The sequence below is a fragment of the Gossypium arboreum genome, chromosome 12, assembly GCF_025698485.1.
Source record: "Gossypium arboreum isolate Shixiya-1 chromosome 12, ASM2569848v2, whole genome shotgun sequence".
In the NCBI taxonomy this organism is placed as follows: Eukaryota; Viridiplantae; Streptophyta; class Magnoliopsida; order Malvales; family Malvaceae; genus Gossypium; species Gossypium arboreum.
The window spans coordinates 107,732,840-107,804,928 of record NC_069081.1 but is presented as its reverse complement, the minus strand read 5'-3'; the positions used below and the strand labels follow the sequence as shown (position 1 = coordinate 107,804,928).

General features: G+C 31.1%; 4 protein-coding genes and 1 long non-coding RNA gene across 5 annotated transcripts in view; 2 read left to right on the top strand and 3 right to left on the bottom strand.

Moving 5' to 3' along the window:
• The window catches only part of LOC108477768 (ABC transporter A family member 7-like), a 4,125-nt gene extending 1,071 nt beyond the window's left edge, over positions 1-3,054 (bottom strand). Inside the window, exons 1-4 of the mRNA XM_053022974.1 lie at positions 2,995-3,054; positions 939-1,016; positions 755-829; positions 288-465 (exon numbers count right to left, since the gene is read on the bottom strand). Of these exons, the coding sequence (XP_052878934.1) occupies positions 288-465; positions 755-829; positions 939-1,016; positions 2,995-3,054 (391 nt within the window). The remainder of the gene's footprint in view (positions 1-287; positions 466-754; positions 830-938; positions 1,017-2,994) is intronic.
• A 1,867-nt stretch (positions 3,055-4,921) lies between these two features.
• Positions 4,922-6,277, bottom strand: LOC108478939 (F-box/kelch-repeat protein At1g74510-like; the record flags this gene model as incomplete). The annotated part of the gene is made up of 1 exon (XM_017781392.2): positions 4,922-6,277. A coding segment is annotated over one exon (1,083 nt), but the record flags the coding sequence as incomplete, so codon positions are not given.
• A 41,270-nt stretch (positions 6,278-47,547) lies between these two features.
• On the top strand, positions 47,548-48,575 carry LOC128285346 (uncharacterized). The gene is made up of 2 exons (XR_008275850.1): positions 47,548-47,687; positions 48,342-48,575. It is a non-coding gene; the product is annotated as an uncharacterized LOC128285346 (long non-coding RNA).
• A 3,667-nt stretch (positions 48,576-52,242) lies between these two features.
• On the top strand, positions 52,243-52,644 carry LOC128285342 (ATP synthase epsilon chain, chloroplastic-like). The gene has a single exon (XM_053022781.1). The coding sequence runs from the start codon at positions 52,243-52,245 to the stop codon at positions 52,642-52,644; it is 402 nt and encodes a 133-aa protein (XP_052878741.1).
• Positions 52,645-57,692: 5,048 nt separating this feature from the next.
• Positions 57,693-66,333, bottom strand: LOC108479637 (ABC transporter A family member 7-like). Its single transcript, XM_017782352.2, has 18 exons — positions 65,927-66,333; positions 65,232-65,616; positions 65,032-65,111; positions 64,746-64,890; positions 64,000-64,119; positions 63,775-63,899; positions 62,671-62,829; positions 61,870-62,032; positions 61,666-61,791; positions 61,477-61,560; positions 60,629-60,990; positions 59,850-60,050; positions 59,472-59,581; positions 59,304-59,388; positions 58,928-59,056; positions 58,725-58,830; positions 58,476-58,564; positions 57,693-58,217 (listed from the first exon to the last, which is right to left on the bottom strand). Exons 1-18 carry the CDS (start codon positions 66,008-66,010, stop codon positions 57,918-57,920), a joined length of 2,853 nt encoding a protein of 950 aa, XP_017637841.1. The 5' UTR covers positions 66,011-66,333; the 3' UTR covers positions 57,693-57,917.
• Positions 66,334-72,089: the final 5,756 nt, after the last annotated feature.

Here is a 72,089-nt window from a genome sequence, read left to right as displayed (position 1 = left end):
TCCACAGAATAACACATCAATCTTGCATAGTTTTTAGCAGCTAAACCTGATTCTATCTTTATAAGATACAGGCATGAGTAAGACAAAAGTAATCCCAACATAGGGAACAAAATGGCTAAAATTACTACTAGGGAAACAAACTAGATCCTAACATGGAAGGTTTCACTTTCAGCCCCTCACGTCACAGAAAATGCATACGAGTCTGCTAAGTGCATAAAAGAACCATACTTTCAATTTAGAGAGAGAAAAAAAATCTTACACTACCATATTAATTAAAGAAGTCTTGCCAGCACCATTGGGTCCAAGCATGCCAAAACACTCCCCTCTGGGCAAAGCAAGAGACAATCCTCTCAAAGCAATTTTCGCAGGATTTCCATCCCTTGCAGGATATATCTTTTTGGGGTTGTCACAAATGATGGGATAACTTGTAGTTGATTCAAGTAGCAACTGTTCAACTTTCTCTCGCTGGAAACAAAAATATAAAAGAAAATATTATTACACAAATGAGTTATTCATACCACATTGAGCTACAGATGGTAGGACATCCACTTGGAGGTATTACCTGAGAAAAAGCAATAATGGGCCATCAATATCTTCTTACCAGAAGAGAATAAATCATATTGATGATTAGTAGGCTATGTCTGTTTGAAACTTCTGCTACTTTTAGCTTTCTATACATATTTTACAAGTAAAAAGAAAAGAAAGAAACCAAATAGCAAAAGCAGAGTGAAAGCCCTAATATGAATCATTTTACCTCAATTTCAACCATAGAATAACCAAAAACACCTTTCTTTGCATATTGAAACACAACAACTGAAATACCAGAACACTATAAAGAATAATTCTTCTTAACTATCTAAACAAAAATTTAGTGCTTTTGCTTAAATTTAATGAGAATTTTAGAATTCCTATAATCTATGACATTTTAGAACTCTCACCTGCACATGCTCGGACCGCTTCCACTCAGGCCACCTCCTTGGCCAACGACGGCAACTCCTCTCCCAATCCTTCTCCGTCTAAAACACAGAAGTTTCCGCATAAAAAAAAGAAGATAAAACCAGTGCTCTTCATGCACAAACTCAAAAATAAAAGAAGAAGAAGAAGAAGAGAAAATCAATATCAAAATCGAAACTTTGCATTGATGCGAACCTGAAACGGAGGACCGAAGGCAAACGGAGGACCTTAGATCGGTCAATTTCGAATTTACAATGCCGAAAAGGTGGCCGATGCGATTAGAGAAGGAAGCGTAAGATGCGAGGTTTGACTCGAGGGTGCGGTTGAGGTGGACTAGATTTCGTTCCAGATCATCGCACTGAGTCAGAAACTAGGCGACGATGCTTGGTGCTTGGGTTAGATCATGGTTGGTGCCGAGTTTAGCGTTGAGGGCAGAGGAAACTGAGGTGGACAGAGTCAATAGTGGAGGGAGACTTTGCAGAGAGTCCATTTGAGTCGGATTTCCGGGTCAAGCCATGGAAAATTTGGGCGATGAGGGAAATTTGATAGGGCGAGGAGGGTAAATAGGGAATTTCGATGTTCAGGATTGGATGGAGATGAGAAACAAAGTGGAGCAGATCGACTGATTCGATGCTTCCATGGAGGAGATACCGAGTGGATTGTTAGCAAAAGAATGAAACGAGTGGAATTTTGATTGGTATCGGGTCAACCCAACTCCGGACTGACTTTAAATTGGGCCAAATACTGCTTTTCAAAGGGCTTTTAAAAAATAATTTTTTTAATGGAGCCATTATAAACGACGCTATCACCTTTTTACATGTCAGACACTTAAATGGAGCCACTAATGTGTGCAGTACTTTTTTTATTTTTTTAATTTAAATATAAAAAGTAATATTTTACTTGATAGAATCATTGTCTTTGGCATGATTAAATTGTTATATATAATCTTCAATGACAAATCAATTTGAGTTGAAGGAAATAATTTTTTTACTTATATTTTGTTAATGGATGAATGGGAGAGAGATGAGGAGTATTTTTATGTATTTGTTTATTTATTTATTTAGCAATTTTTTTTTACTTTGAAGGTATGTTTTGTTTAATAATAATTTGATGAGGCTTCGACATCGATAAATTTAAAAGTTATTTTTGGATACCAATTATTTATTTGGTAACGAGATCAAATTAGTGATGTAAATGTTTTCATTGGCTGTAGTAGGATAATAAAGGGTTCAAATTAGTTATATAGCCAACGGGTGGATTGTTTGAGATTTCATGTGTCAACAGGATGTTTGAAGGTTTTAAGAAATTTCAAATCAAACCACACCGGTGAGATCATCAATATCGACAGCATCTAAGTTACAATTAAATAGCACTGAGAAACTTGCTTGGTCGACTTGCGGTTAAACATTATATTTTTCAATTTGTAAAACACAATGTTGTCGGTCTTGAACAAAATCGTTTGATTATGTTTTATTTGTAAGACATAATGTTGTAAGACACAATGCTATCGGTCTTGAACAAAATATCATTTTTTTATTTTTAATTAAAAAACACATTAAAAAATATCTATAGTACTAGTGACGTCATTCTTAATGACTCTACCAAATTAAATACCATTTTTGTTCTTAAACTAAAATAACATTTTTTAATTTAAAAAATAAAAAATAAAAATAACTATAATAAAAAGGTTAAAACTAACGCACTCAATAAAATAATATATTAAAAAAAGCGTTTGACTCGTGAAAAGTGGTGGCACCAAATAATGCATGCAAAGAAAAAAGAGAAATTTAGAAAAATTCAAGAAAAATACTACTATTTAAAAAAAAATGGAGGTTTAAAACCCAATAAAATTCATCAAAAATATATAAGGAAAAACTTGAGCTTTAGGTAAAAAGAAATTCTAAATCTTTCAGATTCATATTTTAAAAGAAAATGCATGCAAAGAAAAAGAAGAAATCTGATCTCACAAAAAAGAAAATAGAAAGGAGTGAAGCAGGTATACCTATGTCAAAATTGCAAGCAAAATTAAAAAATTCATACTTTTGCAAGCTTCAAGAAGAACAAACTGGAAACACACACATATACACGTAAGAGAGGCATGGCTTTTCGTCTTTGATTAGGTAGAAATCAATAAAAGATTTGCTTATTTTGTTAAATTCTGAGTTTGTACGGTGGTTATGCTTGAAGTAAAAGGAGTGCGGTGATTATTGGAGAAATGAGGGACGAGAGCTTGATAGAAAATGGAGGAAGGTGAGGGAGAGTGAGCGGCTCTTCACTAAAATAACATAGTTTACCCTTGCATTTTCTAAATTTCAATGATATACTCAAATTTTTTTTTTCAAATTGAAAATAAAAAATAAAATGACTAAAATAAAAATGTTAATAGTCAAATTGAGTCTTAACTTGATTGCCATAGATATTGCTCCCAATGCAGGAGGATGTGGGTTCGAGTGTATTGAAATGCATTATCCTCTTATTTATGAGTTGAATAGGGGCTATAGATAATTCTAGATATTTTGTTAAAAAAATTATTTCAAAGAACCATTAATTACTTAATATATAAAAAGAAAATGTATTCATGCAATTGATATTATTTTTTTGGTCGAAACTAGATCAATTTTATTTCCATAATTAAGGTTGATTTTATAGTCAATTAGAAAATGATACGTATCATTAAAAAATTGGGTAAACTATTAAAATAGTCAATTTTGTTTGTCTTGGTTTACATTTTAGTCACTTACTTTATCATTTTGTTACGAAATAGTCACTCTACAATTAAGATCTGTTACATCCCAAAAGGCAGTCCGACGTGACAGTTAAAATGAGTATTAAATGCTAACGTGGATGTCCAGCTAGGATGAGAAAAGTTTAAATTTTTTTTTATCAAAATAGAATACAAAATTTTACCCTAAAACCCAATTTTCTCCAGTTTAAAAAGAAGCAATAGTTGAGTTTTCTTTGTTACCGTCAGAAAAGATAAGAGAAGAGTAGAATTATGGAGAAGAAGAAGAAGAAGAATGGACGCACCAACCTCTATACTTGCTTGCTATTGTGGTTGCCTACAATACATGAATAAAGAAAAATAAAGCATGTTTTTTTTGCCTATCACACCTACAGAAAAACATGAAAAGATGAACCACATTTTTGTAAAAAAAAAAAAACCATAATATCTGAACCCAAAATTCAGGTAAATAACAAAAAAACTCATTACTTACTATAATCCATATCTGGACCCTCTAACGAACCAATCATTTGTTCTTTTATTTTGAGTAAAAAATTCAATCGATTGATGGAGCACTCAATTTGATATCTATTGTTTCGGTTTAACAAAGATGACTATGAAAATAGATGATTTTTTCAATCAAAATGGAAACGAAAACTAAGAATAAAGGAGACTAAGAGGTTTTTTTTTTTTCCAGTTCAAAGATTAATTTGATGCATTGGTTTTGATTATTTCGAGAAACCTAATTAACATTTTCCTTTAATTAATTTAGAAAATTTAATTAATCAAACTTATTTAATTAAAAAATCATTTAATTTACTTAACTGAACATCCACGTTGGCATTTAAAAACCATTTTAACTGTCACGTCGAACTATTGTTTAAAGGGTGACAAAACGATAACGTAAGTGACAAAATATAACATTTCAAACATAAATGACTAAAATGTAACATAAACTTTATATTAATATGGAATGAAAAAATTTACTAAAAATTTAAAAAAATTAATTAAAAAAATTATATTAATATTAAATGAACAAAAAATCCTTCCTCCCTCTCTATCTCTCTTTGTCTCCATCTTCTCCCTCCCCCAACTACTCCCTTTCACTAGAGGAAAGTATTAAGCTTTTTATGATCATACATCCTTTCTATCTTTTTCTTTCCCTAGAGGAAAAGAGTATGGAATGGGTAAACTGTTATAAATATGTGTGTATGCTCAATAATTGATCGAAACTGATATTTGGTCGAAAGAAACTTCCTTAACATTGAAAACAGTCTAAAATTTAATTGGACTTTGTTTTGGAATTATGATTTGTTCTACATAACACAAACTTTAACAAACCCTGATGGTAACCACCCAACAAAAGGAACAAGAAAGAAAATAGAAGGAAAGTTACAAAATATAACAAAACTAAGAAGGGTTGAAATCTTCAAGCCTCCTCTTATGACTGTGTCTGTGGGTTGTAGCAGAAAAAGACTTTATGCAACAACATGGTACCACCGAAACTAGATGCACATGTCAGTATCCCATGACGGTACAGTTATACACAAAACTGCTAAAGGGCTTTCTGGCAACCAAGTTCCATTCAAGTGGACCCTCCTTTAGGACCCAAGAGTTGATCTCAACAAACCCTGCATCTAAAACCTTAGGTCCTCTAATAATCATTAGTTGATCCCCGCATGCCCTAAATGCTATCCCCCACCCATTCATTGAGGCTGTACGCTTAGGGAATAGCCCTACCATTAACCACAAGTGCTTCTCTTTATCATATTTCTTCACTTGCTTCAGCACATGATCAGCTATATACAACACATCATTCACAACTGCCACTAAAGGAGGTGCCTCAGCTGTAAGAGGTTCTTCTATTGGTCCAGCCCCCTCGTTTGGTGCAGGGTACATGTTAGGTATCTCACACCAAGTATTGGTCTTCAAATCATACACCTCTCCGGATGTTATTGTCTTCAAACTCTCAATTCCAATGCCACCAATAACATAAAACTTCCCTTCCATGAACACCGCAGAACACATTCTTCTGGCCTTATTCATGCTTGGAATGGTCTCCCACCTGCCAATTTCAGAATTATAAAGCTCTACTGAACTCAAAATATTTCCAAGTAGATCACAACCACTAGCTATAATTCCAATTTCACCCAGACTAGCAGATGCAAACAAGTACCTGGGTGTGTGCATCCTCATCCCGGTTGTCCATTTGTGCATTAAAATGCTATATTTATAGACAGTAGGGTATATTATTTCTTTTCCAAAAACCAGAAGTTGGGTCCCAACAGCTAATGACTCATTATCAGAACACATGAAACATTCATAGGCCTGCATTTTAGGTATATGCATCCATCGACTATGGATTGGATCAAAAGCTTCCCACTCCAGAAGGTTGCAGGAGAAGTAAACCCAATGTTCAACAATTCCCATTTGTCGCCTCAACTTGTACAGCTCACCACTCCGTATAAGAGAATGGAAACACGTATTCAAAGTTGAAATGACACCATAATCAGACCTTGAGCAACAGAGGAGACAGTCAATCGAGATGTCTCGCCCAAGCTGGTGGATCAGTAAACTTGATTCTGAATTGTACCAAGCATAGCGGTGGTTTTCTCGTTGGCCAATTTGGGCAAGCCACATATCCTCCCTTTTTTCCTTTTTCTCGTCACCTTTAAGTACTTTGACACCCCTTTTTGCCATAAGACCTTCTCTATCTTCTTACTAGTTCTAGCTTTGTGAGAGAACCAGAAAGCTTCCCTATTGTTCTTCATGATAACAATATGTAAAATTGATCAGTCACTACATGAAATATATATAGAGAGTGAGAGTGAGAGACTGATTTATATAGGAAATGCACCAATTCACATATCATTAAATTTCATAAAATTCAAAAAAAAATTATTATAAAATCCTTGCAGAAATCAATTGCAGGAGAGCTGATATACACTATTCATGCTAATCTCAAGGAAAAAAAGAACTCAATTTAGAAGAAAAGGAATAGCACACTTCTATCAACCCAAACAAAGCAAAAAGCCAAATTATGACAAAAAAAAAAGACAAAATAATGCTTATCATCAAAAGCAACACTCATAACAAGAATAGTCTAGTAATCAAAACCAAGAATTAAGAATCAAACAATCTGATAAAACTTACAACTTGATGCTCTTTACGAAGCAGAAATAACCTGAAAATTAAAATCTACAACATTAATGAGAAATGATAATTATCCAAAAGATGTTATCTTTTTATTTCACTTCTATGAACACATATAAAGTTAAGAAACGGTGAGAAAATGTCATCAAGAGTCAATCACATGCCACATTTTTTGACAATCAACAGCGAAAATCAAATCTAAATTTAGCTCCAAAATGTAACCAAGATAAATGATCTACCCTTCACTAAAATCAATACATTTCAAATAATAATAAAAAAGGGGTTTACTCTCATTTCATAGTAGATGCTGCCCTTAAAGAGAAATTTAATAAAAAAACAAAAAGAAAAAAAGAAAAAGAAACCATAAGCTTTAACAATGGAAATGAGAAAGTTGAAAATGAATCCACAAACAGGCTTACAAATTGGATAACAATAGGGTTGAAGCTTTTAGCTATTCAGGGATCAAATTAACAAAACAAAAGCTCAATTTGCTTCACATTCTCTCTTTTGCTACCTATAGTTTATATTCACTTAGAGAGTGTTAGAGAGAGAGAGCGCTTATAAAAAAATGGGTGAAAGAAAAGTGAATTTATAACTGAAAGAAAAAAAATATTTAGAATTGTAATTTTTTTAATTATTTTTAACAAGAAAAAAAAAAGAAGGAAAAGGTAGGGCCTACAACTTCTATGGAAAGGAATTGATGTTAAAAAATTGTGACCCCAACCAAAGGAAAACCAAACTATGAACCATGTTTTCCTCGGGTATTTGAAATTCCAGACCTTCCTTAGTCTTCAATAAAAAAATATAATTATTTTTATATTTTGTTCTGTATTTATATTTTTTATAAATTTTTCGTATTGTTTTATAATTATATTATATTTAAAATTATCAGAATTGCTTTTGCATGCACTTTTTTCTTTCCTTTTTTTCTCACCAACCTTCCTTTTATGATATTTGTAATGATTAGTATTTTTTTTTTTAAATTTTCAAAGACAATTAATAGAGTTGCATATATACTTTAAGCATATATTTAAATAATTATCCTACCATGGGGATCGAATGTGGGTTCCACCTTATTTGGGATTCATTAAATTGAAAATCGATAGTGCTTGTAGTCCGGTTTCAAGTTTAGTCGCCTCGACAGTAGTGGCGAGAGATGAGTACAATAATTAGGTGTGTGGGATAGGTAGAAATATCGATAGATATAGTGTTGAGTAAGCGGAGATATGGGTAATTTATGACAGTCTTATTATGGCTAGGATGCTAAATGGAAAGATACTAAAACAAATTGCGCATTTTCTATTAAAAGTATCAATAGTGGTTTGAGAGGGTATTTACATAGAGATTTGGTTCTAAGAATTTAGGAGTTATGCAGCCGTGAATGGAGAGTTGGTTTTGAGCAGATTCTAAGGGAGGTGAATTATATCGCTCACTTGTTGGCTGGAATGATGAAGGATTTCCCGATTGGTGCCAAGATTTTCCAGATATCTCTCTATTTTTTCCTTCACCAATTAAGGATGGATAGCATGTTTTTGCTTTCGATTCCTACTACAAACTGTTAGTTGACTAATCCGTTTTCTCGTTACCAAAAAAATGTACCGTAATATGATGATTGATGACTATAGTTAATAAACAAAAGGGTTTTTGATCCCATTTGGCCATAAAACCCTAGTATGTGCATTCCTTCCTCATTTTATTTTAACATATTTATATCAATTTTACGTTGGGTTTTGATTGAGGCAAACCAAATACATACTATACTATGAAGACAAATAAAAAAATAAAATCAATAAAAAAGAATTTCATCTAAATTACGGTTTCGATCGAATCACATTAAATGAACTTGTACTTCAAATTTTAACATTATTGTATACATTTTTTGTTGTTTTTCAGAATGATCGAACATTGATTAATGTTCTTATGTTCTATTAACTATTTTGAATAAATCAACTAGTACTTTTTTGATCGATGTGAATAAAAATACTTTTATTTTAACACATATATGTCAATAAGTTTAATTGAATTTTAATCTTTTAATGTTTATCCTAATTAGGGCTTTGATCGAGTCAAATCAATACTATGGAAAAAAAGAGGAAGAAATATAATCGTTATTAAGATTTCGGCTAAATCACATTAAATGAATTTATACTTCAAAAATTAATATAAATGTATCTATTTTTTGTTGTTTGTGAAAACGATCAGATCCTCCATGACCATGAGGTCAGGGGTCTGATGCCTGCCCATGGGAATGGAGTACATTTCCTGACCAGTCGTTTATCTCTTTGGAGAGCATCTATGGTGAGAGTATTAGTTACCACTATTGGCGGTGGATACACTAGTTTTGACAAAAAAATGATCGATCTTGGTTGATATTCTTATGTTCTATTAATTATTTTGATTAAATAAATTAGTATTTTTCTAATCCAATGTGGAAAAAAAAAACCTTACTTTATATGTGGCAATTGAGACTCTTTCGAGATGGTGTTTCGGTTTTGTGGATGGACTAAAAGATGTTCAACAATTTTCATGGAAAGATTACCAAAAAAAAAAAACTCTTTTAGAAAGGGTTATGGAAATTTTTTGGTTGTCACGGTCATGTTATAAATGCTTTTATTCCAAGGAAACATAGTATGAGAGGACAATGTTTTGGAAGTCAGGTCTTCACAAGAATGGCCAAATTTAATTGAAGATCTTCCTTCTGGAGAAAATTAAAATCCCAATAAATGGAGTTTGACCAAGGTCAAAGGGTGAATAAAAAAAAACCACTACTTCTTAAGGAAAATATTTTTTACAATGGTGGGATCTTGATTAATGTCCTTATGTTCTATCAATTATCAAATAAACCCACTACTTTTTTATCAAACGTGAATAAAAAAACCTTTATCTTAACGTATATGCATGAAAAAGTTAACATAAACCCTCTTGACTTGGTTGACTTTATAATTTTGATCTTAATTAGGGTTTTGATCGTGTTAAATTAGATACTATGAAAACAAATAAATAATAATAATCGAAAAAAGGGATTTCGACTAAATTAAGGTTTTGATGGAAGTATATTTAATGAATTTATTAAAAATTTGATATAATTATCTTTATTATTTGTCGTCTTCCACAACGGTTGAATCTAGATTAATGTTCTTATGTTCTATTAATTATTTTGAATAAAGCAACTAGTACTTTATCGATTAAATATGAAAAAATCATTTTATTTTAACGTATACGTCAATAAGTTACAATAAATTCCCCTGACTTTATTAATTATAATGGTTTAACTTATATTGCTGGAAGAATCAGCTTCCAGATTATATTCACAGATATCAATGCTCTCATCTTTGGCGTTCCCTTTTTAAGGTGTGGCCACTTTTTGTGAGAATCTTATGTGGTCTGTAGGTGATGGCTCTACAATTCGTGGTTGGAAAGATTCTTAGGTACAGGAAGTTGGTCCTCTTTTTTCTTATGTCCCAGCACATGCAAGCTTAGATTTGGAGAGCACTTTGAAGGATTGAGTTCTTCTTTATGATTCTTGGAACGTTGATTTGCTTCATATTTGGCTACCTGATCATGTGATAAAGTGTATAGTAAGTATCCCCCTCCTCATTTTGTTGGTGGTGAGGATAGGATCATTTGGGCTCGATCTGGTTCAGGGTCTTTTTCTGTTTGTAGTGCTTACTTGGATTTAAAAAAAAGATTCTTGGGGTCTTAAAGATGATATTTGAAAGCCTATTTGGAAGTATCAAGGCCCACAGAGAGTCTGTCTTTTTCTATAGCTTGTGGTCAAACAGAGGCTTCTTACTAATTCAGAACGCGCTAGGAGAGGAATTTGGTAAAACAGTGTGTGCTCATTATGTGGTCATGATACTGAGGACATTATGCATGTTCTCCAAGACTGTTCGACGGCTAAGGAAGCATGGATGCTTGTAGTCCCTCCTGAAAAGCAATCTAGGTTTTTTTTCTGATTCCTTTCAAAATTGGTTTTCCACTAGCCTTTATTGTCATTTTAAGATGCAGGATAAAGGAATTACTTGGTAATGCTTATTTGGACTAATTACTTGGAGAATTTGGAAGAACATGAATCTTTTCATTTTCCAAAACATTAATTGGACGGCTTATGAAATTGTAAAAGTCTCTCTTCGTTAGGCCCAACTATTTGAACCTTTTCTAAATGAGGCCAAGCCTAACTCACCCAATTCGAAAATTCACTCCCATTATGAAGACAATTAGGTCTATTTATTTTCTGATGGAACAGTGGCTAGACCTTCTGGAAATGCATCGGCAGGTGGGGTGGTTCATGATTAGGTTGGCAATTGGATTTTGGGCTTTAATCATTATTTGGGCAAATGTTCGCCTTTGGAGGTAGAAATTTGGGGTGTTCTTGATGGAATTCTCATTTTTTTTAAATAACGACTACAGGAAAGTTAGGATTTAGACAAATAACGTTGAGGTGGTTAGGGCCTTCTCCATGGAAGAGTCAGTGAACTCCGGTATTACGTTGCTCAGAAGAGTTAAACATTTTTGCACTCTGATGGTCTGTGGGAAATCAAGTATGTTCTTAGGGAGCGTAATTTAATTTTTGATCAATTGGCAAAAATTAGTCTCTCTTGGCAGACTTCCCTTTAGATCTTTGAAGCACCTACTGATTTGGTGGTTACGGTTATCCAAAGAGACAAAGCTTTTAGAGTCTTTCAGTAGTTGTTATGTTGTATTTTTGTTTATAATTTTTCACCCAAAAACAAATGAAAGTTTTAATCGAGTCAATTCAAATTAAACCTTAGCTGCTCAACTTTTTCAAATTAAACCTTTGTTTCATCGGCAACATTGGCTTTTGGGTTGGTTGTTGACCGCGATTTCTTCAATATCTTTTGTAGTTCTATTTTGTTTTTAATTTCAGTCCACATTATCGCAGTTTTGTCCACAGCTTTGTAGTTTTATTTTGTCCACATTTTTCGTGGTTTTTGTTTTGTCCACTCTGTTTTCTTTGAAAACAGATGTGGTTGTAGTTTTACTTTCTATTTTAAGTCATGTTCTAGCGTATGTAAAGTTTGTCAATATAAGGGTGTTGCCAGATCTTTTAAGATTTGTTCTCGAAAGGCTTTATCATGATAGATGATGAGGATGAGGATAGATCCGAGATGATGAGGATGAGGATAGGTCATCTGAGACTTGGCCTTTTGTGCATTTCGGATATGGTGTGCCTTTTGGAAGTTTTTCTTGGTTGATTAGTGTTCATCGTCAAGTTGATTTGATGATGATAATGTTAAGGTGTAAACTTCAATAAATTGATCAAGTTGATGCAATTATTCTACTGTTGTAGTTACTGGCAAATTGTCCTTCTCCTTTTTTGAAATTATTCAGTAAAAAAGACATTTGTGTTAGTTTTGCGTTGATTTATTTATAATTTATACTATGTATCATATCTTTGTGTTATTATTATTCATGATTGCTATTAATAATAATATTTTTCTTTAAAAAATGCATACTATTTAAAAAGAAAAATATATAGTCAAAAGAAAAAAATATACATTCAAATTCGGGTTTTGATTAAATCAAATTAAATCAACTCATACTTCAAAAATAAATTTCAAATTATTTAGCATATACTTGAATGACTAAGTTCAAATGAATCCATGTTGCTTTAAATTAGCTTTCCTTAAAATTCAACTTCATGAATTCGTAAAAATTTATACATACCCAAAGTTGAAGTTAATATTTTCAGTAAAAAATTAGAAATGTGTCTTTTTTATTGAGCTAACATAACAATTATTTAGTCAACAAGGACTTGCCTTTTACATTTTATAACCTTAATTTTGACGAATGATGATGTTTTGCATAGGCATAATAATTTTTTTCACCTTCAAACTTTATAAAAATTACAGTTTAAACCTCTATTTAATTTTTCGTCTCTTTTAACCATTGAACTCGTGTTTTCTTGTTAAATCACCTAAAATTGGATGAAAAACTTAGTGTTTGTTAATTTTATTTCATAACATCATGTAGATTACCACGTATATAACACATTAATATTTAATTAATTTTTAAAATATTTTAAAATTAAACTAAATAAACGAGATAATGATAAATTTTTAAATTAAAAATAATAATTTTTATTGTTTTCTAAAATTGAAAATCTTTTACGTAATACCGTTGGAGGAAAAAAAACTGTCAAAATGGTGGGACCTATTCTCTTGAAATGGCATAGGCAATACAGATGTGTTCAAATTTGGATTTTTTCTCTGGCTTTTTGTCTTTTTGTGTTTAATAAAAAGCATGAATCCTCTTAAGATTACTTACCAATTTAAGAGATTTTTATATATTTGTTTCTAAATGAATTTTAAAATATAAAAAAGGTTAATTACCATATATACATCGTCTAACCATTGGTTAACATATTTACAAGAAGTTTCCCTTTCTCTCTCTTTTTATGTGGATAGACATTCATTTCTTTACTATCTTTTTCCTTTTCTCGTTTATGTGAGATTCCCTTAGAAAGTTTCAAAAATCTTGCTCTAACCAATCTCCAAATATGGAGAATTTATTATTCCTACCATTTCAGCTCTCTGTTCACACATAGGCTGAATTACAAGTATCAAAATTTTTATTTTAATTTAATTTTTATATCATTATTTTATGTATATTTATTACATACATAAATAATTATAATCATAACGGTAATTAAGTAGGTAATGGCTTTAACCTAAAATGATAAATTTACTTTACAAAATTTATGATATTATAGATTAATATATCAAAATTTTATAATTTATTTTAGAATAAGAAAATTAAATAAATTAAACTTGAATTAGGTAAATTTTAGAATAAGATAATTTCAATTACAAACACAGTAGCTCCATACTATCATTTAAGAAATATAATCTTAAGAAAATATTATTTTTCATATTTTTAAAGTTTTAATTTATTTTAATTTTGTTTTGTTAAATTTTTCAAAATTTTTATATATGTTTAAAACTTTCAATTTGATTTTCATATTTTCTCTTTCTTTTATAATCTTTTACCTATTATTTACTTAATAATAACTTAGTTGTTGAGGTGACAGGTCTCCTTCTCATTGGGATTATTATGCCAGTATCCAAAAACAAATTTAGGTAGCAATACACTAGAAGAGCTAATTTTATATAAAAGGTTTTTTTAATGGGAATTATAAGTCAATTAACATATTTGGACCATTGAGGCAGCCCTATCCCTTAGTGTCACTGACTAAACCAAAATGCAATGTGCATAGATAGACTTTATAGTATAGCCAAAAAACTCAAATATGATGGGTAAGGTTTCTATTTGTACCTAAAATGAACACCATAAGCCAATTAAAATGATTCAAGATTTTAAGTAAAAAAACTATTGTCATATTTTGCTGCAAAAACAGAACAACTAGTCTCCGGAAAAATGGACTGGAAAAGACTAAAATAGAGGCAATGAACTATTGGTTTCTCAACCATATTCCCATTAACAACTGTTTGGGGAGCACATAGACAAAACCAAATATTTAGAAATAGCTAAATTGAGTAAGTAAATTCTCTACATAGAGATTTGTTTTACTAATGAAATTAAAATTTTGATTAATTACGAATATGATCTTTTTTTATTATACACGTAAATAATTTGAAATTTATAGTAAACTTTGGTGGAGTCAAAGAGTTTGGGGTCGCTAACATGCCACGTTAGCAAACCCAATAAAAAATTTATTTTTTTAGTGGAGCAATGTAGAATGGCGTCACCTATATAAATATCAGAGAATATTGTTATTTCTAAAAAATTGGGGACTTTAAAAAAATAATCCTTTTTTTTATGGAGCCATTAATAATGATGCCACCACTTTTTTGCATGTCAGATGTTTTTTTTAATTAAAAAATATATTATTTTATTGGGTGGCTCCTTTTAAAATAGCACCACCAGTGCACGGTACCTTTTTTTTTTTTAATTTAAATGAAAAATATAATATTTGATTTGGTGAAACTATTCTCACGTGACCAAATTGCTATATATAACCCCCAATGGTAGATCAATCTGAGATGAAGGAAACAATTTTTTTCTATCTTTTACTTATATTTTGTTAGAGGATGAATGAGAGAGAGAGATGAGAAGCATTTTTTTTATGTATTCGTGTTTTTGTTTATTTAGTTTTTTTTTAATTTAAATGTATGTTTTGTTTAACGATAATCTAAAAAAAATCGTCTTACACGTGAAAAAGTGGTGGTGCCAAACAATGCATGCAAAAAACAAAGAGAAATCTAAAAAAAAAAAAAAAATACAAGAGAAATATTGCTATTTTTAAAAAAATTAGAGATTTAAAACTCAATAAAATTCATCAGAAAGAAAAACTTGAGCTTTAGGTAAAAAGAAATTATAAATCTTCCTAGATTCATGTTTTAGAAAAAAAAATGCAAAGAAAAAAAAGACTCTAATCTCTAAAAGAAGAAATTAGAAAGAAGTGAAGCAGGTATACCTAAGTCAAAACTGCAAGCAAAACTCAAAAACTCATACTTTTGCAAGGTATCATAGTTTTCCTGAAAAATCTTGACTGCATGTGTGTTAGAATGGCATAAACTAGGAACAAAAGCATAATACCCTCACCATCAAGAAGAACAAATTGGAAAGACACACACATACACGTAAGAGAGGCATGGATTTTCGTCTCAGTTTAGGTCGAAATCAGGAGAAGATTTGCTTATTGTAATACCCCGAAAATTTTTATAGCAAGATATTATCCTTGATATAGTAACATAAGGAAGTAAAGTGAAAAAAAGGGAATTTTTGAGTTATGTCGACATTGGAAAGTATATTATGATATATTAATTCAAGAGAGGACTAAATCGTAAAAGTGAGAAAAGTTTTGTTGCACAAGAGTAAATAATCAAAATTTAATGGGTTCAAGCGTAAATATAAAAAAGTTGAAGGACCAATAGTGTAAATATTTTAAGGTGAAATGATCTAGAAACTAAAGATAATGGATGAATTAGGACCAAATTGAATAGGTGAAGAATTGTGAGGGACTAAATTGTAATTATACCAAATTAAATGATGACTCAAAGATGGAATTTTAAAAGATCATGAAGAGCAAAATGGTCAATTCGAAGGAGAGAGAAATGTAGAAGGCAATAATGATGTGGAGATATTTTAGATTAATTAAATAAATAAATATTAGTTTATTAATATTTTAATTTTATTTTTTAAAAATTATATTTTATTATTATTTTATTATTATTTCATGTAATATATAAGGAAAGAAAGGTGAAGAATTCTCTTCATCTTTCCCATGCATAAATGTGAGAAGGATAGAGAAAGAAAGAAAATTTTGCTTTCTTTACAATTTGATCATTTAACCAAAAATCCACCATTTTTACCTAGAAATCAAAAGAATTTCCATAGCCATCAAGAGAGAAAGATAACAAGGAGATTATGGGGAGCTAGAATATCAAGTTAGATTCAATAAATAGAAGCTGGAGGAGAGAGAAAATCAAGTTAAAGATTGAAATTAATAGGACAAGGTAAGAACACCAAGACTTCAACATATTTTTTTAAGTTGATATTATTGAAAAAGTATGAAAATGGTGTTAAAGTAGAGTTTTTTTATATAAGGTTCTATGTTCTTGATATGTTAGTGAAGGGAAATAAGAGAAAGTGATGAGAAATATTGTAGAGAAATGGATTGAGGGTGTTATAAACTTTGTAATTAATATTTTGCACTAAAACATTTTTAGACGGCAGCAGTGGTCTAACTTTGAAAAATCATCAAAAATTGTGGAAATCAAATTGGAGGTTGAATAAAATATGAAATTAAATTTTATTGAGTCTAGTTTCTCATAGAAGAAATGGTGTAAGCAATGGAATAATAAATTATGATATATAATAAATTTTGTGAGATAAGGTCATAATGATTTCGGATTCCCCTATTTTGAATTTGGAAAATCATTAAAAATTTTATAAAAATATTTTGGGGTTTAAATTTATATGTTTAAATTCTTAATGAGTCTATTTTAATAGAAACAAATGGGAACATCATCCAAATCCGGTACTAAGAGATAATTAATTTTAGTAAAGAAAGGTCAAAAACTATCAAATAGCGAGAACAAGGATAAATTTAAAGATTTTATTGTACTTATTGGATAAATTATAAATTCTGAAATTTTTATGGTAGGAATATATTTGAGTCTAATTTCAAAAACATCAAGTGGATCTTAATTTAGAATTCTGTAGCTCAAGATATAAATAATTTAGTGACTATGACTCAAGTAGATAGCTTGACATGAACATATAAGTAAATAGTGGAATTATGTATATATTAAGGATGTGGAATGGAGAGGAGAAGGAGGAAAATAAATATATGAATATTTAGCTAGCAAGGGTTTACATTAAAAATAGACAATTTACATGTTTTAAGCTCAGGGATTAAATTGAATAAAAGTAAAACTTTAGGGGTAATTTTGTAAAAATGTCAAAAATGACCAAAAAGGAAATGAATTGTTGCTTAAGTTAATAAATTGAATGAAATTATTAATTTAAGATTGGGTGAAAATCGGGGAAAATAGAAAATTACCAAAATACCCCTGAATCTTGGTATTTCTACAATTTAGCCAGGTAAGTTCATGTAACTAAATTTTGTATATTTTTATGCTTATATTGGATGTGTACATATAAATTATATAAATACTATGAATATATTTGAAATTATTCGCATATGTCCAACAAAGCACGATAAATGATAATGCCCGATAAGTGACAAGTTCTAGTTAAATATTGAATATCGATGGATAAAGGTGATTTCCCATATGGAATGAGGTCCTGCATGTGTTGCTGATGGGATTTAGCTTGGACGAGTAATCCTTGACCTCATTACATAAAGGATTTAGCCCGGACGAGTAATTCTGATCTTACGTTGAAATTAGGATTTAGCCTGGACTGGTAATCCTGATTATATGTTGGAGATGGGATTTATCTTGGACCGGTAATTAATAAACCATAATATATACATATTTTTACCCAATGCTTGGCATATTTATGGATGATTTTTCCTTGGTTTCATTGAATTCGATGCTCCTAATCTTTTAAATTCATGTTTTATTCTTAGGCGAGCATAGAAAGGCGAAAAGAGCAAGAAACGGGCCAAAAACAGACAAAATGGGCCTAATTCAGTGTTTCACACGGCCTAGGCACTTCCACACAGGTAATCCACACGCCCGTGTAATACACACGGGAAGACCACACGCCCGTGTGTCATGGCCGTGTCGACTAAAAACCAACTCAAAATTACATACAGCCTGAAAACCTTCACACGGGCGTGGCACACGGTCATGTCTCAGTCGAGCCAAAGTCTAATTCTATTTAGAAAATGCCAATTTTGGGCTATTTTAGGCATTCAAAGGTCTATATAAACACCCGAGAAGAGGATCAAGGGGGACACAGAGAATAGAAGGCAGAAAATACTCAAGAACAGCCATCGGGATCAGCTCAGAAGGAGGATCTACATCAAGACTGAAGATTTCCATCCAATTTCCTAGAAGTTCTTTGGGTTTCTTTATGTTTTGTTGTTTTCCAATTTTTGAGATGTTTTCCATTATTATGAACTAAACTCCCTAAATACCTAAGGGAGATGAAACCTAAGACAAATCTTATTACTCTTTGAATTATATGATAAATACTTGTTCTTCTTCTTAATTGTGAGATTTAACTATTGCTTTAATATTCTAGGATATTAATTCAGGTTTTTGATGTGCTTATTCAGTAGAGCAAAAGTCCCTGTTTAAGAGTAGATCGTTCATAATTAAACGGAGTTGCATGCAATCCTAGAGATAAGACGACATAAATCTGCCGGATTCGAGTCAAATCTAATAAGGGAATCCATAGATCGAGTTAACGCGACAATAGGGGTTTTAATTAGAAAGAGATTTTGATTAATCAACCTAGAGTCAGTTGTTTTTAGTCTCGAGAGAGATATTAACATAAATCAGGGATTCCTATGGATTAAGTCAAGTGAATAAATCGTCTAATTCAGAGGTAATAAGTGAAGTCTAGGTGAATTCTTCCGTAGGTATTGTCTTTTCCATCAGTTTTCCAAAAGTATTTTTCTAACTTTAATATCTGTCGCAATCTTAGTTAATTAGATAATTAGTTTTAGATTAAAAATTCTCTTAATTGTTAGGCTAGATAATAAAAAGATAGTAATTACTAGTACTTTTAGTCCTTGTGGATACGATATTTCCGGTCTCACCATAACTATACTACTGTTCGATAGGTGCACTTGTCTTAGTCGAATTTTTAGTTAGTTTAGCGACCATCAGTAATCTTTATCTAACTGATTATATGTTGTAGACAGGATTCAGCCTGGACTGGTAATCCTACTAAATAGTTCTTGCGAGCATCCTGGTTGGTAGTGAATTTGTATGTGTTGCACACTACTATAGCTCTTTGTGAGCATCCTGATTCATGATTATATCGGTTGTGATCCTGCATACGTTGCGGACACAAACGCAGCTCTTTGTGAGCATCCTGACATGGATCGCTTGAACTCTCTGAGACATGGCTATTCGGTGCTCCTGTTACGTGGCTTTTTGTGAGAAATTATGAGTTTCCTGATTTAAAAGTTCTTTGTGAGCTTCCTGATATTTAGCCTGGATGAACATCCTGATATGTGGCTCGAGAATGTGCTTTCCGATTATGTGCGTTAAAGAGGTACCACTGGATACAAACTGACGGATTACAGACTTGTACACTTTAAGTGTACCATATGAGTATCCATCGATATTTCAAATAAATTCAACGGGCAAAGTTCTAACAGGGCTAAATATGAACTAAAGATAAGTTGCCATTGTAACATCCCAAACTCGGCCTGGACGTTATGGCCGGATCAGGCGATGTCATATGGTAGTGTGTTTGAAAAGCATTACTTTGCTTAAAACAATTTCCGTTTAGAAACTTTTCATTATTGCTTATTAATTCTAAAATCGTGTTATTTATCAGTCGAAAGTTTTCAAAATGTTTATTCAATGTGGAAGCTTTTAAAACGGTTTGCATATTTGTAAGGGTTTTGTTCAAATGTTTGTTTCTTTTGAAAACTCGAGTTTCCCTAATACTAGCAATTATAAACTAACCCATAAAAGAAATCCCAAACCGTAATAAAAATCCATAGAGGCCATGTTTACAATAAAATACCCAAATAAAATTTAAAATCATAAATAAGTGCGAAACAATGTCAAAGAGGTCGTGTGGCCGCCATCGAGTTCACCGCTGTACTGATCTATCAAGTCTGGGGATTACTTGTACAGATTAAACTGGATGGGTGAGTTTACGTAAACTTCGTGTTTAATCCCCATGTAATCAAACAGACAGTATGCACATGTTTATAGTATGGACCTAAGCCTTGTTCAGTAATAGTATGCAATTGGGCCTTCGCACATCAATGTATCAGTAGCAGTAATAGATATGCAGTCAAAAAATCCTACCCAGCCAACCTCTACACACCATCTCCGTCCAACCCTACGCTCCATGTGGGGATATAATCAACCTACCCATCTCTACACTCCAAAAAGTACCGAGTGCGGCACTAGACAGTAATTTGTAGCTGAACTGCCAATATATTAGGCCTAAGGCCTTTCAGTACACTTTCTTCGAACAATATCAATCTCCATCCCAATGCAATGCAACATACAGTAATGACATGCTATCTCATGGAAACAGTGCATACAATATCAATTCATTCAATATCATCATGCTCGATAACATGCAAATCGATACATATCAATCATACAGTTATTTCAATCAATTAAAAGTCTAAGTAGTGCTTACCAACCCTACAATAGGTTCACAATCGACATAGGCAACCCATGCAAAGCAAACATTTCAGTAAAGTGGGCTCACACGCCCATGTGGCTTGCTCGTGTGGGCCCACATGCCCGCGTGGCCCACACGGTCCAAATTGACATTGGCCGTGTAGATCACACGGCCTAGCCCAGATTCTCACATGGCTCAGATTAGTTAAGCCCGTGTATTGCATACGGCCTACCTGGCCATCACATGGCTCTGTCTGGTGCACACGGCCTATCTCATCGATTACACGCCGGTGTTCTATCACACGGCCTACCACACGGTCATGTGGCGTTAACAAAATGGTTTTTGGCTTTCGTCGAAACCATGTTTTATGTGCAATCAGGTACACACCTGGTTTCAATCGAATTTAAAACGATCCCTAAGCACTCTCGTACCTATAAATCGATATTCTAACACCCAAGATCAGTATTATTTAATGAAAAATAACCGGAACTATAACGAGATATCCAAACTAGAACCTTCAAGAACCTTACCTTCGATCGAGCAACCAAAATTCTATGAGCCTAAGCTTCCAAACAGCGATTAAAAGTCCCACAATCTTTACCTAAACGGCATTAAAATACACATAAGCGACAAAATTCAATTGGACAAAAACCAACCTTCTTACCAAAACTTACCGAATCGATGAAGTCGAACGGTAAGCCAAAGAAAACAAATCGAAACATGAATCAAAAGAAGAAAAAAGAAGGAGAATGAATATCGACAGAGAAGCAGAGAAACTCGTCAGGAATTTGAAAGAAACAACCAAATTTTTGAAAAAAAAAACTACTCAAGATAAACCCCAACTCCTAAAATCTCTCCACTAATCCCACTACTCAGAATTCTGATGCAACCAAAACTCTGCCACCAACTCGAGTAAAATAAAACACCCTTGCTGAAGCAGGGATTCGAACACGTAAGTTGTGTGTGACGCACGGCCTGGCTCGTTAATCACACGCCCGTGTTCTATCACATGGCCTACCACATGGCTGTGTGGCGTCAACAGAATGGTTTTCGGCTTTCGTTGAAGCCTCATTTTCTTTGTAATAGGGTACACACCTGGTTTCCATTGAAGCTAAAACGATCCCTAAGCACTCTCGTACTTATAAATCAATATTTCAACGCCCAAGATCAGTATTATTTAATGAAACATAATTGAAACTATAACGAGATATCCAACCCAAAACCATCAAGAACCTTACCTTCGATTGAACAATTAGAATCTACGAGCTTAAGTCTCCAAACAGCGATTAGGAGTCCAAAAATCTTCACCTAAACGGCATTAAAACGTACATAAGTGACAAAAGTCAATCGGACGAAAACCAACCTTCTTACCAAAACTTACTGAATCGATGAAGTCAGACGGTAAGCAGAAGAAAATAAATCGAAACAGGAATCAAATGGAGAAGAAAGAGGGAGAACGAATATCGATAAAGAAGCAGAGAAACACGTCAGGAATTTGGAAGAAACAACCAAAATTTTGAAGAAAAAAAAAAGAAACTACTCAGGATAAACCCCAACTCCAAAAATCTCTCCACTAATCTCACTACTCAGAATTCTGATACAACCAAAACTCTGCCACTAACCGAGTAAAATAAAACACCCTTGCTGAAACAGGGATTCAAACACAGGTCCACCAGCATATTAACACTCATTTAAACATGATAAAATATAAAAGTAACACATTTTAATCCCATGCTTAGCATGTTTTTGGATGATTTATTATTTAATCTAGTGAATTTGATGCTCTTAATCCTTTAATTTCATGTTTTATACTTAGGAGAGCATAAGGGAACAAAAGAAACAGAAAATGGGCCAAAAAATGGATAAAACAGGCTGATTTAAAAATTCACACGGCCAAGACCATTTCTACAGAGCTGAGCACACGTCCGTGTGAGCCACACGGGCTAGCCACCCGCCCATGTGGCAGCCTGTTTCGATATCGCTCCCTGTTTCCCAAACATGCCAAAAAAGCTAATTTTGAGGGTTTCTGAGCATTTTAAAGTTTATATAAACAAACTAGAAGTAGACCTAAAAGAGGGGACATGGAGTAGAACATAGAAATTACTCGAAGAACACCAAGGGATTAGCTCAGAAGTAGGATCTCCTTCAAGATTGAATATCTCCATTCAATTTCTCTCGAAGTTTTTGGGTTTCTTTGTGTTTTGTTGTTTTCCTATTTTTGAGATGTTTTCCTATTACATTATGAACTAAACTCCCTAAATACCTAGGGAGGATGAAACCTACGATGGATCTTATTATTTAATTATCTGAATTACACAATAAATACTTGTTCTTGTTCTTAATTATGTGTTCTTAATCTTTGCCTTAATATTTTCTGGATATTAATCCAAGTTTGATGTGCTTATTCAGTGGAGAAAAAGTCTCTATTTAAGAGTAGATCTAGCATAATTAAGTGGAGTTGCTTGCAATCCTAGAAATAGGACAACATAAATCTGTCGGATTAGAGTCAAATCTGATAGGAGAATCCATAAATCGAGTTAATCAACCTAGAGTCAGTTGTTCTTAGTCTCGAAAGAGATATTAACATAATTTAGGGATTTCTACGGATCAAGACAAGTGAATAAATCGTTTGATTCAGAGTCAGAATAATAAGTGAAGTTTAGGTGGATTCTTTCCTGGGTATTGTCTCAGCGGAGTCTAGTACTTTTAGTCCTCGTGGATACGATATTCCAGACTCACCATAGCTATACTACAAACCGATAGGTGTGCTTGCCTTAGTCAAAATATTAGTTAGTTTCGTTACCCATCAGACCAGCAGGCCCATTCTAATATTAAATTACAATAATCAAATATAAGCCCACTAATCAAGTTTAAGGCTTAATTCAGAAAAATACCAAAATTTGCCCAAGTCATGGGTTGGAATTGGGACCTTTCACATCCACTCAGAATACTTAACCATTGAAGCAGATACACATTTATGTCAAAATTTAAAAAAACCCGAAATTTTTCTGGGGCTTTACAGCCATGGAATGAAATATGAGAGATGGAAATATGACATGAAAAGAAATTATTTTTACATGTATTTGTCTGAAATATATGAAAATAATGTTACATGAAATATGAAAGCATGAAATGTTTATATATGAACATGAAATGGTTTTATGAATACGTTCATCTATGAGAATAGATTTGTACACCTTCAGTGTACTATCCATATAGTTATTGTTATCTCAATTGAGTAATAAGTAAAGTTCTGACATGAATTAGATTGAACTTGAGATGAATTAATATGAAAATGTAATTGAAATATAGAGATATGTTGTGAAAACATTATAGGGATACAAGATATGGTAAGGATATGTGTTAGGGTTTGTGACCAAAAGGATTAAATGTGCCATACATGTTTATATTGAAATGAATGAATATAAATTGGAAGTTCGTTGGATTGGAAGCTTGGAGGAGATCACTCACACTATCCATCGACCCATTTCTATACATATATATATATATGGTAATTAATTATGGTTAAAATGGCATGTATAGGTTAATTTGGTCAACAATGGCATATAAAGGTTTGGTTATAACTAGCCATTGGAATGGCTAGTGATAAACATGTTTCGATGTTTACGTATAAAAGATCATATTATGGTATATGTTTGAAATGATTAATTTATAGAAATCATGTTAGTATAATGATGATGGAATTTGGTTAACATGTTTGTTACAACATACATAAAAATGAACTGAGTATCTAGTAACTGTAAGATTAAATATGTTTGATTTTGACTATGAATAGTAAATGACATAAGTTAACCAAAATTGTTTTGAAAATTTTGGTAATACTCTGTAACCCTGTTCTGGTGACGGATACGGGTTAGGGGTGTCACACTTATTTTGTTAAATTCTTAGTTTGTACGGTGGTTATGCTTGAACTGAAGGGAGTGCGGTGATTATGGGGAAATGAGGGAGGAGAGCTTGATAGAAAATGGAGGAAGGAGAGGGAGAGTGAGTGGCTCTTCACTAAAATCACATAGTTTACCTTTACATTTTCTAAATTTCGATAATTTACTCAAATTTAAAATTTTTCAAATTGAAAATAAAAAATAAAATGACCAAAATAAAAATGTTAATAGTCAAATTGAGTCTTAATTCGATCGCCATGGATATTGTTCCTAATGCAGGAGGATGTGGGTTCGAGTTTGTTGAAATGCATTATCCTTATATTTATGAGTTGGAGAGGGGTTATAAATAATTCTAGTTATTGTGTTAAAAAAATTAATACAAAGAACCATTAATTACTTAATATATAAAAGAAAATTTATTCATGCAATTGATATTATTTTTTTGGTCAAATCTAGATCAATTTTATTTCCATAATTAAGGTTGAATCTATAGGCAATTAGAAAATGATACGTATCATTAAAAAATTGGGTAAACTATTAAAATAGTCACTTTTGTTTGTCTTGGGTTACATTTTAGTCACTTATGTTTGAAATGCAACATTTTAGTCACTTACGTTAACATTTTGTTACTAAATGATCACTCTACAGTTAAGATCTGTTACATCCCAAAAGGCAGTCTAACGTGACAATTAAAATAGGTTTTTAAATGCCAACGTGGATGTTTAGCTAGGATGAGAAAAGTAAATTTTTTTTATGAAAATAGAATACAAAATTGTTCCCTAAAACCCAATTTTCTCTAGTTTAAAAAGAAGCAATGTTGAGTTTAAAAAGAACAGCAGAACTATGGAGAAGAAAAATAAGAAGAAATGGATACACCAACCTCTATACCTGCTTGCTATTGTGGTTGCCCACAATACATAAATAAACAAAAATAAAGCATGTCTTTTTTTGTCTATCACATATACAGAAAAACATGAAAATATGGATAATCTTTTGCAAAAAAATAACCATAATATCTGAACCCAAAATCCAAGCAAAGAACAAAAAAAACTCATTACTTATTGTAATCCATGCCTAGACCATCCATCGAATCGATCATTTGTTCTTCTATTTTGAATAAAAAATTCAATCGATTGATGGAGCACTCAATTTGATTTCTACTGTTTCAATTCAACAAAGAAGATTATGAAAATAGATGATTTTTTCAATCAAAATGGAAATGAAAACTAAGTGAAAAAGGAGACCAAGAGTTTTAATGAAAACTAAGTGAAAAAGGAGACCAAGAGTTTTTCTTCCAGATCAAGGTTAGAAAATTTAATTAATTAAAAAATCAATTAATTTACTTGACTGAACATCCACCTTGGCATTTAACAATCATTTTAACTACCACACCGGACTGTTGTTTAGGAGGTAATAGATCTTCATGGCAAAGTGACAATTTCGTAACCAAACGATAATGTAAGTTATTAAAATGTAACATTTCAAACATAAGTGACTAAAATATAACATGAGGCAAACAAAAGTGACTATTTTGATAGTTTATTGATAAGCCATAATATATACATATTTTCATCCCATGCTTGGCATATTTTTGGATGATTTATCATGAGATTTAGTGAATTTGATGCTCTTAATCCTTTAATTTCATTTTTTATGCTCAGGTGGGCATAGAAAGGTGAAAAGAGCAAGAAGCGGGCTAAAAACGGGCAAAATGGGCTTATCTCAGTATTTCACACGGCCTAGGAATTTTCACACGGGTAAACCACACGCCTGTGTAATACACACGGGCAAGCCACACGCCCGTGTGTCATGGCCGTGTCGACTAAAAAGCAACTTAGAATTACACATGGCCTGAACACCATCACACGGGCGTGCCACACGGCCGTGTCCCTTTCGAGCCCAAGTCTAATTCTACTTAGAAAAGGCTAATTTTAAGGGTTTTGAAGCATTTCAAAGTCTATATAAAAACCTTAGAAGAGGATTAAAGAGGAGACAGAGAGTAGAAGGCAGAAAATACTCAAGGATAGCCATCGGAATCAACTCGGAAGTAGGATCTCCTTCAAGACTAAAGATCTCCATTCAATTTCCTTAGAAGTTCTTTGGGTTTCTTTATGTTTTGTTGTTGTCCCAATTTTGAGATGTTTTCCTCTATTGTTATGAACTAAATTCCCAAAATACCTAAGGAAGTTGAAACCTAAGATGGATCTTATTACTAATTGAATTATATGATAAATACTTGTTCTTATTCTTAATTGTGAGATTTAATCCTTGTTTTAATATTTTAGGATATTAATTCAGGTTTTGATGTGCTTATTCAATGGAGCAAAAGTCCTTGTTTAAGAGTAGATCCTCCATAATTAAGCGGAGTTGCATGCAATCCTAGAGATAGGACGACATAAATCTATCGGATTAGAGTCAAATCTAATATGGGAGTCCATAGGTCGAGTTAATATGACAATAGGGGTTTTAATTAGAAAGAGATTTCGATTAATCAACCTAGAGTCAGTTGTTTTTAGTCTCGAGAGAGATAATAACATAAATCATGGATTTCTTCGGATTGAGTCAAGTGAATAAATCGTCTAAGTCAGAAGTAATAAGTGAAGTCTAGGTGGATTCTTCCTTGGGTATTGTCTTCTCCATCAGTTTTCCAAAGAAAATTTTCCAACTTTTATTTTTGTCGCGTTCTTAGTTAATTAGATAATTAAGTTTGGTTTAGAAAACCTCCCTTCAGTTCTTAGGCTAGATAATAAAAAGATAGTAATTATTAGTACTTTTAGTCCTTATGGATACGATATTTCGGGTCTCACCTTAACTATACTACTGTTCGATAGGTGCGCTTGCCTTAGTCGAATTTTTAGTTAGTTTAGCTACTATCATTTATCCTCAAAAATTAATTTACTAAAAATTTAAAAAAAATATTTAATATTAAATAAAAAAATCCCTTTCCCCCATTCTCTCTCTCTCTCTCTCTCTCTCTCTCTCTCTCTCTCTCTCTCCTGGTACTGCTCCCTCTCATTAGAGGAAAGGATTAAGCTTTTCATGATCATACATCCTTTTTATCTTTTTCTTTCCCTAGAGGAAAAGAGTATGGAATGGGTAAACTGTTATTAATATGTGTGTGTTCAATAATTGATCGAGACTGATATTTGGTAGAAAGAAACTTGCTTAACATTGAAAACAGTCTAAAATGTAATTGGATTTTGTTATGGAACTATGCTTTGTTCTACATAACACAAACTTTAACAACCCCTGATGGCAACTACCCAACAAAAGGAACAAGAAAGAAAATGGAAAGAAATTTACAAAACATAATAAAACTAAGAAGGGTCAAAATCTTCAAACCTCCTTTTATGACTGTGTCTATAGGTTGTAGCAGAAAAAGACTTTATGCAACAACATGGTGCCATCGGAACTAGATGCACATGTCAGCATCCCATGACGGGACAATTATACATAAAAGTGCTAGAGGGCTTTCTGCCGACCAATTTCCATTCTAGTGGACCCTCCTTAGGGACGCAAGAGTTTGTAACATCCCCAACCCTTATCTGTCGCCGGAATAGGGTTACGGAGTATTACCAAAGCCCAACCCTTATTCGTCACTGGAATAGGGTTACGGAGTATTACCAGACATTTCAGTTCAAATATAAACATTTCGCAATTAAATTATACTAATTTCAACCAAAATATACCATTTAATAGCTATAACCTAAAACATATTTATATAAGTACCAATATTAACTTATACTTCATTTACAAACATTTTCCAAAAGGACAAGTATAACATCCTAGGTACATGCCATTTACCAAAAAGAAATGTCCATCACCACTTTGAGTTCGGGGTCGGCTCTGGATGCTGATTCAACGTTCTCACTTTAACCTAACCTGCGCACGAAAATAAATCGTACGCTGAGTATAAAACTCAGTGGTATTTCTATAATCCAAATACTTAAATGAAATAAACATAACATGCATATTTAAATCATATAATCAGCATAATCATTTAATTATTTAATTCGTTCACCTCTTATTCAATTCTCATTAATTGATATCTCACATAGCACTTCTTAATGTAAAACACAATTCACATATCTCACTATATCAATCACCATTCCATGAACCCATGGTTCATACATTTCAATTTCATTACCCACTTCAATATTTCAATTCAATTCATGTACAAAAATCATTCAATCTCATTCTCATTGCCAATTCATTTATTTACCCTATTAATAAAACTCGGACTTTGACGGATACACGGGTCCAACCAAAACACACTAATACAGCACTCAGTGCCTCATCGACTTTGCCGAAGTAAAACAGTAACAATACAGTAGTCAGTACCTCATCGGATTTATCAGAAGTAATAATAGTAATACGACACTTATAATGCCTCATCGACTCAAAGCCGAAGTATCCCCGAACTCTTCCAATCCTATGGCATGCCAACTATATCCGACTCAGCCCGATACAATTAATAAGGTATTAAATTCACTTTCCAGTTTACAATCAATACACATTTTAATTAATCACATATATTCTCAATTCAATACAATTCAATTCACTTTTCAATAACAAATATTCAAATTTCATAATAACCACTTATTCATATCAATTTCATCACAATCCCAATTAATATATTTTTTCAAATATAACATATATCCAATTTTCAATTTTCACATCAATCACATATATCCATACAAATTCAATTCAATAACAATTGCTAATACTTACCTTAATTACTTACCATAACATATAAACCAAAACATAACAAATAATAATTAAAATTCAGATTATAGAAATACAAACCTTATTTTTTTCTGAGTCACTCGTTGTTGATTTTCTCTTTCCCCTTTTTAGCCGATGTCTCCGGCTCAACGTTAGCTACGGAAATTAAAGAATTAAAATTTATCAATATAACACAATTCACATCAATTATTTCAATTTCTATTCAACTTTTGAATACATTCAAATTTAATCCCTAACCAAAACTAGTTTAATTTCTTTACAATTTATTCTTTATTTTTCATTCAATTTCTACCCAAAACTAAAATTAATTCTCTAATTTTCACTACAATTTCCTAATGTCAAAATTCTTTCAATTTAGTCCCTACTACATAAAAACTTATGATTTACTTTACAATTCAATCCTTATCTCAATTCTAACTTAAAATTCGATCAATTCAAACCATAATTATTCAATTAATTCAACATAAACCACATCTAAAAATCATCTAACTTTCAAATTTTCCACTTATATCAAGTAGTATTTTGTTTTAGGATTCCAAAAACATCAAAAATTACAAGAAAAGGGATTAAATTGACTTACCACTTGAACTTTGAACCTTTAAAACCCTAATTTCCCTTTTTCTTTTCTTTCTTTCTTTTTCTCTTTTCTTTCCCTATTTTTGTTTTGCTATTCTGTTTCCTTTTTCATTCTTTTTTATCTTTATTTTAATAATAATAATAATAATAATAATAATATAATATAATAATGATATAATATTTTAATATTTTCTTAAATAATAAGTAATATATATTTATTACAAATGTATGTATATAAAATTTACACATGTACATTTTTATTACCATACAATTGTCTCTATTTGGTTTATTTATTTATTTAATCCTTGAACTTTTCTTTAATCTATAATTAAATTATCATACTTTATTCAATTTAATCCTTATACTAATTAACCTTAATTTAAACTAATTCACCCATCCAAAACCTAATTAACCTCACAACTAACTTCGTAAATATTTCTAATAAATATTTACGAATCCGTCTTACGAAAATGAAGACCCAAAAATACACTTTTCCAGCAACCATAAATTTCGGGTCATTTCAGAGTTGATCTGAACAAACCCTGCACTTCTAGGTCCCCCAATAACCATTAGTTGATCCATGCCTGCCTTAAATGTTATACCCCACCCATTCAGTGAGGCTGTACGCTCATGGAATCGCCCTACTGTTACCTATAAGTTCTTCTCCTTGTCATATTTTTTCACTTGATTCAGTACATGATCAACTACATGCAACACATCATTCACAACTGCCAATAGAGGAGGTCCCTCTGCTATAAAATGTTCTTCTATTGATCCAGCCCTTTCGTTTGGTACAGGGTACACGTTAGGTATCTCACTCCAAGTCTTGGTCTTCGAATCATACACCTCTCCGGATGTTATTATCTTCAAATTCTCAACCCCAATGCCACCAATAACATAAAACTTCCCCTTCATGAACACCGCAGAACACATTCTTCTGGCCTTATTCATGCTTGGAATGGTCTCCCACTTGCCAGTTTCAGAATTATAGCATCTTTCATTAAACAAATAATGTTGCCAAATTCCTGATGCAACTACAATAATTTTCAATTCAAAATCATATATCGAGAAATTCTTTTCCTGTGATTTATCTATCTGGAAGTATAAGCTATTAGTTTGCTTTTCTTCATCAAAATATAGTGTAATCCATTCGATGATGTATCACTGTAAATTACAATTTCCTTACCCGATTCGAACTGAATCAGAATTGATGCTTTGTTCAACAAGACTTTAAACTGATCAAAACTTTGCTATCATTTATCAATCCATTCAAATCTTATATATTTCTGTAATAATCGTATCATTGATGTAACTATTTCTATAATTAATATCGAAGCTTTAAACTATTCCAAAACCATAATCATCCAATAAATTAAAAACTATGGTGCTATAATAAATCTGACATTTCAACAGTATAGATGCAATAATACCTAAACTTCAATAATATTTCCCAAATAGGAAAGGAAAAATCGAGAGTATTCCCAATAACTAGTGTCGTGATATAGTTTCTATAATCTTTGATCCATATTACCAAATTCCCATGTTCAAGTTAGGATTTATAACAGTAGTAAGTATAATTAGCATTAATCAATGAATATCTTTTTCAGTCAAACCATAAAATGACAAGAAAACTGAGATAACAAAATCCAAATTGCGAAACTATACCAAATTTTCGAGAAGATAATTCATATTGAAAAATATAAAGATTGATAACATCTCAGAGAAAGTCCAGAAGAATAACATTGCACATTCGTCATTCAGAGTTTCCACCAACAGAAATAGAAGATAATATCATATGAATCTTAGTATAAAGTGTTCTATCACATATATTGACTTGGAAAACCAAAGAAAGATAGAGTAATACCACTTGTGAATCAATCAGACTTGCGACAATTTCTGTCTGTTAGCATATTTATCTAACCTTTTCCATATAATGATTATAGCATCTAAACATGAACAGTTGCATATACTTCTAAAAATATCAATACATATAAGACACCCATATAAAATCCCAAAAATTTACTGTAATATACCCGATTATAACAGCTATATTCAAATAGTTTTGCAATTTATTCACCAATCCATTGACTAGTATAGTCATCAATAATTTTCACATCATTTAGTTCACTCAAGAAACTAATTCAGAAGAAATTTTCAGTTAACCATTCTCCAAATACCATATCTGAATAAATCAATTTTCCTATAAATAACTTCTTTCTTTAGCAGTGGTACTGTATATCCCAAGTAGTTTTCAGAAAAATCTAATATCTCTATTCAGAACCCATCTTTACTTATTAACTCATTCTCAGTTCTGACTGCATTATCAATTGCTCATTCATTGAACTTTATCACTTTCACACTTCTGAACTTAATCAATATAAATCTTATGAATTTCATTGCTTATAACTGTACTGGTAAGGGGGTAGAGATCGTAAAGTCTCATAATTTAATTTTTCATGTATTTACTCATATAACATAGTATTTATCATTCTCAAGTACTAATAAACATTTATCTGTATCTTTACGAGTTCTGTTTCATTGTAATTGTAATACCCTAAAAATTTTTACAGTAAGATATTATCCTTGATATAGTAAAATAAGGAAATAAAGTGACAAAAAGGGAAATTTTGAGTTATGTCAATATTGAGAAGTATATTATGATATATTAATTCAAGAAAGGACTAATTTGTAAAAGTGAGAAAAGTTTTGTTGCACAAGAGTAAATATTCATAATTTGAGGGGTTAAAGTGTAAATATGAAAAAGTTGAATGACCAATAGTGTAAATAATTTAAGAGTGGAATGATCTAGAAACTAAGGAAAATGGATGAATTAGGACCAAATTGAATAGATGAAGAACTATGAGGGACTAAATTGCAATTTTACCAAATTAAATGATGACTCAAGGATGGAATTTTAAAAGATAATGAAGGGCAAAATGGTCAATTGGAAGAGAGAAATCTAGAAAGTAATAATGATGCTAGAGATATTTTGATATTTTATAATTATTTAATTAGATAAATATTATTTTATTAATACTTTAATAAGATATTTTATTATTATTTTATTAAAATATAAAGAAAGAAAGATGAGAAATTCTCATCCATATTTTCCCATGCACTAACGTGAGAGAAAGAGAGGAAGAAAGAAAGTTTTGCTTTCTTTACAATTTGGTCCTTTTACCAAAAATTCACCATTTTCACCCAAAAATCAAATGAATTTCCATAGCTACCAAGAGACAAAAATGTTAAGGAGAGCATGGGGAGTTAGAATATCAAGTTGGATTCAAGAAATAGAAGCTGAAGCAGAGAGAAAATCAAGTTAAAGATTAGTATCAATAGAACAAGGTAAGTATATCAAGATTTCAATATGTTTTTAAGTTTGTTATTATTGACAAAGCATGGAAATAATGTTATAGTAGAGTTTTCTTACATAAGGTCCTATGTTTTTTATATGTTAGTGAAGATAAAATAAGAGAAAGTGGTGAGAAATGGTGTAGAAAAAGAAAATAAGGGTGTTATAACATGGTAATTTATAGCTTGCACAAAAACAGTTTGGACAGCAACAGTAGACTAACTTTGAAAAATCACCATAAATTGTAGAAATCGACTTAGAAGATGAAAAAAATATGGAATTAAATATTATTGAGTATAGTTTCTCATAGAAGAAATAGTGTAAGCAATGGATTTGTAAATTTTGATATATAATTAATTTTGTAAGACAAGGTCAGAATGAATTCGGGTTCCCCTGTTCTGACTTTGAAAAATCATAAAAAATTGAATAAAAATAATTATGGGCTTAAATTTATATTTATAAAATCCTGAATGAGTATATTTTAAGAGAAACAAATAAGAACATCATTTGAATCCTGTATGAGGAGATAATTAATTTTTGGTGAAGAGGGGTCAGAACTGCCAGACAGCAGAACAGGGGTAACTTTAAAGAATAAACTGTACTTATTGGCTAAACCAAAAATTCTGAAATTTTAATGGTAAGAATATATATGAGTCTAGATTCAGGGAAAATTATCGGATATTAATTTGGAGTTCTATAGCTCCAGATATAAATAATTTAGTGACTATGATGCAGATAGACAGCTTGAATATTCATAAAAGTAAATAATAAAAATTATGGATAATGTTACTTACAAGTGTGTTATCTACATTAAGGATGTGGAATGGAGAGGAGGAGGAGGACAAATATGTATGAATATTCATCTAGCATGGCTAATTTGCATATTTTAGGCTCAGGGACTAAATTGAATAAAAGTAAAACTTTATGGGCAATTTTGTAAACATGTCAGAAATGACCAAATTGCATGAAATGGATTATTTTATTATTTAAATTACAAAATTGAATGAAATTATTAATTTAGTTCAAGATCGGGGGAAAACATGTTTTAGGGATTAAATTGAAAAGTGTTGAAATTATGAAAAATTCTGATATTTTATAGAATTCACTGATTGTTATCAATATATATGAGAATAATAGCTGGAAATAAGGATTAAATTGCAAGAATTTTATTTTTCTGACCCTAATGATGAAATAGTCATTAATTAAAGTTTAGGGGCAAAATGGTAATTTTGCCTAGAGCATTAATTAAATGCATTAGAATATGAAATGAATGAAAATGATGATCAAATTTATTTATAAAGATCCGACGACTCAAATATGAGACTTGATCGTGGAAAAGAAAAGATATCGATTAATGAAATTATAAACACAAACAAGCAATGAGGTAAGTTCGTAACTTGAATTATATTCTTAAATGCTTGAGATTGTATGTTATTTATGTGAATATGATTTGAATGTTCATTGTATGAAAATTTATGAAACATTGACAAATTTGATAAAAGGAGAAGAAATCCCGGTTGAATGAAAGGAAAATTCGATGGATCTCTAAAAAGGAATTGACGGTAAAAAGGATCTAGCCCGAACGGGTGATCCTATCTTGATATAGCCCTCCCGAAGAATATGTGTAAAACAGATTTAGCCTGGATGGGTAATCCGAATTAGGGTCTGAATTTAGCCTGGACTGGTAATTCAGATCCAAGCTCATTAAAGTAATTATCGTTGCAGGGGATTTAGCCTGGACTAGTAATCCCGATAATACTCTATGAGTTTATATTACAGGGGATTTAGCCTGGACTGGTAATCCCACTGTAAGGATGAGGTTCGCGGGAGTGTGCTCTCTGATATGAAATGTGTAAGACCATGGTTGAAAGATACCATGGCAACCTGTGTGTAAGACCATGGTTGAAAGATACCATGGCAACCTGATATGAAATGTGTAAGACCATGGTTGAAAGATACCATGGCAACCTGTGTGTAAGACCATGGTTGAAAGATACCATGGCAACCTGATATGAAATGTGTAAGACCATGGTTGAAAGATACCATGGCAACATGACAGAAAATGAGTAAGACCATAGTTGAAAGACACTATGGCATCACGTCAAAGATAAATAAAACCGTGGATGGGAGACGCTATAACATCTGTTGAACAATTGATATTTAGTTAAAATGTATCAGATGACGAATGGTTATATGAAATGGTTGTGTGAAATGTTTACAAGAACTGGTCATATGGAAATATATGTACAAAAGCGTTGTATGAAATAATTATGAAAATGGATAAACGAAATAAGTATAAGTACATGGAATATAATTTATGTTAAGTTTGATATAAGCTATTACCAGAATAAATATACATAAAATATATGGAAATGATGAAGCATAAAATATTGATATAATGAAATGAATGATATATGCTTGTGAAGAAACGGTAAGAGCATGATATGTTTCATGACATGTATATATATGATTATCTTTGATATGTTGATACAAGGAAATTATGTAATTGAAACTATTATTAAACTCAAGTGCGACATGTCGAGAAAATAGATATATCTATGTTGAATTTATATGAGATATGTGCAAGTATACTAACAATGTTGTTGTTTGATGCTTATACAAGTGTCAAACTGTTGATTGAATGGTAATATATTTATTTTATATGATGCATTGAATCGGTAAGTATTTTAATTTTTTTAAGTGATCTGCAAATGGTAGTAATGCTTCGAAACCCTGTTTTGGCAAAGGATACGGGTTAGGGGTGTTACATTTAGTGGTATCAGAGCTACGGTTTAGTCAGTTCTCGAACTAAACGTAGTATATGTGAAGTCTAAAAACACATGTCATTATAATATGTGATAGTATGGTATCTCCCGACTCTGATGAGATTTATTTTACTTATAAAATGAGATGCTTTCTAACCCAAGATAATTCTGATAATGCTAAAAACGATACTCAGGTATATGAGTACATAGTTGATTAGAATGAATCGGAATTCATAAAGGTATGAATAAATACATGTCGATGATGAATGTTATGTGTATTATTAAAAGTAAATTATATTGCTACACGAAATATTGTGCTGATGACTAAATTACAAAATATATAAAAGTGGTATATGAAGTACATGATAAGGATTATTAGTAAATTATGGATGAATAGTAAATTTTGAAAAATATTACATGTATTAAAGGTAGAGAAGACATAAATAAACGGATTATTGGTACAATGATTAAATTGTAAAGCATGTAAAAGCATTATGCGAAAGGTGTAAAAGTGATATGCGTGCATGAAATAATTTGCCCAAGTAGACAAGATTAGAACTACTAGGAAATTAAGGGACCTTAGCATGCTCTCTGATTACTAGCACGTTAGTGCTCTCTGATTATTAGCACATTCAGTACATTCGTACTCTTTGTATAGCACTTCAGTGTTCTCTGTTTAATAGTGCATAATAACGCACCTCTGTATAAGTCCCATATATCCGAAGTGTTCTATCTAGTCTACTGGGCCTCTGCTAAGTAAAAAGTAAATAATTTTCGTTATGAGGAAAAGGATTATCTCTGAGTAAAAATGTTAATTATGATGAAGCAGAACTCGTAAAAGTACAGATAAATGTTTTATAGTACTTGAGAATGATAAATGTTATATGAGTAAATACATGACAATTAAATTATGAGGCTTTACGATCGATACCCCTTTACTAATACAATTCTATGGAATGAAAGTCATGAGATTTATATTGATTAAGTTCAGAAGCGGAAAGTGAAAAGCTCAATGGTTGAACAATTGATAATGCAGTCGGAACTGAGAATGAGTTAATAAGTAAAGATGGGTTCTGAATAGAGATATCAGATTTTTCTTAAACTAGTTGGGATATACAATATCACTGTTAAAGAAAGAAGTTATTTATGGGAAAATTGATTTATTTAAATATGGTATTTACAGAATAGTTAACTGAAAATTTCTTCCGAATTAGTTTTTTTTTAGTGAAGTAAATAATGTGAAATTATTGATAACTATACTAGTCAATAGATTGGTGAATAAATTGCAAAAATATTTGAATATAACCGTTATAACTGGGTATATTATAGTAAATTTTTTTTGGGGATTTTATATGGGTATCTTATATATATACTGATATTTTCAGAGGCATATGGAACTGTTCATGTTTGGATGCTATAATCAATATATGGAAAGGTTGGATAAATATGCTAATAGACAGAAATTATCGCAAGTCTGATTAATTCACAAGTGGTACTACTCTATCTTTCTTTGGTTTTCCAAGCCAATATATGTGATAGAACAGTTGATAATAAGATTTATATGATATTATTTTCTATTTCTGTTGGTAGAAGCTCTGAAAGGAAAATGTGAAATATTGTATTGAAAATAAATTGTGAAATGAAAGGATAGAGAATGGATATAAATGATAAACTGGGTAAATATGTACAGAAAGAAACTATAGAACTACAGAAATAATGAAATTCATGATCAAAAGAGAACAACGAAATTTCGAGGACCGAATTTATTTAAGGGGGAGAGAAATGTAATACCCTGAAAATTTTTACAGTAAGATGTTATCCTTGATATAGTAAAATAAGGAAATAAAGTGACAAAAAGGGAAATTTTGAGTTATGTCAATATTGAGAAGTATATTATGATTATTAATTCAAGAAAGGACTAAATTGTAAAAGTGAGAAAAGTTTTGTTGCACAAGAGTAAATATTCATAATTTGAGGGGTTAAAGTGTAAATATGAAAATTTTGAATGACCAATAGTGTAAATAATTTAAGAGTGGAATGATCTAGAAACTAAGGAAAATGGATGAATTAGGACCAAATTGAATAGATGAAGAACTATGAGGGACTAAATTGCAATTTTACCAAATTAAATGATGACTCAAGGATGGAATTTTAAAAGATAATGAAGGGCAAAATGGTCAATTGTAAGAGAGATAAATCTAAAAAGTAATAATGATGCTAGAGATATTTTGATATTTTATAATTATTTAATTAGATAAATATTATTTTATTAATACTTTAATAAGATGTTTTATTATTATTTTATTAGTATATAAAGAAAGAAAGATGAGAAATTCTCATCCATATTTTCCCATGCACTAACATGAGAGAAAGAGAGGAAGAAAGAAAGTTTTGCTTTCTTTACAATTTGGTCCTTTTACCAAAAATTCACCATTTTCACCCAAAAATCAAATGAATTTCCATAGCTACCAAGAGACAAAAATGTTAAGGAGAGCATGGGGAGTTAGAATATCAAGTTGGATTCAAGAAATAGAAGCTTGAGGAGAGAGAAAATCAAGTTAAAGATTAGTATCAATAGAATAAGGTAAATATATCAAGATTTCAATATGTTTTTAAGTTTGTTATTATTGACAAAGCATGGAAATAATGTTATAGTAGAGTTTTCTTACATAAGGTCCTATGTTTTTTATATGTTAGTGAAGAGAAAATAAGAGAAATTGATGAGAAATGGAGTAGAAAAAGAAAATAAGGGTGTTATAACATGGTAATTAATAGCTTGCACAAAAACAGTTTGGACAGCAGCAGTAGACTAACTTTAAAAAATCACCATAAATTGTAGAAATCAAATTAGAAGATTAAAAAAATATGGAATTAAATCTTATTAAGTATAGTTTCTCATAGAAGAAATAGTGTAAGCAATGGATTTGTAAATTTTGAGATATAATGAATTTTGTGAGACAAGGTCAGAATGAATGCGGGTTCCCCTATTCTGACTTTGAAAAATCATAAAAAATTGAATAAAAATAATTAGGGGCTTAAATTTATATTTATAAAATCCTGAATGAGTATATTTTTAAGATAAACAAACAAGAATATCATTTGAATCCTGTATGAGGAGATAATTAATTTTTGGTGAAGAGGGGTCAGAACTGTCAGACAGCAAAACAGGGGTAAATTTAAAGAATAAACTGTACTTATTGGCTAAACTAAAAATTCTGAAATTTTTATGGTAAGAATATATATGAGTCTAGATTCAGGAAAAATTATCGGATATTAATTTGGAGTTCTATAGATCCAGATATAAATAATTTAGTGACTATGATGCAGATAAATGACTTGAATATTCATAAAAGTAAATAATAAAATTATGGATAATGTTACTTACAAGTGTATTATCTACATTAAGGATGTGGAATGGAGAGAAGGAGGAGGAAAAATATGTATGAATATTCATCTAGCATTGCTAATTTGCATATTTTAGGCTCAGGGACTAAATTGAATAAAAGTAAAACTTTATGGGCAATTTTGTAAACATGTCGAAATGACCAAATTGCATGAAATGGATTATTTTATTATTTAAATTACAAAATTGAATGAAATTATTAATTTAGTTCAAGATCGGGAAAACATGTTTTAGGGATTAAATTGAAAAGTGTTGAAATTATGAAAAATTCTGATATTTTATAGAATTCATGGATTGTTATCAATATATATGAGAATAATAGCTGGAAATACGGATTAAATTGCAAGAATTTTATTTTCCTGACCCTAAGGATGAAATCGTCATTAATTAAAAGTTTAGGGGCAAAATGATAATTTTTCCTAGAGCATTAATTAAATGCATTAGAATATGAAATGAATGAAAATGATGATTAAATTTATTTATAAAGATCTGGACGACTCAAATATGAGACTTGATCGTGGAAAAGAAAAGATATCAGATTAATGAAATTATAAACACAAACAAGCAATAAGGTAAGTTCGTGTAACTTGAATTGTATTCTTAAATGTTTGAGATTGTATGTTATTTATGTGAATATGATTTGAATGTTCATTGTATGAAAATTTATGAAACATTGATAAATTTGATAAAAGGAGAAGAAATCCCGGTTGAATGAAAGGAAAATTCGATTGATCTCTGAAAAGGAATTGACGGTAAAAAGGATCTAGCCCGGACGGGTGATCCTATCCTGATATAGCCCTCCCGAAGAATATGTGTAAAACGGATTTAGCCCGGACGGGTAATCCGAATTAGGGTCTGAATTTAGCCTGAACTGGTAATTCAGATCTAAGCTCATTAGAGTAATTATCGTTGCAGGGGATTTAGCCTGGACTGGTAATCCCGAAAATACTCTATGAGTTTAAATTACAGGGGATTTAGCCTGGACTGGTAATCCCACTGTAAGGATGAGGTTCGCGGGAGTGTGCTCTCTGATATGAAATGTGTAAGACCATGGTTGAAAGATACCATGGCAACCTGTGTGTAAGACCATGGTTGAAAGATACCATGGCAACCTAATATGAAATGTGTAAGACCATGGTTGAAAGATACCATGGCAACTTGTGTGTAAGACCATGGTTGAAAGATACCATGGCAACCTGTGTGTAAGACCATGGTTGAAAGATACCATGGCAACCTGATATGAAATGTGTAAGACCATGGTTGAAAGATACCATGGCAACATGACAGAAAATGAGTAAGACCATAGTTGAAAGACACTATGGCATCACGTCAAAGATAAATAAGACCGTGGATGGGAGACGCTATAACATCTGTTGAACAATTGATATTCAGTTAAAATGTATCAGATGACGAATGGTTATATGAAATGGTTGTGTGAAATGTTTACAAGAACTGGTCATATGGAAATATATGTACAAAAGCGTTGTATGAAATAATTATGAAAATGGATAAACGAAATAAGTATAAGTACTTGAAATATAATTTATGTTAAGTTTGATATAAGCTATTACCAGAATAAATATACATAAAATATATAGAAATGATGAAGCATAAAATATTGATATAATGAAATGAATGATATATGCTTGTGAAGAAACGGTAAGAGCATGATATGTTTCATGACATGTACATATATGATTATCTTTGATATGTTGATACAAGGAAATTATGTAATTGAAACTATTATTAAACTCAAGTGCGACATGTCGAGAAAATAGATATATCAATGTTGAATTTATATGAGATATGTTCAAGTATACTAACAATGTTGTTGTTTGATGCTTATACAAGTGCCAAACTGTTGATTGAATGGTAATATATTTATTTTATATGATGCATTGAATCGGTAAGTATTTTAATTTTTTTAAGTGATCTGCAAATGGTAGTAATGCTCCGAAATCCTGTTCTGGCAGCGGATACGAGTTAGGGGTGTTACAGTAATCAACAATTTTACTCAGAGATAATCCTTTATCTTGTAACGAAAATTGTTTTTTTTATTTAGCAGAGGCCCAGAAGACTAGACAATGCTTTTACATGATTTACAATTTAATACTTGTACCAATAATCCGTACATTTATATCTTCGTATCTTTAATACGTGTAATATATTTTAAAATTCACTATTCATCCATAATTCACTAGTAATCCTTATCATGTACTTCATATATATATATATATATATATATATATTGTAATTTAGCCATCAATTACAATATTTAGTATAGTAATATAATTTACTTTTAATAATACATATAACATAATATTCATCATCGACATGTATTATAAAACATTTATTCATACCTTTATAAGTTCCGATTCATCATAATCAATTTTTACTCATACACTTAAGCATCGTTTTTACCATTATCGAAATTAGCTCCATTGGAAAGCATGTCATTTTATAAGTAAAACAAATATCATCAGAGTTGGAAGATATCATGCTATCACAAGTTATATAATGACATGTATTTCTAGACTTCATATATACTACGTTCGATCCGAGAACCGACTAAACCTTAGCTCTGATACCAATAAATGTAACACCCCATACCCGTACCCGATACTGGGATAGGATACGAGGCATTACCGAAATTTTTAGAATAATTTCAATTAATTTATATCATTTAGTACTCATTTTCATGTTTCATGTAGCATCCTTTTCATATTATATTTCTCGTATCATATCAAATATTCTATCGTTGAATCATTGGAGTTCCGATGGATTTCTTAACAATACATTCAAAGCGTACATTTCCATATTCCATCAATTCATATTCAGAAATAACCCTTAGGACGTTTAATCATCAAGCACTCTCTCGAGTCACATCTCATGTAACTGTAGTAAATCAGGATTACCTTTTAAGTCAAATCCTACCCACCTTAAGTTATCATAAGGAATCATGTATCGTGTAACCGTAGCGAATCAGGATTATCCTTTTCAGGTCAAATCCTATCCACCTTAGGTTACCATAATGGATCATATATCATGTAACCGTAATCCTATCCGCCTTAAGTTACCATAGTGAATCAAGAATAAATCTTATTCACTTTAAATTACCACAGTGAATCAGGAACAAATCCTATCCACTTTGAGGTATTATATTGAATCAGGAACGAATCCTATCCACTTTATATTCTCGAGAAGGCTTTTGTCAGATTAACCATCCGTGTTATCTATTTCTGCAACACATGCAGGAACTTTTTCATTTGGGGAATCACCTATATCCATCTGGAACCCAATATTCAAACAGATTTTATCCCTTTCAAGTAGTTTCAGAACATGTTTTATTTCTCTCATTTCAACATCCATACATTTCATATATTCAATTCAAACATCATATAAAATATAATAAAATATTTAAATTGACATATTTACATGCTCATTCAAGTTATACGAACCTACCTGACTAAATTACAGAATACCAAGATTTAGGGATATTTTGGTAATATACCATTTTCCTGACTTTCACTCGATCTTAAATTAATAATTTCATTCAATTTATTAATTTAGATAATAAAAAAATTCATTCCCTTCAGTTTGGTCATTTTTGACTTTTTTACAAAATTGCTCCCTAAAGTTTTACTTTTATTCAATTTAGTCCTTGAGCCTAAAACATGTAAATTAGCCATACTAGCTGAATATTCATATATATTTTCCTCATCCTCCTCTCCATTCCACATCCTTAATGTCTATAACATGCTTATAAGTAACATTATCTATAATTTCACTATTTACTTATATGTATATTCAAAGTTGTCCATTTTTATCTTACTATAAAATCCACTAATTTTTATCTTAAGATGAACTCCAAATTAAAATCCACTAATTTTCCCTGAAACTAGACTCACATATATTCTTACTATAAAATTTTTAGAATTTTTTATTTAGCCAATAAGTACAGTTTATTCTTTAAAGTTACCCATGTTCTGCTGTCTGGTAGTTCCGACCCTTCTTCGCTAAGAATTAATTATCTCCTAGTACAAGATTCGGATGATGTTTCTGCTTATTTATATTGAAAAAATACTGATTAAGGATTTTAAACATATAAATTTAAGCCCTTAATTATTTTTATCCATTTTTTGATGATTTTCCAAAGTCAGAACAGGGGAACCCGAAATCATTCTGAACTTGTCTCACAAAATTTATTGTATCTCATAATTCAAAATTACATTGCTTACACCGTTTCTTCTATAAAACCCTAGACTCAATGAGATTTAATTCCATATTTTTCTCATCCTCTAATTGAATTTCCACAATTTATGGTGATTTTTAAAAGTTAGCCTACTGCTGTTGTCCAAAACTGTTTTAGTGCAAGATATTTATTTACCATGTTTATAACATCCTTATTTTCTTTCTCTACACTATTTCTCATTAATTTCTCTTCACAAACATATCAAGAACATAAAACTTTATATAAGAAAACTCTACATTAACATCATTTTCATGCTTTTTCAATAGTATCAAACTTAAAAATATATTGAAATCTTGATGTTCTTACCTTGTCTCATTGATTTCAATCTTTAACTTGATTTTCTCTCTTCTCCAGCTTCTATTTCTTGAATCTAACTTGATATTCTAGATCCTCATAGTTCTTGTCATCTTTATCTCTTGATAATTATGGAAATTCTTTTGATTTCTAAGTGAAAATGGTGGATTTTTTGTGGAAGGACCAAATTGTAAAGAAAAGAAAACTTTCTTTCTTCTCTTTTCTTCTAACATGAATTGCATGGATCAAAAATGATAGAAGTTCTTCATCTTTCCTTCCTTATATATTAAATAAATTAATAATAAAATAACAATAAATAATAAAATATCTCATTAAAATATTAAAATAATACTTATTTTAATTAAATAATTATAAAATATCATCAACATCATCATTACTTTCTAGATTTCTCTCTCTTTCAATTGACCATTTTGCCCTTTATTATCTTTTAAAATTCCATTCTTGAATCATCATTTAATTTGGTAAAATTACAATTTAGTCCATCATAATTCTTCACCTATTCAATTTGGTCCTAATTCATCCATTTTCCTTAGTTTCTAGATCATTCCACCCTTAAAATATTTACTATTGGCCCTTTAAATTTTTTATATTTACACTTTAACCTCTCAAGTTTTGAACTTTAACCTCTCAAGTTTTGAGTATTTACTCTTAGGCAATAAAACTTTTCACACTTTTACAATTTAATCCTTTCATGAATTAAGATATCATAATTTACTTCCCAACGTTGTCATAACTCAAAACTTCCCTTTTTTTCACTTGTTTCCTTATTTTTCTATATCAATGATAATATCTTACTATAGAATTTTTTGGGGTCTTACAAGATGTCTCGCCCAAGCTGGTGGATTAGTAAACTTGATTCTGAATTGTCCCAAGTATAGCAGTGGTTTTCTCGTTGGCCAATTTGGGCAAGCCACATATCCTCCCTTTTTCCTTCTTCTCGTTACCTATGAATACTTTGACACCCCTATTTGCCATAAGATTTTTTGTCTTCTTACTAATTCTAGCTTTGTGAGAGCACCAGAAACCTTGCCTTTTGTTCTTCATGATAATAATATGTAAAATTGATCAGCCGCTACATGAAATATATAAACAGAATGTGTGTATGTGTTGGGGGGTTTATATAGGAAATGCACCAATTCACATATCATAGAATTCCATAAAATTCAACAAAAATTATTATAAAATCCCTGCTGAAATCAATTTTAAGATAGCTGAAATACACTATTCATGCTAATCTCAAGAAAAAAAATAACTCAATTTAGAAGAAAAGGAATAGCACACTACTATCAACCCAAACAAAGCAAAAAACAAATTATTACAAACAAAAAAAAGAACGATAAAATAATGCTTATCATCAAAAGCAACACTCATAACAAGAATAGTCTAGTAATCAAAACCAAGAATTAAGAATCAAACAATCTGATAAAACTTACAACTTGATGCTCTTTACGAAGTAGTAATAACCTGAAAATTAAAATCTGCAACATTAATGAGAAATGATAATTATCCAAAAGATGTTTTTTTTTTATTTCACTTCTAAGAACACATATAAAGTTAAGAAACGGTAAGAAAAGGAAAGAAAATTTGTCAAGAGTCAATCACATGCCACATTTTTTAACAATCAACTGTAAAAATCAAATCTAAGTTTAGCTCCAAAATGTAACCAAGACAAATGATCTACCCTTCACTAAAATCAATACATTTCAAATAATAAAAAAGGGTTTACTCTCATTTCATAATAGATGCTGCCCTTAAAGAGAAATTCCACTAAAAAAAAAGAAAAAAGAAAAAGAAACCATAAGCTTTAACAATGGAAATGACAAAGTTGAAGATGAATCCACAAACCATCATAAAAGAAACGAAAAAAAGGCTTACAAATTGGATAACAAAGGGGCTGAAGCTTTTAGCTATTTAGGGATCAAATTAAAAAAACAAAAGCTCAATTTGCTTCAAATTCTCTCTTTCTCTAGCTATAGTTTATATTCACTTAGAGAGTAAGAGAGACAGTGTAACGCCCCAATTTTCGGGAATTCTGTGAATGTTGGCATAGGTTTAATTATGTTAGTGGGCCTCTAGAAGGCCCAAGCTTAAGATAAAACCCAGCAATTTTAGTTAATTTTTGTTCCATAAGAAAAAGGGGGTGAAATTATGAAAATGTTTGAAAATGCTATAAGCTAAATTGAAGTGGCCAAATAAATAGGAGTGCAAAATAGGAGGATTTGCATGACAAACCTCCCATTTTACATGAAGTGGCCAGCCATCATGTTGTTGTAGACAATATGAGCACTTGATATCCATAATTCATTGTACAAATTGATAATGGGTTAGGTAAATGTTCCATGATAATGGGTTAGGTAAATGTTCCATGATAATGGCTTAGGTAAATGTTCCATGATGGGCATTTCATGTCTTTTGTATTAAAGAATTAAATGGATGAAATATGAAATTTTATTAAAAGAAAAAGGGGTGAAAAGAAAAAAGTTTTGTCCATCTTTGTTCATCATAGCCGAAAGTTAGAGAAGAGAAAGGAGAGGAGAAAGCTCTTGAATGTTTGGTCACTTGGGGAAGAAAATTGAAGGTAAGTTCATGGTAGTTTGCTTCTATCTTGATGTTCATGAGTTCTTCTTGATTCTACCTTAAATCTTGAAGCATATTTTGGTTTTTGGTTGTATTGTGAGCATTTGGTCATGAATTAAAATGAAGGAAATGGTTGTTGTTTCATGGTCTTTTGATGAAAAATGGAAGATAGGTGAAGTTGAGCCAAACAAATGAACATGCATGTGCCTTAGATGCTAAAGGGAAAAATCGGCTAACATGTTGTGCTTTAAAATGATGAAATGGAGATTTTACTTAAGTAAAATCATAGATATGTGATGATTGATTGGTGATATACATGTTTAAATAACATGCATGCAAGTTATGTGTGAAAAAGTGAATTTGGTAATAAATCTGCTTGGGACAGCAGCAGTAACGTGAATTTGGAAAATCACCATAAATTTTGGGAGATGAATTAGAAGCTGAATAAATTATGTAATTAAAGCTTGTTGAGTCTAGTTTCAAATGAAATAAACGAGAACATATTTTGAATTCTTTACAATGAGAAATTTGATTCGAAATGAAGAGTGGTCAGATTAGTCAAACAGTGAAACATGCGAAACTTTGAGAAAAATCTGGTATTGATTGGACAAACCAAAAATTCTGAAAATTTTATGGATATAAGATATATGAGTCTATTTTCAGGGAAAATTAACGGCACTTGATTTGGAGTTTCGTAGCTCCAGTTATAAATGATTTAGTGACTGTTGCTCAGGAAGACAGCTTGCAGTGAAATTATGATTATGTGGTAAACATTGACAAAAATTTGTTAATGAGTTGTTTATTGATTTCTTATAAGCTTACTATGATCTGTAGGTGTGGTTGGCCGAATATTGTAAGGGGTTAATACGTAGTTTGTATTTGAATAGTTAGATTAACGTGTTAGTAATCCAATTGTAGGCGGTTCGTGTGTGGATCTCGTCAGCATATCGTCGCAAACAAGTGTGTAACTAACACCCTCTTTCTTAGTCTAGATCGGCAAAGTCGAAAAGTCGAAATGCCAAAAATCGGTATTTTGTAGATTTGCGAGTGTGCGAATGCTCGTGAGGTAAATCGATTAATGTTTTTGGTAAGCTGCAAAATTTGGACTGCAAAGTGCATGATTTCTGTGCCCTCGATATTTTGGGGCTTAATGGGCCAAAATTGGAATGATGGGCCAACGGGCCCAATTCGGTAAGAACCCTCGGTACGTGATTCTGTTAGTACGTGAAAAGTAGGAATATGCATGAAAAACCTTAAAATAGATAAATTACTGAAATACCTTTAAAAGTGGAAAATTTACAGTTTTACCCCTAGTAGATAAATTACCGAAATACCCTAGGGTTAAATTGACCTAAATGCATGTTTGATGTTGTTATTTTCTGCATGCCATGTTGTTATTATCGATGCATGGGATTGGGATATTGACAGAGGAAGTCTGAAAGTGGCTTGTCCACGTCTTGGAGGCTTTGCCTCAATTTATTGATAATCGAGCAAGCAAGGTCGCAATCTGTGGAGTGTTAAATTGGGTGGGTTGAGCTATTCCCACATGGAGTGTATGGCTGGTACGGGTGGAGTGTAGTGGTTGGTGGGTTGAGTAGTCTCCCAAATGGGCTTGCATATGTTTATTGATGTTGCATGTATTTTGAAATGGGCCTATAGGCCATATCATTATCTGAATAAGGGCTAAGGCCCGGTTTATTATAATCTGAAAAGGGCTCGCCCAAGATATCCTTTATTACTGAATGGGCTTAGGCCCAATAGGCTTGAGCTGACTTGGGCTTTGAATGGGTTTTCCTTACACACTGAGTTTCCCCAAACTCACCCCTTTTATTTTTATCCACGCAGGAAATCCCCAACCATAGTGGGCTTGGAGCTGTGAGGGAATTTGGAGTGGCCACCCGTTCTGAAAGTTTGATTTTCTTCTGGTGAACTGGACATCCTTTTATTTACGTTTGAAGTTTTGGGTTTTTAAATGTAATAAGGCCGCTTAATTATTTTTGATGGTTTTAATATGTATTACTAAGATAGGTATTAACACGACAACAAGCAAAGCTTCCGCAATGAAAGTATTTTCCAAAATTAATCACTTTTCCTAAAAATGACTTAATAAATCGGTTTCCTAGAAATATCCATGACGTTAAGGTGTGGCAATGGCGGTATGCATGTCTAGGATTGGATCCGAAAGGAGCTTGGTACTTAAGCAGTCCGATGGACTCACCACCTCTTTTAGGTTTCTTACGGTGCATGACTTCCATTCACTTTAACCTATAATGAAATTATCTTTTAAAACACTAAGTAAGTTTTTCGGATCAACAATATAAAATGTTTTGAACGCTTGATGTGGCATGTCGGATCCGGTCATAACGTCTGGGCCGGGTTTGGGGTGTTACAGACAGAGAGCTTATAAAAAAATTTGGGTGAAAGAGAAGTGAATTTATAACTAAAAGACATAAATATTTAAAATTGTAATTTTTTTAATTATTTTTAACAAGAAAAAAAAATGAAGGAAAATGCGGGGCCTACAACTTCTATGGAAGAAAGTTGTTGTTTAAGAATTGCAAAGGAAAACCAAACTACGAACCATGTTTTCCTCACGTGTTTGAAATTTCAGACCCTCTTTAGTCTTCACTAAAAAAATATAATTATTTGTATATTTTTTTTTGTATTTTTATTTTTATTTTTTTATTATTTTATAATTATATTGTATTTAAAATTATCAGATTTGTTTTTGCATGCATTTTTCTCTTTCCTTTTTTTCTCACCAACCTTCCTTTTATGATATTTGTAATTATTAGTATTTTTTTTTAATTTTCAAACACAATTAATAGAGTTACATATATACTTTAAGCATATATTTATATAATTATCCTACAACGGGGATCGAATGCAGGTTCCACCTCTTTCAGGATTCATTAAATTGAATATCGATGGTGCCTGTAGTCCGGTTTCAGGTTTAGTCGCGTCGGTAGTAGTGGTGAGAGATGAGTACGATAATTAGGTGTATGGGATAGGTAGAAATATCGGCAGGTATAGTGTTGAATAAGCGGAGGTATGGGTAATTTATGACGGTCTTATTATGGGGTGGGATGCTAAATGGAGAGATATTGAAACAGATTGCACACTTGCTATTAAAAGTATCAATGGTGGTTTGAGAGGGTATTTACATAGAGATTTGGTTCTAAGAATTCTGGAGTCATTTAGTCTTGAATGAAGAATTGGTTTTGAGCAAATTCCAAGGGAGGTGAATTATGTCGCTCACTTGTTGGCTGGAATGATGAAGGGTTTCCCGGTTGGTGCCCAAATTTTTCATACAGCTCCCTTTTTGGTCCTTCACCAGTTAAGGATGGATAGCATGTTTGTGCTTTCGATTCCTGCTACAACTTGTTAGTTGAATAATCCACTTTCTTGTTACCAAAAAAATGTACCGTAATATGATGATTGATGACCATAGTTAAAAAAAAAAAGGGTTATTGTTCCCATTTGGCCATAAAACCTTAGTATGTGCATTCATTCCTCATTTTATTTTAACTTATTTATATCAATTTTACGTTGGGTTTTGATTGATCAAACCAAATACATACTATACTATGAAGACAAATAAAAAAATAAAATCGAAAAAAAAGGAATTTCATCTAAATTACGGTTTCGATCGAATCACGTTAAATGAACTTGTACTTCAAATTTTAACATAATTGTACACATTTTTTGTTGTTTTTCAGAATGATCAAACCTTGTTTAATGTTCTTATGTTCTATTAATTATTTTTAATAAATCAACTAGTACTTTTTCGATCGGATGTGAATAAAAACACTTTTATTTTAACACATATATGTCAATAAGCTTAATTGCATTTTAATATTTTAATGTTCATCCTAATTAGGGCTTTGATCGAGTCAAATCAATACTATGGAAACAAACAAAGGAATATAATAGGTAAAGAATTTGATCTAAATTAAGATTTCAGTCAAATCACATTAAATGAATTTATACTTCAAAAATTAATATAAATGTATCTATTTTATTGTTATTTTTTAAAACGGTCGGATCCTCCATGACCATGAGATCGGGGGTTTGATCCCCGCCCATGGGAATGGAGTACATTTCCTGGCCAGTCGTTTACCTCTTTGAAGAGCACATGTGGTGAGAATACTAGTCACCATTATTGGCAGTAGATACCCTGGTTTCGACAAAAAAAAATGATCGGACCTTGGTTAATGTTTTTATGTTCTATTAATTATTTTGATTAAAGAAATTAGTACTTTTCTAATCCAATGTGAAAAAAAAAAACCTTACTTTATATGTGGCAATTGAGATTATTTCGAGATGGTGTTTCAGTTTTGTGAAGGGACTAAAAGGTGTTCAACAATTTTCATGGAGAGATTACCAAAAAAAAAAAAACTCTTTTGGAAAGGGTTATGGAAAATTTTTGGTTATCACGGTCATGTTATAAATGCTTTTATTTCAAGGAAACGTAGTATGAGAGGACAATATTTTGGCTTTGTAAGGTTTCCCAAGTTTGCGGAAGCTCGTAGAACCATCGCCAAGCTTAATGGATATGATGTGTTTGGAAGTTAGGTCTTCACAAGAATGGCTAGATTTAATCAAAGATCTTCCTTCTAGAAGAGAAGGATTTGACCAAGGTCAAAGGGTGAATAAAAAAAACCACTACTTCTTGAGGAAAATATTTTTCACAATGATCGAATCTTGATTAATGCTCTTATGTTCTATCAATTATTGAATAAAACCACTACTTTTTTTATCAAACATGAATAAGAAAACCTTTATCTTAACGTTTATGCATGAAAAAGTTAACATAAACCCTCTTGACTTGGTTGACTGTATAATCTTGGTCTTAATTAGGGTTTTGATCGTGTCAAATTAGATACTATGGAAACAAATAAAGAAAACATAACCGACAAAAAGGGATTTCAACTAAATTAAGGTTTTGGTAGAAGTATATTAAATGAATTTATTAAAAATTTGATATAATTATATATATTATTTGTCGTTTTCCACAACAGTCGAATCTAGATTAATGTTCTTATGTTCTATTAATTATTTTGAATAAAGCAACTAGTACTTTATCGATTAAATATGAAAAACCGTTTTATTTTAACATATATGTCAATAAGTTAAAATAAATTCCCTTGACTTTATTAACTTATAACGATTTAATGTCAATCATAATGAAAGTTTTAATCGAGTCAATTTAAATAGTTACTATTTAAAACTAGTGGCAAATATTTCCCACTCTCTTCTTTTCATAAAAAAACCCTAGCTGCTCAACTTTTTAAAATTCAATTTTTGCTTCATCGGCGGCGTTGGCTTTTGGGTTGGTTGTTGATAGCAGTTTCTTCAATATCTTTTGTAGTTCTATTTTGTTTTTAATTTCAGTCCACATTATCGTAGTTTTGTCCACAGTTTTGTTGTTTTATTTTGTCCACTCTATTTTCTTTGAAAACAGATGTGGTTGTATTTTTACTTTTTATTTTAAGTCATGCTCTGACGTATATGTGAAGTTTGTCAATATAAGAGTTTTGCCAGAGCTTTTAAGATTTGTTCTTGAAATGTTTTATCATGATAGATCATATTGATGATGATAGATCCGAGATGATAAGGATGAGGATAGGTCATCTGAGACCTGGCCTTTTGTGCATTACTAACATGGTGTGTCTTTTGGAAGTTTTTCTTGGTTGGAAGCTACTGGGAAGGCTACGAACTTAGAAATGGAGACCAAATTAACGAAATGACCTTAAATCTTTGCGTACTTACCCCTAATCGAATTCTTTGGGATTCAAAAGTGAAAGAAATCATTTTATCTACTAATAGCAGGAAAATTGGCGTATTTTCAAATCACGCGCCTATTGCCGCAACTATAGATATAGGTATTTTGAGAATACACCTTAACGACCAATGGTTAACAATGGCTCTGATGGGTGGTTTTGCTAAAATAGACAATAATGAAATCACTATTTTAGTAAATGATGCGGAGAAGGGTAGTGACATTGATCCACAAGAAGCTCATCAAGCTCTTGAAATAGCGGAAGCTAACTTGAGGAAAGCTGAAGGCAAGAGGCAAACAATTGAGGCAAATCTAGCTCTTAGACAGGCTAGGACACGAGTCGAGGCTATCAACGCGATTTCGTAACAAGTTGGTTAATCGAAAGAATTTCTGTAGAAACAGAATTTTCATTTATACATCCCATTTTGATTATGCCGATTAAATAGAATCAAATACAATCAAAAGTAATTCTGTAACAACTCGAAATTTATGATTAACGGAAAGTGTATTATCGAGTCTCCATTTTTTGGAAAATGAATTCGTAAATATTTTTAATAAATATTTACGAAGTTAATTGAGTGGTTAATTAGAGTTTAATTAGGTGAATTTAGTTTAAATTAAGGATAATTAGGAAAAATGAATAAATTGAATAAGGGGTAAAAGTTGAATTATAGATTAATAGAAAGTAAAAGGACCAAAATGGCAAATATGCCATTTAGCACAAATTGAGGCAGCATATGAAGTAAAAATCTAAGATTTTTACTTAGATTTTAATTATAAAATATATATATTAGTAATATATTATATTATATTATATTAATTTAAAATAATTATATTATAAGATATTTATATGATAATTAAATTAAATTCATGACAAATGTATGGTGGTGATTTAATACAAGTGTATTAATAAAAATACATACACTTGTAATACTATAATTAATTATTAAAAGATATTTATTAAATGATTATATTATATTATATTATATTATATTAATAAATAAATAAAGCATGCAATAAAAGAAACAAAACATAAAAAAAACAGAATATAAAACGAAACAGAGAAGGAAAAGGGGAGGAAAGAAAAAGAGAAAGAAAAAGAAAGGAAAATTAGGGATTTCAAGGTTCTAAGCTTAAGTGGTAAGTCAATTTAGTCTTTTTTCTTGTAATTTTGATGTTTTTGGAATCCTAGAGATAAATATTATTTGTTTTAAGTGGAAATTTTGAAAGTTATTAGATTTCTAGATATTGTTCATGTTGAATAAATTGATAGAATTTCAAGTTAGAAGTGAAATAAGGATTGAATTGTAAAATAAATCATAAGTTTTGAATAGTAGGGACTAAATTGAAAGAATTTCAAAATTATGGTTTTGTGGTGAAATTAGAGAGTTGAAATTAGTTTAAAGTGGAAATTGAATAAAAATATTGAGCTAAATGTGAAGAATAAAAGTTAGTCTCGGTTTAGGGACTAAATTAGAATTTAGACAAAAGTTGAATAAAAATTTGAAATATTCAATGTGAAATTGACTGGTAGTGTATTGATAATTTTTAATTGTTTTAATTTTCGTAGCTAACGTTGTCCCGAAAAACCTCAGCTAAGAAAGGAAAAGGCAAAGTCAACGAGGGTTAGCTCGAAAATTACGGTTTGTATTTCTATAATCCGAATTTAATTATTAATTGTTATATTTTAATTTAAATGTTTATGGTAAAAAAAATTAAGGTAAGTGTAGTATATTTGATATTGAATTGAGTGTTTGTGAAATTATGATTTATGTAATATTTGAGCATTGGTATTGAATTTAAATTGAATTGGTATTTAATCCAATTTTAATTATTAATTGTTATATTTTGGTTTATATGTTATTGTAAGTAATTAAGGTAAGTATTAGTAATTGTTATTGAATTGAATTTATATGGATATATGTGATTGATGTGAAAATTGAATATTGGATGTATGTTATATTTGAAAAATATATTGATTGGGAATGTGATAAAATTAATATGAATAATTGATTATTGTGAAATTTGAATATTTGTTATTAAAAAGTAAAGTGAATTGTATTGAATTGAGAATATATGTGATTACTTGAAATGTGTATTGGTTGAAAAATTGAAAGTGAATTGAAAACCCTATTAACAGTATTCGGGCTAAGTTGGATATAGTTGGCATGCCGTAGGATTGGAAGTGTTCAGGGATACTTCGACCTTGAGTCGATGAGGCACTATAAGTGTCGTACTATTACTTTGACTTCAAGTCGATGAGGCACCATGTGTGTCGTACTATTACTGTTACTTCGGTTTAATTCGATGAGGTCTGAGTATCGTACTGTTACTGTTTACTTCGGCAAAGCCGATGAGGCACTGAGTGCCGTACTGGTGTGTTGGTTGGATCCGTGTATCCGTCAATGTCCAAGCCATGTTAATAAGGGTAAAAAAGGTACTGAATGATCGACTGTTACTAAATGATATTATAAAGGTTCTGAATGACTGACTGTTATTGAATGATATTGATAAATTGATTGATATTGAAAAATATTGACTGATATGGAGCTTGGAATAAACGAATTACTGATTGAAATGTGAATTGTTGAATATTATTTATTGATATTGAACAGTGAACAGTGAACAGTGAACTGAAACATGATTGAAACACATGAATTATGTAACTCTAAATGGGATATAAGTGAATAATATTATTGCTCAAGTGAATTGTGAACATATTGTGGAAAACTATATGGGTTAGTAGATGAAAGAATTGATTGAGTTATAAAGGATTTATCTATGAAATGAATAATTATATAATGGTGATTGTTATATGATTTTAAGTGAAAGTTATATTTTCATATTATTAAGTGTTCAAATTATAGAAATACCACTGAGTTCATACTCAGCTTACGGTTTGTTTCCATGCGCAAGATAGGTTAAAGTTAGACCATTGAATCAGCATCCCAGGCTGATCTCGAACTCAACGTGATGAGGTATATTAATTATTGGTAATGGCATGTATCTAAATGTCTATGTGTGTCATTTTGGATTGTCAATGTAATGATGAAATAAGTAAATTTAGATTTAGTAATAGTATATGGTAGGAATTGGCTTATTTAGTAAGAATTTGAACCATTTGATCATGTATGTGAAATACTTAAAAAATTCATCATATAGGCACATAAAATATCTAATTTGACATGTTTTGAGTAGGTTTGAATGTGATTTAAAGTAATTGAATGAATGGTTATTGGAATGTTTGGTATCTTAAATTGCAGGGCTGGTAAATTTGTTGTTTAAGGCTTATTTTGAGTCCACACGGCCTAGCACACAGGCGTGTGGACTGGCCGTGTGAAAACTGCACCTTAATACTTTCAAGTCAGAGAGTTACACAGGCTCTCAACACAGTTGTGTGACCTAGCGACATGGCCATGTGATCTAGTGACACGGCCGTGTGAGTCACACGGGCAATCCACACGGGTGTGTGGGTACTTTTCATAAGGAAAATTCTGAAATTTTGAGAAAAATTCGTAATGATTTTAAATTAGTCTCGAATTGATTTTACTGTTCATATTGGGCTTCGAGGGCCCATTAAAGGGACAATATGTTAAACCTATGATAATTGTAAACAATTATTTTAATTAATGTCCGTAATTGAACTGTATTGACTGGTAATGTCCCGTAATCCTATTCTGGAGACGGATAAGGGTTAGGGGGTGTTACAAATTTATCGTCAAGTTGACTTGACGATGGCAAGGGTAGGGTGTAAATTTTAATAATTTGATCGAGTTGATGCAATTATTCTACTGTTGTAGTTACTGTCAATTTGTCCTCCTTTTCTGAAATTATTTTGAAAAAAAAGGCATTTGTGTTAGCTTGAAACGATTTATTTATAATTTATACTCGTGTCATATCTTTGTATTATTATCATTCATGTTTTCTATTAATAATAATATTTTTCTTTAAAAAATACTATTTAAAAAAGAAAAATATATAATCGATATAAAAATACATTCAAATTCAGGTTTCAATTTAATCAAATTAAATAAACTCATACTTGAAAATAAAATTCAAATTGAACTAGTATTTTTTGTTAAATCACCTAAAATTGGATGGAAAAATTAGTGTTTGTTAATTTTATTACATAACATACATGTAGATAGGCACGTATATGACACATCAGTATTTAATTAATTTTTAAAATATTTTAAAATTAAACTAATTAAATGAGATAATGATAATTTTTTAAATTGAAAATCTTTTGAGTAATACCGTGGGAGGAAAAAAATCGTCAAAATAGTGGGGCCCATTCTCTTGAAATGGCATAGGCAATACAGATGTGTATGAATCCTCTTAAGATTACTTACCAATTTAAGAGATTTTTATGTATTTATTTTTAAATGAATTTAAAATTATAAAAAGGTTAATTACATATACACATCATCTAACCATTGGTTATTATATTTACAAAAGTTTCCTTTCTCTCTTTTTATTTGGATAGACATTCATTTATTTACTATTTTTTTGCCTTTCTTATTTATGTGAGATTCCTCATAAAGCTTCGACAATCTTGCTCTAACCAATCTCCAAATATGAAGAATTTATTGTTCCTAACCATTTTAGCTCCCTGTTCACACATGGGCTGAATTACAAGTATCAAAATTTTCATTTTAATTTGATTTTTATATCATCATTTTATGTATATATATTATATACACAAATAATTATAATTGTAATAGGTAATTTATAGGTACCCAAAATGATAAATTTACTTTACAGAATTTATAAAATTATAAATTAATATGCCAAAATTTTATAATTCATCTTTAGAATAAGAAAATTAGATAAATTAAACTTGAATTAGGTAATTTTAGAATAAGATAATTTCAATTACAAACACAATAACTCCATTTAAGAAATATAATTTTAAGCAAATATAATTTTTATATTTTCTAAAGTTTTAATTTATTTTAATATTGATTTGTTAAAATTTTCAGAATTCTTATATATTTTAAAATTTCCAATTTGATTTTCATATTTTTCTTTTTCTTTTTAATCTTTTACCTATTATTCACTTAATAATAACTTGGTCGCGTTTGAGGTGAGAGGTCTCCTTCTCATAGGGATTATTATGCCAGTATCCAAAATATATATATATATATATATATATATAAAGTACAAAAGCTAATTTTATATGAAAGGTTTTTTGATGGGAATTATAAGTCAATTAACTGGTTAATTTAATATACATCAAATGTAAATTATCATTCAAATAAGCCTCAAAATGATGTTACTTCTACATCAGTTTTTATACTTGACCTCACTTGTGGATGCTTAGCCACCATAATCTCTTCTTGCTGCAACCTCACTTCGCTAGGAGCAACATTGTCACATTTTTTATATTATATTATAGAGTAACATCACACACATTCTCTTGTAACACAAATTCTAGTTTTATATAATCCATAAATAAGAAAGGAGAATCCAATTCATTTACAAGGTAATGCGTATATGACAAAAACAAAAAGCAACACTACAACTCTATCTGTAGATGAATGAAATGCTTCTAGTTCAAAAAAAAAAAAAAAAAGGAATGAAATGGTTTATCATATATGAACATCGTAGATATAATAAGAGGAAGAGCAATGTGAGAATCATGATAATATATTGACGGCCTGCGCCCCACGAGCAACCTTGATGAAGACATCCTCAAGAGTGGTGTCAGCCAAACCCCATGCGAACACTGTAAACCTGCTCTTTGCATTCTCAACTGCTTGGAATACATCTGCTATTCTCACCTCTTGCTTTGGCATCTCGAACTTCTGTGTTCCCGAGATTCGGTATATCTTGTTAGCATTTGGGGAGAGATGTTGTACCATGTTCTCCACTTCTTCCTCGTTATTTGAAGATGTTGTTATAGTGAATATGTAAGATCCTCCATATCTGCCCTTCAGCTGCCATACACACCAATCATAGGTTAACATAGCTTTTCTCACATCAAACACCCAAACAAACTTTAGAAGAAAGTGTTCGGAAAAAAATAGAAGATTAAATAGATATATTAAAGATAATAGAATAGAAATTCTGCAGATAAGAGGATTAGTTCAAAAGCTCTGGTCTATGGATAGGGTGTGTAACACGCTACCGTGTAAAAGATGAGAGGAATGAAAGTTTTATCAAGTTGAGAAAATTACTATTAGAGTCAAACTAACCTCTTTTGCATTTCCTATGCACTGTAAGGCGCCATCTACAAAAATTCCTAATCGATCACATAGCACCTCTGCCTCTTCCATTGAGTGCGCTGCAAACATTCAGATAATATTTGTTGGTATCTAAGGGCCAATACTTCTCACCTTCTATTATCAATAATCTTTTTAAATGAAGTGAAAAAGAGAGAGAGCAAAGCATGCAAATAGGTTAAAATCAAGAGTGGCAGTGCAGAGAGAGAGAGAGAGAGATACTGGTGAGAATAATTGCCCTGTCTCGTTTTGCCTGTTTCACAACACTCCACAGACTATTTCTTGAAGCTGGATCAAGACCGGTACTGGGTTCATCCATAAAGACAACCTATTTGCAAAATCTCAAATGATTAAAGCCATGAACAGCACCCCAGGATATAAGATTAGTAATGTCTTACAAAGAAATGTAGAGTGAACCATTTTACCTTGGGATCCCCAATCAGTGAAATGGCAACGCTGAGTCTCCTCTTCATACCTCCACTGTATTTGCCCGCATGTTTGTCTGCAACCCCTCCATGAAATAGGTTGACACTCTTAAGAGAGTCTTCCACTGCCTGAGGCAATTGCATGGGAATGAGCAAAAATAGAATCCCAATATTTTACATGAGGATAAACTACATCGCCTCAAACTAGCTTTCTATGAAGGTCCACCATCCGCCCTTAATATTTGAATATTAAAAGACAAAACGGAAGTCTGATAGAAGGGCCTCTAGACTTTATATTTATAATTAAATAATATTTATGAGCATCAACTTCTCCAAGTAAAATCCATAACAAGCTAAGAAGGTAATCTTGACTTACTTGATTTAATGCAGAACCTTTGAGGTTCTTCAGTCTTCCATAAAATAGCAAGTGCTCCCTCCCAGTTAAAGTTTCCCAGAGCAGGCTAATTTACAAATAACAAAATAAGAAATCTTTCAACATGGAAAACAATGTGTTTCTTGGCAAAAGGAAACAATTATATCATACTCATGCTGTGGGCAGACACCCATGCTTGTATAGATTGTATCCATAGAAGTCAGTATATCCAATCCCTGAAGATATGCTGTCCCTGATGTTGGTTTTGTAAGCCCAATCATCTGTCCACAGCATAACACATCAATCTTGCATAGTTTTTAACAGCTAAACCTGATTCTATCTTTATTAAGATACAGGCAGGAGTAAGACGAAAGTAATCCCAACATAGGGAACAAAATGGCTAAAATTACTACTGGGGAAACAAACTAGATCCTAACATGGAAGATTTCACTTTCAGCCCCTCACGTCACAGAAAATGCATACGAGTCTGCTAAGTGCATAAAAGAACCATACTTTCAAATTAGAGAGAGAAAAAAAATAATACACTACCATATTAATTAAAGAAGTCTTGCCAGCACCATTAGGTCCAAGCATGCCAAAACACTCCCCTCTAGGCAAAGCAAGAGACAATCCTCTCACAGCAATTTTCGCAGGATTTCCATCCCTTGCAGGATATATCTTTTTGAGGTTGTCACAAATGATGGGATAACTTGTAGTTGATTCAAGTAGCAACTGTTCAACTTTCTCTCGCTGGAAACAAAAATATAAAAGAAAATATTATTACACAAATGAATTATTCATATCACATTGAGCTACAAACACAACACTTTGAAAGATAAATACTAAGCTACAGTTGTACACTACTCAATGCATAAAAAGTTGTTTTAATTGGCAATGGACCTAGTTGAGTTAAGATAATGGCATAAAAGCTAGAAGGATGCTGTTAGAGATGCACATCTGAAGAAAACTAATAATACTAAAGTTGGAAGAGGTGGAACATGAAGTCTGAACTGGACATTATCTGCTCCATTAAGGCATAAACAAGAAACAGCCACCCTTCTATCACATTAGACCAACTAATGAAATTAGGGAGAAAATGGAATTCATGCTTCTTTAGAAAGATTTGAATGATCAAACCATTTTCGGTTCTACCATAAGAAATAATCATGTTAATAGAATAATAAAGATCCATCTGTCAGTGAGTGAAAGGCTAGTCTTTTGGAAGACTATGAAAATTAAGGGAATAGCGGTCACTGAGCCTTTCAAAGAAATCTACCCTTAAATGAGAAGATGCATTCTACAGAGCCAGAGAATCGGAAATATATTACCTCCTGATTAACATCATCTTTATCCATCTGAACAAAAACTTTTGATCCCTGTCTTTGCAGACTAGAACTCCTAAAAGATGATGCAGGCTTTCTACGGAATCTTTGCAAGAAAAACAGAGGGCTCTTCCCGGCACCCGAAGATGAAACCTGATCCACATAATATGCTACAAATAGAACTACAAACCACTCAACAAGAATGATAATCATGACCTCACTCATCCCATTAGAGCTATCACTCAAATCCCCCCACCGCATCCCATGTGTGCCCATATAATTTCCTTGGAAAGAATATTCTCCAAACTCATATAATCCCCGATACAAAGCAAATCCAGGAAATAACTCCATTACAATAAGCCAGCCTCCTACAAAATCAAAAAAATGAGTCTCATAGTAAGTATGGAGAAAGGTACAAGTGAAGATGGTCAGTTTAAATGAATAATAATGAATCTTTAGAGATTGAAAGAATCTACTTCTAGAAATGTGTCACAACTATTCTAAGTTTACAGAAGCCAAATTTATTATTACTACAGCCTCTGGGATAGAATTCATTTCTCAATTCCTTACTAATCACTATTTCCCAGTTCCCACCATTCAATAAGTCAAAAGAAGTAATTGACTCTCAGAAGCATGAGTAAAAATAGTAGGATGAGGTTATTCAAACATTTATAAAAGGAACGGTCTCTGCCAACAAAATTAAATGCTAAAATCAGTTGCTTCAGGCCGCAAAAGATATTAGCTTCTTGAAAGCATCATCTAATCAAGATATTAGTTTCATTAACAAATAATTCAAGCATACAAGATAAAGATAACAAATTGCATTTTTATAAGTCCTTAACAGTTAAACTTACTGGGAAATGAGTCATCTTCAAGGAAGGGCTGGAAGAGAAAGCCTCCTAAAAGTCCTGTTCCAAAGACAAATATGTATCCAACAACTGCAACCATTCACAAGTAGTTACGAGAAATAAGTCAGTTAACTAATCTTTAAAAGAGTAGACTTTTGCCAACTAAGAGGAGTGAATCGAAGAGCTAAGATAGACCTGAAGCAGTCTTAACATTTGAAAACATTGCAGCTACAAGGAAGGCCAGGGAAATTTGCAGATTTATGTAGAGGAAGTAAAACACAAACTGGATGCTATAATCATTTAGTGTGAAAAATTTCAACCCTGGAAGGAAATCAAACACATTAAAAGAGAAGCTTGAAGTAAAGATATTAAAGAGCAGTTAACTGATTAGATTAGTACCAATGACTGAGCCAAATATCACAAAACATAACATGTACAGCAAAGAGATGACAAGAAAATATGCATAAGATATCATCCAATAAGGTCCATCTCCAAGCCCGTGCATTTTCATCATAACTCGCAGTTTTTGCTGTTTTTCATAGACCAGTGAAGCCAACACCACCTACATTGAAAACCAGAATGTTAAGGCAAATATAGAACAATATATTATAAACCGTCAAGACATTAACAGAAAGAGATCATAACTAACAGTTGACAATGACTCAGGAAAATAATATTGTAACCATGACCTTGGATCAGATTTTCCATATAATAAGTTTGCTCATAGGTTTACGAGGCAATCCAGAAAGCCGACAACTAAGACATAGATTTGTTATCCAAACGTCATAAGAGTAGAGGTGAAGTGAAAAGGAAGGAATATTGCAGGAAGAGGTGCACGGTTAAATTTTGCTTACTGGGCTTATGCCATTACATGAAGAACAGTGGAGCACTGACAAATGACAATAGTTGTCCATGTCAATTTGCGATAACCTCTCATATCATCTCTTTATATAACAACACTAAAAAAGTATTCCCTTGGCCCTTCGTGTGAATATTGCGCATTGTTCATAACTAACCCCGATTTTTATCTAAAAAATCTCCCTGGCATGAATTAGAAATTAAATCTGATTGTAGAACTTTTACTATCAAATAAATGTTACCAAACTGTGATAATTTTGATAATGATCAATAGGAATAATAATGTTAAAATTGTGCAACCATACATAAGGACGAATACCAATGAAAAAGAGAAATACTTACGGGGAACAGTTGTAAAACAACCCATGTAAAGAAGAGTGTTCCCAGAAGAGATGACAAATCAATTCTGAGTTCTGTTTCAGGTTTTGGCATTTCTTTGACAAAATCTAGTAGCATTTTTGTAGCAGGCCCTTGCAAAAACTGAAGGTAGGCATTGGATACCTGTAAATATGACATTAGCAAATATCAGTATTCACTAGCTTTTGATCAATAAGCAACTACCATATAAATTTGTGGAATAAAGAGAAAGGTAGCAAGAAATAAGAAATAAATTTATAAAAGGGCAAAGCACATTAGTAATGCAAATCGTATAACATATTTGGACCATTGAAGCAGCCTTATCCCTTAGAGTCACTGACTAAACCAAAATGCAATGTGCATAGATAGAATATATAGTATAGCCAAAAAACTCAAATATGATGGGTAAGGTTTCTATTTGTACCTAAAAGGAACACCATAAGCCAATTAAAATGATTCAAGATTTTAAGTAAAAAAACAATTGTCATATTTTGCTGCAAAAACAGAACACCTAGTCTCCAGAAAAATGGACTGGAAAAGACTAAAATAGAAACAATGAACCATTGGTTTCTCAACCATATTCCCATTAACAACTGTTTGGGGAGCACGGTTGAAGAAGTAGAGTACAGAACTCAGATTTTAAAGCCTCTCGCTCATAGTTTCCTAAATCCTAACTGCTTAGTCAAAACAGATTTGTCCTGCTAACATATTTCCTGCTGTCAGATGTTGATATATAAATCGCAACAACCTTACGAACCAAAACCGGAAAGAGATGATGAGCTTACAAGAGATAACACCAGTCTGCTTGAGAAATCAAACCAGAAAGAAATCAACGTATATTTTAGAATGGTTCTCATAGATGCCTCTTTTTCCTTATAACTTTTTTGTTCAATCCATTAAGTAAAACTGATGAGCAAGATTTGACTCCAAGACATTCACGCCTTCCTTTCTTTAGAAAACTAGAGGATGATATTTGTCAACCATTTTAAATAGTATATGAGAGTCTAAGATTAATCCCAGGTATAAGATTAGTACTGCCAAAGAATCAGGCAAGGAGGAAAGCTGACTTTAGCTAATTCAAATATATACCAGATTGACAGATCGTGGAATCCGCAACAATGCCATAGAACTACCAGTTGAGTAATTCCTATAGGTAGAATTGTACCAGACGCTCACATTAAAATTATTGCCATCTGAATTCAAGAAATCATATGCTGTGGAAAAGATAAATTTGTCAGTATTTTTCTCTACCACACATGATTTTATGTAAATTAGGTAAAACAATAGCAACAACACAATTTAAGCTAGACTAACCTGAAACAAACTCATTTATCTTCTCTTCTGAGTTCCCTTTTCTGTAACCTCTATACAGCTCATTGTTCACCTGGGAAGAACTATTGCGCCATAGGTATAAACCTTGAACACATCGTACCTCTACATCCACAGAAAATTAAAGAAGTAAGCATAGAATCACCATCTTCCTGAAATCAAATTTTAATGCAACATTGTGATTTTTCTTTAGAGAAAGGTAATATTGTATGGAAGGACAATTAATCAACTTTGGGTGAGTTCCTGCATTGAATTTCTAACATAAATGAGCTAATCTAAGGCATTAGGTTTACAAAGTGCTCTACTTTGAGATTGTTTCTGAGTTTTACTGACTATCTCAAAAATAATAAAGAATCAGGCCAGAGAAGTTCAACAAGCAGAGTTTGACCCTATGAGACCTCAAAGGCAATAAGATCTGTCAATGTGTTTTCCAACAACAATATATGTGTAAGTATCATAAAGGAGCCTTAATGTTAGATAGATTCATGCAAGTCTAAAATCTACCTACTAGTGCAACAAACTTGTACTTGGCAAAATAAACAAGAATATGAAAAGTGCAACAGCTATGTAAGTTTACAACACAAAGGAACTTCAAATTAATGTATTTTCCAACAAATATTTCTTGTCCTTATATGACCATGCCTAATATTCTTGAAAATTTCCATTGTGGCATTTCAACTAGTCTATTCATGCAGTCTCATTCATATAACAAGAATGTCAGTGGCATATACCTTTTTCCCTGGCTATAGATGATTGGTTGATTAGAACAGAAAATGTTGAGTTTGATGTGCATTGACTTTGAACGTTATAGAGGGGAAGTGCTTGAACAATAGCGGGTTCGAGGTAATTGTAACCCTCGGGATATGTTGCTGTACCCTGAAAAGTTTTGAGAAGACAAATTATAAACCAAAAGATGGGAAGCAGTATTATGACATCAGATTCTAAATCATCACCAAAATCAGAAAACTATGTCTATATAAGTGGAAAAAGGAAGGAACAAAAAGGAGAACTACTTACCAGGACATTGCTGGACACACTGCTTGCAAAATCAGAGGAATTGATATTCAAAGAAGTTGAGAACATGGTCTGCGTCAAAACTACCAAAGCCAGAAAAAGCAAGTTTTAATCTGATGTGGTTTCATCTTTCACTGCAGCAATTAGTTTAAAGCCAAAGAAACTTGAATTTTAAAACAAGGGATGAGAAGTAAGATGCATACTTTGACTAAGCGTTTGATTATTCCCAGTGAAAAATGAAATTGCAGGACAAGTCCCCGTACTTCTGCAAGACTCATTTGGGAAGTCTGCAGCCATATTTGAATCAGATCTAACTGCACGATATTGGGGACCTGGTACTTGTAATAGTGCAGGCCATTCCGGGGGATTGGGAATAGGACAAGTTGATACTTGATCTACTGTCGAGTACTCTATCCCACATTCTCTCCTCTGGCAATTACCATTTGCGTTTCTTTCAACACAGATACAACCACAACGATTTTCCGCATTATCTAGTGAACTGTCCAACACTTGTTGCACCACAACAAACAGAACACAGAAAAATAACGGGAAGGAAATCAGCCGAATGTTTGCCCCTATGTTCCTTTTCTGCAAAATACCATAATATATAAATAACAAAACCTTTTCAAGGAAAAAATTTTTATTAAGGGGAAAATATCAAAGATCATCCTACCTAGTAAACCAATCATCAACAACTGAAATAAGCAATCGTAACAAGAAATACAAAGCAAAACCAGGCAAAAAAAAAAAAGAAAGAAACTCTAACCCAGTATTGCTTTTCATTTTCCAAGTTGAAGTTTACTAAAAAAAAAAATCCGAAATTTTCACAACAAAAATAAGATATCTTTTAGGAGGATAAAATGAATGGAAAAAAGGTGAGAAATTGAATGAGATGGACCTGAAAAGTCAAGTTCTTTCTGAGAAGAGCGTTGGCCTGCGTCCAGAAACTGGCTGGCCCCAGTGTTGGACGCTGATCCGCCATTGATACAACTTTGCTTAGACGAAAATCAAGTTGTAAAATTCAGAGAAAATTAAGAGTTTAAAGTCTTCGGGTATGGTTTTATAGGAGGGAAAGGGAGCTGTTTTTCTCAGCTGTTTCGTATATTTGCTTTCCGGACTGCTGCTTATTTATTAAATAAAGGAATAAACCAGTCTGAAATCTGAATTCTCCTTTCCTATACTTTTACTATTCTGGTAGATTTCCAGATTTCCCCGCTATTTTCAAACCTTGTTGCCTATATTATTATTATTATTCTACTCTTCAAGTCTTAACGCGTTTCGGCTCTTTGGCCCTTTGCTTCCAAAATACCCCCAGTTCTTAGCAGAAATAGCCGAAATGTCCTTGGAGACCAAACATATGTTATTTTATTATAATAAAAAAATAAAACTAAATGCTATTTTATTATTACTTCTAACTTTTTTTTAATTTATCGGTTGATGTTCCTTTTATGAATTTCACCTTTTCTAATATTACCAGGAAGTAATTACCATTTCCTAAAAAGTAATTTGCTTACCCTACTATAGATTATTTCTTTACCTTTTGTTTTACATTTAATATTTATTGAGATGAATGAATGATACAAAATTCGAATCGAAATTAACAAAAATAATTTTAGATTTCTTGCTAATATATTATTATTTTTATTTATTTTCTTGGTGCAATTATCATTATCTATTGATATCACATTAACATGAATATGTTAACATCTAAACTGACAAATCCTTGCCGTACGGCTCCAATAAAATATATAAGTGAATTAAATTTCTTGGATATTTAACCAATAGGTTGAAGTCAATACCATATCTTTTCGTTAAGTAAAGAATAAACTAACTTAAAATTCACAACCTATTTGGATTATTCCTATTTTTTTATTAATTTAATCATTCTAATTAATTGTTTAAATTAATTCATTAATAGATTATTAACGTTATCTTTATAATTAATCTAAAATATTCTTTTTAATTTATTTGTAATATAAGAGCTATCAATTTTCATCACCATCCATCCTTTATTTCTCATCTCTAATGCTCTTCACTTACTTGTTTCCGCACCCTTGAAATCACCTTACATAATTGTTTTTAACGATGTAAATGTTTATGATGTTTTTCATTTAATTTTATAATTTTTGTGATTTTATTAAATATGTGCCTTTGAAATTTTAGTGAATTTGAGTGGAAAAAGAAGGAATCTTTTTAATTGCTTTGCATAGAGTTATTAATTTTGAGATATTGGGTCTTTAAATTCTACTATCTTACTGTTTTTAAAGCTAAAAAAGATGGGTGCTTTCTTTACACTATGTTTAGGGCTATTTATTTTGTCGATGTGGAATGGAGTTGACTTGGATTCATGGTTTTTTTTTTTTTTTTTAGCTTTTGAGATTTAGCATCCACAAATTTTAGCCGTTGGGTTTAGTTATTATGGTAAAGTGAGTGTTTGTTTTTAATGCTAAAATTCATGGAATTATTGCGTCACTTTTGTTTAAGTATAGTGTAAGGTGATTTTTAGGGTGTGGAGGTAACGGAGTAAGGAGCACTAGAGATGAGAGAGCAGGAGATGGATGGTAATTATGACAGATGATTCCTATAGTTGATGTTGAGAAAGGATGATAATTGGTGGTTTATGTTGTAAATAAATTTAAAAAATTGAAATAATTATAAAAAGTTTTTAGTTTTAGTAAAAATCAAAAATGTCACATCAGTAATTTGTAGTGGATTAATTAAATTTTTAACGTTAGTGATAAATTCAAATAATTATCTTAATTAAAGCATTAATTGACAAAAAAATAGTAAATCAAAATAGAAATGGCTATTTTAGAGTGTCTCATTAATGTAATTTACCCATTATTATTTTCTTTGTATGATATCATAAACCGATCAACATTATATGAATTAATTGTTTTTATCATCCCTACCTAATCAACTTTTTATGTATGTATCCGTGATATCATACACCATATGATATGATACATAAAAATAATTAAAATATACTCAATTTTTATCACACATGTATACATATAGAAACTACAATACGGAAGTGTGTTTAAAAATTCATACAATAAATAATAAAATTTATAATTTGAAATTAATTAATAATAACACATAAAATATATATGATATTAAAATTAAAGAATATTAAATTGTAAGTAAAATAAAATTTAAACACGTAAATATATCAAACTAGTAATACTAAATGCACTATAATTTTTATTAATCTTGAGTCAATATATAGAATTAATGAAAGTGATAAGTATGCATAATCAAATTAAAATGTATATATTATATTAAAATAAAGTTTTGAGCCAATGATAAAATTAAGCTTTTATTGATGTAAATAGCATAAGTCTAAATATTACTATATGTAAATTTTGTATTAATTTTTATAAAAGATCAAAATATTAAAATATATTTAAATAATATAATTTATTTTAAATATGAAAAATTAAATTAATACTCAATACAAATAAAACTTTAAATAATAGCATAAATTACAATATGAGGGATCAATTTCTTAATATTTTTTTGAAAATTATACGTTACAAAATGATCCAAATGTATTCATATAATCAAAGTTGGGCAGAAAGTCAAATTGATTGAATTGTATGAGCTTCTGGAAGGAAACGCAGCTTCTTGGAAAAATCATGCAAATCAGCAAAATGGCAAAGCAGTATTGAATCAGAGATAAGACAAGGACACAGTGTTTAATGAAAGCAAGCCAAACCATAAATAAATAGTTTATGCTTTGTACTTTGTGGAAGAATTCTGATGAAATCGAGAATTAATAACAAACAAAAACACCACCTCACTTCACCCATAGGCCATTCATAAGCGTTAATTAATTTCAACTTCTAATTTAGAAATGAAAGAAAGATGCATTTTTCAATGTAACAAACATTGTCCTAATTACTTCCCAGCACCTCATTTGTTTTTTCTTAAACTTTTGTACTTTTTTTTTTTTTTATAAAATATAAATATCAACCGCATTAAAAAAAATTGTCAAACTTATAGACTTTTAAAATTATTATTATAAATATAAATATAGCTATAAAGTAAAGCAAATAAAAATGGATAACTATTCATAACATGAAATATGTAAAATAAAACTCAAATTAGTTTCTATTTTAACCAACAAAACAAGTTGGTTGAGGCAATACAAAGGTTATGCATTGGTTTTTTATTTTGTGGGAAAGCAAAATTACATCCCTATCCCTATATTGCTTTTGTAGGATAAAACAAAAGTAAACACAAAAAGGATATTCCTTACTTGACCAACATCACACTGACATTACTTTTTTCATATTCCAAATAAATTTATAATTTTGCGTCAAAAGAAAAAGAAATTTCTTGTTTATTTTTTCATTTCAATAAGGGTTAATGGCAAGTTTTATCCTCTACTTTAACGATATTGTCAATATGGTACCTAAAAGCAACTTTGCCTCTTTTAATCTCCTTCATCGGCTGCTGCGTCGACTTCCTGTCAAAGATCAATGCTGCTCTTAGCTTTCACCACTCAGATTTCTCATTGGGTTGTCTACGACCCATGAAGCCGGCCGAAAGAGCCATATATGAGTGCTTGAACTCTCCTTTCCAACTTGTCTTTTTTTCTTCTTCATTTCAGTGAGATTTTTTGCTGATATTTTTGTTTTCAAGATTTGCTTAGAGTCCTGGTTTTTCTTAGATTTGAGTTTTAATTTTTTTGAGGGGTTGAGTTTGATTTGAGAGAAATAACAGTGGTAATGGGTGATTTGAATTTTTTTTCTTGATCAAATAACAATGATTTATTTTCAGATACTTTGGTTTCTACTGTGGAGTAAACATCAAAATGATTTCAGTTTTTTACTTTGAAAAACTGTTCATCTTTTTTGTTTTGAATATTGATGTAAATTTTTATTCAAAACAAAAACATGTATTTTTTTGACCTATTTATGGAAAAAAATTGTTGAATCTTATTTAACAATGCCCGAAATGAATCATGGTCATGTCCCATGTCAACTCATGTGCTACAAACTCATACAAGTTGAGAATAGAAGCTAAAAAACCATGCTTATCCACATAGGAAGTTGCCAAAAATCCAAGAGACTTTTATGAATGATTCATTTTATGGAAAATTTAATTTAAGTATTTGTTTATTTTAATAACAAAAAAAAGAAAATAAATAATTAAGTGTTTAATTTAAATTTAAAAGAAAAAGGAAATAAAACAGAAATTAGTAAGTTTTTAATTAAAATTTATAAAATTGATATTAATAAATTTTAATTTGAATTTAGAAGAGAAAAGGGAAAAAAGAAAATTAATAATTTTAAATTTAAATCTTAATAAAAAGTAAAAAGAAAAAGTAATAATTCAGTTTTAAATTGAAAGAAACAATTCAGTTTTAAATTGATTTTAAATAAGTCTCCAAGCATTATATATTAAATATATTTCTTTTATTTTAAATTGATTTTTACCTTCAAAAATAATAATAAGGGCAATTTTCTAAGAACTCCTTTGATTGCTATTTAAAATTTTTGGTGTGATTCACATTGCGATGTGTTATTTCATTACAGGTCCATGTGTCAAGCATGTCAAAAATTAACAGTCGGGTAGGGTACCAAAATACCATACGGATAGAAAGTATATGTACCAAAATGAACAAATTAAAAGTATGGTTATCACATTAGCAATTTCGTTAAAGTACAGGGCAAAACTTGTCATTAACCCTTTCAATAAAAATATTCACCCAATTATTCGAGTTCATTCTATTTTAGTCACCCTATTATTAATTTTTTTGTTTTAGTTATTCAACTTTTTTTAAATTAATTTTTTTAATCACTCTTTTGTTAGTGGCTCGTGGAGTTTATTTTATTGACCTAATAATAAATTTAGTCCTCTAATATTTACAAGTTCTATTAATTTTGATTTTAAATATAAAAATTCAACAAATGTAGCTTTCAATTTTACAAGTCATTTTATTTCTAAATTTATAAAATTATAAAAAAAATCTTAAAATTTTTAAAAAAAGTATATATAAGTTGTAAAAATTTAAAAGCAAATATACAAATATTTTTAATATTCTTGTATCCAATATGAATTTCAACATATCTTCCACTTTATTATTTCCTACATTCAAATGACAAAATTGGAAATAGCAAATGTCGTGGCCTTGATCTGCAATCTCTCTCTAATGTCTGAGCTTGAAATGAAAAAGATAAAAGAACACTAGAGCCTGGATTTGGTATTGTCTCTTTAGCAAAGAGTAAGGTTGTCAGAGTTGATATTGTCAACCCAACCATTTTTTTTGGGGTTATAAATTTGTTAACTTTGAGTTTCTTTTTAAGTTTTAATTAGACATTTTGAGATGAACAATGTAGCAAAAGGAAAGGAGAACTAAATCAAAAGAGATTGAATAAAAATAGTTTTAATTTCTTTCTAGGTTTTTCACATGTTTGGTTGAATAGAAAATGTGAATATAAATCATAAAAAGAAGTAAATATAGAAATTTTTTAAGATTTTTAAATATATTATATAAATTTTAGAATTGGAACTAAAATGAAAAATTTTGTAAACATTGAGAGTTATAATTTATTGAACTTTTAAATTTATAATCAAATTGATAGAATATGTAAATATTGAAGGGCTAAATCTATTATTAGGCCAATAAAAAAACTCACGTTCTACTTTCGCTACTAAATTAATGGCAAAAAGACTAAAATATTTAATTTTAAAAATTGAATGACTAAATTAAAAAAAGTGATAGTTAAGCGATTAAAATAGAATAATTAGATGATTATTTTAAACTTTACCTTATATATTTTTATTTATTTAGTTTTTATAAGACTATTTTTATATTATTTTAAAAATTAGAAATAGAAGCATAATTACAGTTAGAAAGAATATATTTAAAATTAGTATTGTTTACACAATATAATTCTCAAAAATGAAATTTTAGAAGTTTTAAAACTTAGATTAGACAAAATCTGGTCAACAAACTCTATATTTTTATTATTTGGATGTGGTGTGACATCACATAATTTAGTTGTTTGACTTTGTTTTCATTCTTGGCCACTTGTTCCATTGTTGACTCT

Excerpts from the sequence above, each read along its gene's own strand:
- LOC128285342 (XM_053022781.1), top strand. The coding sequence starts at position 52,243 with ATGACCTTAAATCTTTGCGTACTTACCCCTAATCGAATTCTTTGGGAT.
- LOC108479637 (XM_017782352.2), bottom strand. The coding sequence starts at position 66,010 with ATGGCGGATCAGCGTCCAACACTGGGGCCAGCCAGTTTCTGGACGCAG. Across the intron at positions 64,891-65,031 it reads GTGTGTCCAGCAATGTCCTG|GGTACAGCAACATATCCCGA; the intron begins GTAAGTAGTTCT and ends AAAACTTTTCAG. Across the intron at positions 60,991-61,476 it reads TGAAGATGACTCATTTCCCA|GAGGCTGGCTTATTGTAATG; the intron begins GTAAGTTTAACT and ends TTGATTTTGTAG.